Source organism: Bos javanicus, chromosome 12 (genome assembly GCF_032452875.1).
Source record: "Bos javanicus breed banteng chromosome 12, ARS-OSU_banteng_1.0, whole genome shotgun sequence".
Taxonomy (NCBI): Eukaryota; Metazoa; Chordata; class Mammalia; order Artiodactyla; family Bovidae; genus Bos; species Bos javanicus.
Window position 1 is genome coordinate 68,934,402 of NC_083879.1, and position 72,089 is coordinate 69,006,490.

Below are 72,089 nucleotides of genomic sequence, written 5' to 3' on the forward strand. Positions count from 1 at the left end.
AATAATGATATGGTGAGGTCTACACTTTTCACCCTTGTCTGTATAAATGGTAGAATTAAGGCCTACCAGTTTGGAGAAGGAAATGGCAACCCACTCCAGTGTTCTTGCCTGGAGAATCCCAAGGATGGGGGAGCCTGGTGGGCTGCCATCTATGGGATCGCACAGGATCAGACACGACTGAAGCGACTTAGCAGCAGCAGCAGCAGCTGTAGTGGGGAGGGCTTCCCTGGAGGCTCAGATGGTAAAGAATCTTCCTGCAATGCAGGAGACCCAAGTTTGATCCCTGGGTCAGGAAGATCCCTTGGGAAGGAAATGGCTACCCACTCCAGTATTCTTGCCTAGAGAATTCCGTGGACAGAGGAGCCTGGTGGGCTAAAGTCCATGGGGTCGCAAAAGATTTGGACACAACTATGCAACTAAACAACAACAACAAATGGTGGAGAAAAAGCACACCCAAGAAGAAAATGTAGCTGAAGAGTGTCCCCCTGTACTAGGCTGTATGGAGTGAAATTCTATCTGGCAGATGTACAACTCACAATCTGAAAGATAGGCTGCTATTCATTTCACGACAGGGATACATGACCCTATTATCTTATGTTTTATCCAGTACCTGTTCAAACACAGGCCAGGGGCCCTAAATGAAAAGTTTTACTTTGAGACTAGTTTATTCATTCAAGAAATATTTACAGAGTACTCAGGATGAGCATGGGTTTCCCTGGTGGCTCAGTAAAGAATTTGCCTGCAATTCAGGAGACCTGGGTTCGATCCCTGGGTTGGGAAGATCCCCCTGGAGGAGGGCATGGCTACCCACTCCAGAATACTTGCCTGGAGAAGTCCATGGACAGAGGAGCCTAGCAGGTCACAGTCAGTGGGGTCGCAAAGAGTAGGACATGACTGAATCGACTTAGCACAGATGCACACACACATTTCCTAAGTACTTAAAGTGCTTTGATACAATAGCATTGGAGCTGTATGGAGAGCTATACAAGCAGACCTCTAGAAGCTTCGGGTCTTCTAATAGAAGTGAACACCATGTCACTGTGACCTCATTGGCTCTACTTTCCTTCTTTGGGGCATCTCCAACAAGTTGACTGAGCTAATAGCCTCTCTAGAAGGAGCCTGCCTCCCTGGGCAATGACTGCAAGTGGCCTTCCTACTCACCTCCCTCTCCAATATCACTCTTCAGACTATAGGGACATCAGAGGTAACTCTTAACCTGGGGAAAAGGGTAGTAGCTCATTTTCCTGCTTGTAAAATAGAGAGCTAGGAAGTAGGAGCTCAATAGAAACTCAATAGAAAGTAGAAACATCAGTTTATTTAAAGACTTCTTTTCTTTGTTTCTAAACTGAAGTATAATTGATGTATAATATCATATAAGTTACAAGTGTACAATATAGTGACTCAGAACTATACTGGATGATTATACTCATTTATAGATATTATAAAATACTGGCTACATTCCTTGTGCTGTACAATATAGCTTGGTAGCTTATTTTATACCTGATAGTTTGTACCTCTTAATCCCCACCCCCAGACTACCCCTCCCTCCTTCCCTCTCCCACTGGTAACTAGTTTGTTCTTGATATGTGTGAGTCTGTTTCTTTTTGTTACTTTCACTATAAATGAATATGTATATTTCCACATGTAAGTGAAATCATACAGTATTTGTCTTTCTCTGCCTGATTTATTTCACTTAGCATAATACCCTCCAAGTTTAAGGACTTATTTTCCAAAGTGAAGTAGTTACTCATGTATTTTATGCATATACATAAAATCTTATGTATATATTGAGTGCCAAAAAGATGTGAGTTGATGTTCACAAATTAAAAAACAATAGCCACCAACAGACAAACAATCATCTGCAAAACATTTATTTTTATTTTCCTTTATAATAGCTTTCTACTTCTTCTTAATGTGAGATTGGAATTTTTCACTAGGATTATTATAATTAATAATGTTAAATCCTAAGCAAATCACAAATTTATGTCAATGAATTTTAGAATTAGAAGAGAATTTAACTCACAAACGAAAGGTGTTATTGGATTTCACTTCTGAATGTTAGCTTCAAAAAAGCATTTCTTTTAAAATCATAATTCATATACATACAAGTTTTCTTATACTGCAGAGAGAAGCATATAAACCAATCTATTCATTTTCTTCAAGGTTGAATTTTTCCCCCCATCATTGAGATGTATTGCCATAAAATGCTTAATGATATTTTCTAAGTTCATTTGCATAGTATTCACTGCAAGTAAATAGCAACTTTTTACTCTACAGGTTTATTCTACCTTTAGATTTGCTGAAAGGCAGTCATCATTGATTTATTGTAATGTTAGAAAATGCTAGAAAATTTTACTCTTGTAATATGAACTACAAAATTAGGAAATTATTTCTCTTAGGAAGGCATCATAAAACATAATATTTATGAGAAGTTGCACACACAGTACTTAAAAGGAGCTAAGTATAAGTGGTTAGTCTTTATTTCTACTGCAGACAGATCTTGCTTTTAAACAAATCTTTTGAGAATACGATATATGAAAATTCTGATATACTGGAAAGATAAGCTAGAGGTGGTTATGTGCTTTATAGAATTATTCATAATAGTTCATCCATAAAAAGTAATTTCCCCTGGTGCTTTTAATGTATAATTGATTTATACACAACTTTTCAGGAACGTACCAACCATGCACATTTATATCTTCATCTTAACATATTTCTCTTTTGGTTTACAAATTGGATGTAAAAATTAGTCCTCCAACAACTCTGAGGTCAGAGCATTAACTTTCCAGAGTGGGCCATGTTAATAACTCATTGATGAGTTTTCCATGAACTCTGTTAAAGGGAGGCATTGAGATCTATGCATGCGGCACTGGTTAGAGATCCAGGCAAGGTTTCACCCCGTTCAGGAGCCTGGGCTGTTTTAATTCTCACCTGCTGAGCCTACTCTCAGATGTACTTTATGAGACCCATTCAAATTCACTTAGTTCAGATTGAGCTTTGTCCTTTTCTCTTGCTTCTGAAGTCTTATTCCAGGGGATAACACAGGGTCTTGGTGAACCTTGCACCTTCTAGCGCTCCCATGTAGAGAAGGCTACAGAGACCTCTTAATCCCATTCACACACATCCATTCCAGCAGAGAGGAGCTGAAATGAGTGGACAGAAGGGCCACTCCTATGGCTTCACTCCTACTGCATGGGTACCAGATATAAACAGATGAAATTGCCTTAAAAATCTCAAAAGCCATTAACATCTCAGAGGTGGGAATCATCTTGGTGAGTCTAAACATCTTTGTAAAGATTGCCTCATTCTTATCTCTCATAATCTGATGATTACTTAGTAAATCATAACCATTTAATTCTAAATTATTACATTTTGTATGGATGGTTCGCTTTTAAATGCTAAGACTTAACCAATTGGCATTTGTAAGTAACCATTAGTACAGTGCAGCATTAATGAATTTAAATTCAACTCTTTAAAATAAGTCAAATGCTTGAAAAATTTTTCATCTGAGGTTACCCAGCAAAGGAACTGGTTCAGGGTTGTGGCTTAGCTGGTAAAGAATCTGCCTGCAATGCGGGAGACCTGGGTTTGATCCCTGGGTTGGGAAGATCCCCTGGAGAAGGGAAAGGCTACCCACTCTATTCTGGCCTGGAGGATTCCATGGACTATATAGTCCATGCTGCTGCTGCTAAGTCGCTGCAGTCATGTCCAACTCTGTGCGACCCCATAGACGGCAGCTCACCAGGCTCCCCCATCCTGGGATTCTCCAGGCAAGAACACTGGAGTGGGTTGCCATTTCCTTCTCCAATGCATGAAAGTAAAAGGTGAAATCGAAGTCACTCAGTCCTGTCCGACTCTCAGACCCCATGGACTGCAGTCTATCAGGCTCCTCCATCCATTGATTTTCCAGGCAAGAGTACTGGAGTGGGGTGCCATTGCCTTCTCCGTAGGGTCGCATAAAGTCAGACACAACTGAGGGACTTTCACTTTCAGCCAAATGATCAGGGCAATGGAATGCTAATCAAATTGTCTCCTGTTCAGGCTTAGAAGCTCACCAAACTTCTCCAGTCAGACTTTCCCAGAAAGAGTGATGCTGTACTCGTTAATAAGTTCAAAAGAGTATATTAATCAACTAGATTAATTTAAACTAATTTAATCCTCGTCTGTTCACTTACCACTATAGGATCAATGTTTATTCAGCTATTGATTCTTGTGAGAGCTCTGCTGTTAAGAACTGCAGACCCTTTATAAACTCTGTAACATCTAATTTATAAAAGAGAACCAAACTGATCATTCATTCATCCATTCTTATTCCCATATGGAAAATAAGGCCTATTTTCATCTTCAAGGCCATTTTAAAGACTGGAAAGAAAAAGAAAAAAGAAGCCTCGGGAAGATGATCAAGAATCCACCTAAAAGCATAGATGATTACGCCTAAAAGAGACCTTGGAGACTCAAGCAGCACCTGCCACCTTCCTGCCCTCCTTTACAAAGGAAGAAACATGAGTTAAGAAAGATGTAACCATGACCTGGTCCAGTTCTCAAATTACACTGACCTGCATATTTCAGTGAGTCCACTGTATTGATTTTGGGGGGGATCAGAACACGAGGAGGCTTAATCAATCAGTATGGGGATTATTATCAGATACCACCAGCTGTCATCAGCTGTACCTTTGTTTGATGGTAGAGATACCCTCAAGCACTTTAGCTTGTTTGTTAAACAAACAAGCAAACCAGAAACTAGAGTTTCTACACATCTTCCATACTTGGGATCATCACCATAGCAGGAGGGGCTGTGCCAAAGCTCTTCAACAAAAGGAAGAACAGTGAGGGTTCATTTGCAGGTTGTCAGTCAGAACTATGGCTTGGTCAGCCTCTTCTCTAGAGCAAGGTGTGAGCATCTAGGCTTCTTCAGTGTATCTTTTGTTGCTTAGCTGTGTCTCCACTAAGGGTGTATACCCTTTTCGAAGTCTTCTATATTGAAGGAAAAGAAGCAATGCAAAAAGGACAACCAAAACCACGAGCATCCCTGTAACCACTGAGAGCACTGTGGTCCAATCTCGAGTTTCTTCAACTGAAATTAAAGCAGAAGAGAAGAGTCTTACAATTGGGGTTTTCATCAGCTGAACACTCTTAGAAAAGGGAAGAATAAACCAATTTGTCTTTTACATGTGCTTTTGTTGATACGGCAAAACTACACTGACTGGAATAAAATTTTTCTCCTTCCTTATGAACTATTTATCATATCCATAACTTTTTTTGTGTGTGGAAGTGGAAAATGACATTCCATTGTTTGAATATAGCTTATTGTATTTTAAAAATTCCTTACGATAAATACTTATACAGAATAAACCCTCCAAGGAAGTATATAACTACTTTTGTGAGTTAGAAACTCATTTGTAAAAGTGCATGCTAAAATGGTATCTGGAGAACTGCAAAATATACAACAGCCAGGTCTAGAAATTCTGCTGTTGTCTCTACCTTTTTTTATGGAGTGATCAGTGAGTAAGATGGATGAGACTGGAGATTATAACAAGGGTCATTCAAGAGCAAGAGTAGAAGAAATTTGGACCCATTTAAATAGTTGTGAATAAAATCGGGATCATTACATGATAAATGCAATCCTCTATTTAAATATATTTTATAAGCACTTTTCCAAAAAATTAATGGATTTCACTTCTAATGTATTTATGCCTATTTGTCGTTTCCTTAAAAATTATCCTTGGGCAGTTGTTCTTAAAATCAGTTTTTCTGAAGTGGGTTCTTGTTCTGTACTCTACACTTCTCTAAATGTAAGACTGTCCTTCTAGTCCTTTCTCTCCAGTCTCACAGAGGACCCTGACTCATCCTGATGGGGTTTCCCCAAAAGGATTTTAATTTGTCTTTTCCTGCAACAATTGCCATCCTCATCTTCTTAAAATACAGGTTTTTATTCCGTCATTTCTTTGTTCAGGAGCCAAAAATGATTGTCTTTTGTTATTGTCCAAACTCTTCTGCCTAGCTTTTTAAAAAAATTACTTCTTTTTTTTTTTAATTGTGGGAAAACATATATGACACATATTTTATCACCTTAACCATTTTTAAGTTCTGTGACATTAAATACATTCACATTGTTGACATTCCTCACCACTATTCATCCATAGAACTTTTTTCCCTGCAAAACTGAAATAATAATTCTCTAGTCCTCCATCCCTTCCCACTCTCTAGCAACAAGCAACCACTCTTTCTGTGTCTATGAATCGGACTACTATAGGTGCCCCATACAGTGGAATCATATAGGTTTTATCCTTTTGTGATTGGTTTATTTAACTTAGCATGTCTTCAAGATTCACCCATGTTACAGCATGTGTCAGGACTTCCTTCCTTTTTAAGGCTGAATAATATTCCATTGTGTGTATGGACCATATTTTATCTGTTGTTATTTTGCTTATCTATCAGTGGGTACTTGGGTTGCTCCCATCTTTTAAAAAATTATTTATTTTTAATTGGAGGATAACTGCTTTACAATAGTGTGTTGATTTCTGCCACACATCAATATGAATAAGCCATAGCACACATATGTCCCCTCCCTCTTGTATCTCCCTCTTATTGCTTCCACCTTTTGCCTTTTGTGAATAATGCTGCTATGAATAGAGGTGTACAAATATCTGCTGGAGTACTTGCTTACAATTCTCTGGGGTCTATGCCCAGAAGCGGAATTGTTAGATTGCATGGTAAATCTGTGTTTAATTTTTTGAGGAGCTACCGTATTGTTTTTCACAGAGCCTATGCTAACATTCCCACCAGCAATGCACGAGGATTCCATTTTCTCCACATTCCCATCAACACTTGTTATTTTCTGCTTTCTTGGTAGCAGCCATCCTAATGGGTATAAAGTGGGATCTTATTGTGGTTTCTGCCCAACTTTTACAGTCCCTGATAACCAGGCATTCTCTCAGATCCAGCCTTAATTCACAGTTAATTACTCAAGCCTTTCACTGCAGCCAGGTTTTCTTCTCATGGTCCTCTATATGGACTACATGTGTCTGTCATAGTCCTGTTCCCTGCCTGTCTTCAATCTAAAATGCCCCTTTCGTTCCCCCAACCTACCTAAAACCACAATCTCTTTTTTAAAAACTTTTTTCTTTTTTTGACCACATGGCACAGCATGTGGGATCTTAGTTCCCCGTCCAGAGATTGAACCTGAGTCCCCTGCATTGGAAGACGTGGACTCAACCACTGGACTCCCAGGGAAGTCCCTCCATCTCTTTAATCCAGTTCAGGACCCAGCTCCTTTCCCAAATCCCTCTCTCCCTTCTTCAATCTTGGGTAATAGTTATGTCGCCTCAGAGAGGATGTAAATTTTTGTCAAACCAATAAAAGAATGTGATTTGTATCTTCTAATGAGTTAATGCATTCTGGGCATATTTAGACTCTCAGGTTATATCTGTTAATTGACTGATGTCAGAGGCCGTGGAAGCACGGTCAGAAGCACATGCCAAACTTTCTGATTATTATTATGTTCAATCCCAGAGAAATGAGAAAAGTTTCAAAGAGACATTCTCACCTCAGCAGCCCAAAGAAGAGAAACTTCAAATCAGTAAAGAGAACAAGGTGCAGTAGATGTAGAACTGGAAGGTAAAACATAGGACAGAGTCCAGGGTCTGAAAGGTTTTGAAAGTTGAGAGAGAAGGGGGCGGGGAGGGAGTAAGACACCAGGGGAGAGAGATGTGACCTCAGAAATGGTCGATTACTTTGCAGGCTGAGATTTAGAGAAGACAAAATAGACATTAATGGGAAAATGCCATCAGCACATAGGCTGTGTGTTTTTCAGCTTCTTGACAAATTAAGAGATTTTTTTTTTTTTTTTACTGTTTTACCTTTCCTTTATCAACCTGTCTGAAGGTTGAATGGCACATGGAGCTATATTGGGGCCTGGGCAAATTAAAAAAAAAAAAAAAGGATGCCCCTACATTTATCAAAATATCTTTCTGTATTTTGAACCAAGTGGAAAAGCTAATAAAAAATCTACAACTTAAAAACATGACTTCAGGACTTCCCTGGTGGTACAGTGATTAGGAATCCACCTGCTAATGCAGGGGACATGGGTTCGATACCTGGTCCGGGAAGATTCCACATGCCTGTGCAACTACGCCCATGCACCACGATTACTGAGCCCGTACTCTGGACGCAACATGCCGTATCTCCAGAGCGCTACAGCTACCGAAGCTCACGTACCGAGAGACTGTGCTCCACAAGAGAAGCCACTGCAGTGAGAAGCCTGAACACCGGTCATCACTCACTGCAACTAGAGAAAGCCTTCGCAAAGCAACAAAGACCCAGCACAGCCAAAAATTCATAAGTAAAATTATTTTTTTTAAAGAATAAAAACATGATTTAAAAAATTCATTTAAAAAAGTGTACCCATGAAGTCCCACACAGCCCAATCTACTGGCAGGTCATTGTCATCTTTACAAACCCACCAGGCAGGGGTGGTGTGGGTTAACTGGGAAAAAAATAAATAGCCTACTTACAAACTAACACACAGATATAAAACAAACAACAGCCTGGCTTTAATATTTTGATACTGTATTCAACACGGATTTTTTTTTTTTGGCATTAATTTGGGTTTTTGATAATATTGCATTATATAATTACTTAGCTCAATTACTGAATTTTTGGCTTCCCTTTGAACTTTGTGCCTGAGGCAAGTGCTGCATTTGCCTCACCTTAAACCCAGCCTTGCCTTTAAGTAAAGATCTCTAAGAGGTCCTGCTAGTCGCCATCCATCTGTGGCTACTGCATTTTGATTTTATTGGTTAGGCATTTCAAACTATGGCTGGTTTTCAACTGTCAGATCAGGTGCAGTTGTAGATACTTGCCCTGAAATAAGTTCTCTTAACAACTTTCAATTTTCTAAAACAAGAGTCATCCAACAGTCCCTTTTCTGATGTTTAATTGGTAGTTTAAAGGCTCATTTTGTAACTATACATACTCTAAAAAATTGCCAATAAACTTAACTAGATCTGAGCACTTCAATTTAAGGTCTTGATTTAGAAGAAAAAGAAAGGAAAAAAGAAAAGAAAGCCTCTTTAGAAGATTAATGAATCAGGCATTTAGAAGTCGCATTAGTTACCTGGCAGATCAATGGCATAACTGTAGCCAAGTTGGTCTGCGGTTAAAAAGAGTTCCTCATTAGTCACCGGAGGGAAGAAAGGAACCATGTTATACATCCGATTGTGACCAATGGGTGCCAGCTCCCGAGGCCAGGCATCCACAGGGGGATTGAATCTTTTCATCCACTCGTCAAAAATGGCATCAGTGAAGGAATGAAGGACCTGCAAGACAGTTGAACGCAGTGTTAACACCGATGGACGTGTGTTCAGTCACTAAGTCGTGTCCGACTCTTTTGTGACCCCATCGCCTGTAGCCTGCCAGGCTCCTCTGTCCATGGGATTTCCCAGGCAAGAATACTGGAGTGGGTTGCCATTTCCTTCTCCAGGGGATCTTCCTGACCCAGGAATAGAACCAGTGTCTCCTGCCATAGCAGATGTATTTTTCACCACTGAGTCACTGGGGAAGCCCTGCCAATATTGATGGGGCTGTTCTAATCGGGCCAATCTAATTGGAACTTTCTCTAAAATGAAATGAAGTTGGGTTTTTTTGACATCAGGAACTTCTTGGTGACATACCCACTGGCAAGATCCCCTGGAGAAGGGAATGGCAACCCACTCCAATATTCTTACCTGGAAAATTCCATGGACAGAGGAGCCTGGCAGACTATAGTCCATGGGGGCAGAGTTGGACATGACTCAGGACTAACACTTTGCTTTTCACTTTCAAGGCTGTATGGTATATCACTCCATAAACCCCTTTGTTAAGTGAACAAAGTAAGGTTCATGTTGCAGATGCAGCACTGGTTTAAGAATATTTGAGGCCTTCAACAAATTCATGTTAATTATTACATTCAGAAAAAAAGGCAAGTATGATCAGATATATAGTGCAGCCAATATTCAGATGCTTTGCTTTTAACAAGGAAGAAAGGAGACATTGTGTTTCCCAATAGTATAAAACAAATGGATAATTAAAAGAAAGAAAGAAAACATCCAAAACGGGTCTTCAAATTTCTCCCACCCTTCTAGGTGCTCACTGTATAAGCCTCTCATTTGAATTCTCAGTGTTAGGCCAGCAAAAAAAAGTCTAAAAACGTTGTGCATAGTGCTGTTTTATTTTCTCAAGAAAGCTGTCAAAGTCCTTTTCAAAGACAGCAATTATTACGTGTTTTAAAATATTAACAGCAAAATTTCACATTTATGGTCCTGATTTTGCAATAGGACACAAACATGAGCGTTCAGCCCAGGCCGTTAGAGGTCCTCTTTCACTCCTAGTGGTTCAGGGAGCCCAGGGACTCTGTCTGATTTTCCTTCCCTCTGCCTGCAGGGTCTGTCGGTCACTCCAGGGCTTGTCACATGGGGGAAAGGAGATACTTACTTCAGTAAACACAGGTTAAATGAATTCATTTATCCGTCCACCAGTATGGCACTGGTGAAGTTATACTACCACTTATTTGTTTATCAATTTTCCATAATGAGACTCTTAACCCCTAAAAGTCAGAGATAAGGTCTTTTCACCTTTGGAATTTTAGGCTTAGTCTATAACTTGGACAGAGTCGATGTTTAATAAGTTTCTGTTGGCTGATGACAGTGCCATGCAAAGTACTTTTATATTTTGTACAACTCATCCAAGGGCTTCCCTAGTGACTCAGATGGCAACAAATCCATCTGCAACGCAGGAGACCCGGGTTCAATCCCTGGGTCGGGAAGATCCCCTGGAGCAGGGCTTGGCAACCCACTCCAGTATTCTTGCCATAAAGAAGTCTGATCATTGAAGAACTGATGCTTTCTAACGGTGGTGCTGGAGAAGTCTTTTTAGAGTCTCTTGGACAACAAGAGATCAAACCAATCAATCTTAAGGAAACCAACCCTGAATATTCACTGAAACGACTGATGCTGAAGCTGAAGCTCCAATCCTTAGGCCACCTGGTGTGAAGAGCCGACTCACTGGAAAAGACCCTGAAGCTGGAAAAGATTGAGGGCAGGAGGAGAAGAGGGTGACAGAGGGTAAGATGGTTGGATGGCATCATCGACTCAATGCACACGAGTTTAAGCAAACTCCAGGAGAGAGTGAAGGAGAGGGAAGCCTGGCGTGCTAGAGTCCATGGGCTTGCACAGAGTCAGGCACAACTGAGCAATTAACAATTTCACTTTCTGGTTTGTACTACTGCTGCTTATTTAGTAGATAATAGTTTCAGATTTTACCCGAGGTTCCTTGTAGCTTTCTACCCGAATTGTCTCACGTGTCTACATTCACGATAGTGAAAAGAATCAAGTGATTTACTGAAAGGATTTTTTTCCTGAATGGATTTTTAAAGTTCATGGCTAGTATGAAATGAAAATATCTCCTGCCATATTAATAAACAAGACATGTCACAACCATCAGCAATTTCTGGCCTCCGAATGGGCATGAGGGCTCCTAAAACTGCTGCCACACACCACCCCTGTGGTGATTGCTGAGGAGCTGGGAGAATCCAGGAAGCAATAAGAACAAGGAAACAAGATTGACCCCAGATAGTTGAGGCGCATATGAAAGGAATGAATTCAGTGAGCCCAGAGGCTTATACCATCCCATGCACAGAATGCTACATTCCTTAATTTGATACCTGATCTTTGATGTTAAGACTGCCTGTTCCCTTTGTTGCAAACTTGTATGTAGCAGGACTTCTCCTCCCGCCTTCTTGGAGCAGTTTTCTCAGAGCCACTGAGATGCTGTCTCCTGGACTCGGAGTCCTAAACATTCCCACCAAATAAAATAACTCTACTTTTAGGTTGTGACTGTATTTTTTGGTCAATACAAGATACATGTTAAAAACCAAAACATCAAATTGTAAGACCTGGGCTTTCACAGAGAGAAAATATTTTCTGAGTTCTGAAATCTTGTCTTTGAGTCACAGAATTTAAGCCCCGAGGGAATAAAAGGCATCAAGCTTATTGAATGAGCAACAGCTTTGAAGGAACACATGATAATTCGAGAGATCATGTCTCTCACAAGTAGAGTTCAGAAGTTCCTCTTTGAGAAGGGGCATTAACTCTGGAAAAGGAGCTGAGCGTTAGCTGTTGGTGTAGGTCTCTGAAAACAACATCACGTGCGGTAAAATCCTGGGAGCTCCAGATAAGGTTAGAAGTTTCCCAGAGAGAGCTCCATGCTCCAGGTCTGGCCTCAGGAGCCTGCCTCAAGTGTGGAGCCTGAGCAATAGATGCGCAGTGTCTAAGAGTAGCAAGCACTATTGATTGCTTACCAAATAGCCTTTCTCCTCTTCTTTCTCGGTAACTTCTTTGGTGTTTGTGGTGAAGCAATGTGCCAAGTTATCCATAAGATTTAGCTGGAAATCACTGGCTAGGACTTCTAGAAAATCTTGTTAAAGATGGTTGTCTCAGCTTAAAAGGGGCCCCTTTTCCCTCTCCATCCCTCCTCACTTCCTGGAACATGGGTGTGATGGCTGAAGCTGCAGCAGCTACCTTAGCAGCCCGCAAGCAAAGCTAAGAAGCCATGCACCAAGGATGGTTAAGCAGAAAGACAGAGGGAGTTGATGATGACTATGGAGATACTATACCAAGGCTGAGCCACCTGCCACCGGAGTTCTTTTACACAAAGAGAAAAATAAACCTCTTTATTTGCTGCTTAGACTTCTGTAATTTTGGTTTTCTATTTTAAGCAGTTGAACCAAGTGCTAACTGATACACAGAAAAAGGCGTGTATCAGAATGTACTTTCTAAGAAAGGCCGCACAATATCTCTTAAACTTTTAGAAACCATCTGAGTTGAAGTCAGAGATCAAACTGTGATTTAAAAAAAAAAGAGAGAGAGAGATAAGAGAATCTCAGGGCAGAGAAAGATGTAGAGTCAATGCTGTAAGAGGCAAATAACTGGGTGAAAACACCAGAATTCACCAGGTGTGGAAGGGTAAACAATTAGGGAGGGGAGGAGACTCTAAATAAATTCATAATTTGGAGGGCAAGAACAGGGGAAGAGTAATAAGGAGAAGATTATAGGTCTCAGATGAGCCGTTAAACATTATCCAATAAAAGCTCTAATAGGAACTACATACAGATGAACCAATTTATAGAATGTAGTTTAAAAAAAAAAAAAAAGGCCAGCATATGCCAAGGAGATGCAAAATAGGCAAGAGACAAAATTCTGTGAGCAACAATGTATCCAGAGGCTAGAAAGAGAAGCAGGGCAACAGGGAGCCTAGGTATTTTTGATAAAGTTGTGAACATTATTCCTAAATGAAATAACCTGAATTGCTTTTGATAAACCAGTGGTATTTTTGTTGAAAAGTGTTATTCACTCAGTCATCTCCGACTCTTGTGACCCAAAGAGCTACAGACCGCCAGGGTCCTCTGTCTATGGAATTTCCCAGCCATTCCCTTTTCTAGGGGATCTTTCCAACCCAGGGATCGAACCCAGGTCTTCTACACTGCAGGTGGATTCTTTACCATCTGAGCCAACAGGGAAGCCCCATCTTTGTTGAACACAGGTTGAAAATAAGCTACTATCTCTGTAAACATAATTCGAGGGCATAAATAAAAGCAAAAGCAAAGTAAAAGTAAACTGCTGTTGCCTTCTATCTGCTATAGAGATTTATACTTATATTTTAGCATTAATAATTGAGTGCCTCAGAAATGAGGTTACAAATTTTGGTACACAAACTTAGGCTATCTTATTCCAACAAAGTAAACATAGGTATAGGAAGGAAAAAATAATGCTAAATTTCAACTTGCAAAGCAGTATTGAATAAAATGTGATTACATGGGCTTTCAAGGTAAAAATTTTTTAATGCAACCTTGCAGAAGAAAGCAATTGATCAACAAATACTGTGCTTAGAGGCATAAAGAAACTTAATAAAGTACAGGGAAAACATGCATATCTTTCTCAAGATCACTGGAGGATAAAGTTACTAACAACCTTCTCTTGTCATTGTTGTCATTTAGTCGCTAAGTTGTGTCCAACTCTTTTGTGACTCCATAGATTGTACCCTATCAGCCTTCTCTGTCTGTGGGATTCCCCAGGCAAGAATACTGGAGAGGGTTGCCATTTCTCCAGGAGATCTTGCCAACTCAGGGATCAAACTTGTGTTTCCTGTATTGGCAGGCAGATTATTTACCACTGAGCCACCTAGAAAGCCAAACTTCACTTAGGGGACTGAAAATTCAGATTGCTGCCACGTGGAATCTCTGACACAAGAAGAGTATTTGTGCCTACAGCAAGATTGCTATGGAATATTTATTTATTCTTGCCTTCTTCTATCAAGGATTTGAAGCATGGTATAGCCAAGAGGTTGGTTTTATATACCTAAAGAAGCCATACGTAAGAGGCTTGAAATAGTTACATAACACTCAATTTCTACTTAGCTGACTACTAAGCTCTCCCACCGGAGAAGGTAATGGCACCCCACTCCAGTACTCTCGCCTGGAAAATCCCATGGGCGGAGGAGCCTGGTAGGCTGCAGTCCATGGGGTCGCTAAGAGTCGGACACGACTGAGCAACTTCCCTTTCACTTTTCACTTTCATGCATTGGAGAAAGAAATGGCAACCCACTCCAGTGTTCTTGCCTGGAGAATCCCAGGGATGGGGGAGCCTGATGAGCTGCCATCTATGGGGTCGCACAGAGTCGGACACGACTGAAGTGACTTAGTTTAGCTTAAGCTCTCCCACAGGGAGATGAGTACTCCATAGGCAGCACATTTAGTGAGAGACAAGAAACCACCAGAGAAAATGGGCATTTGAATAACAATAGAGTCTCCTGGACAGTGCTAAGCCCAGATGGTATTTCTCATTTTGCTATAATTTTCTTTCCCTCTCCTTTTCTACCTGCTCTCTCATTGCATCCTGAGCAGACAGAATGGAAGGTATTTTTTCAGGCAGTTTGGAAGAGTTACCTAAGGAAAGCACCCTTTCTGCATAGCTTTGTATGATAGCATTGTATACAAAATACACATATGTATACATATAATTATATCATATACATTGTATACAAGATATAATAATATGCATATAAAAGAAATAGCAAGAGCATTAGGAATTCAGCTGCGATATCCCTGAGAAAGAAAGCTTGTAGTTTAAGCATTAAATTTTGAACAGATGCAAACAGAGGACTACAGGAGAGTTCTGCTGTTAATATGTCAGCTTTAAAAGATGTGACCAGTTTGGCATACATCATAGGCAAACAATACGGATTGAAAAGAGACCAGGGTGATGTTAGAAGAGATTCTAAATAGGAACTGAGATACTCCCAGGCCATTCGAGGCTAAGGAGCCTCCAAAGCTCTAAGAGAGGAACTCAAATCAATGCTAGAACCATCTTAGATATGTATATATATTATGGTTTGCCATTATATTACTTAATTCATCAGTGTGCTGAGTTGCTCAGTCATGTCCAACTATTTGCAACCCCATGGACTATAGCCCACCAGCCTCCTCCATCCATGGGATTCTCCAGGCAAGAATATTGGAGTGGGTTGCCATTTCCTTCTTCATAATTCATCAATAATGAAGTGTATACAGTTCATCTCTTAGGTTTAATTCTTCTGCATAGACTATGTGTTTATCCTTATAAAATTTAGACTTGAAAAGAACCCTTTCAGCTCCGTTTAACCATTTAGGATGTGCAAGTTAAAGATCAAAACATCCTTACAAACTATTATTTATAAAATAAGCTACAAGGATATACTGTAAAACACAGGGACTATAGCTAATGTTTTTAAATAACTCTAAGTGTAGCATAATCCTTAAAAATTGTGAATCAGGGCTTCCCTGATGGTACAGTGGTTACAACTCTAAGCTTCAAATGCAGGGGGCACAGGTTTGATCCCTGGTCAGGGAACTAAGATCCTACAAGCCACATGGTTCAGCCCCCCAAAAATAAATAAATAATAATTAAAATAAAGTAAAATGATATTAAAAAGAAACCCACTTCTGTATAATTTTTAAAATTTTAATTAGGAATCACTAAATTGTATACTTGTAACATACAATATTGTACATCAAGTATACTTCAATAAAGAAAATAAATAAGAGTATATCATGATAGAATGTGTGATATACACTTCGGTCAAGAGTATTTCTTGTACTTAATTAAATATTATTATAGCTTTTCAATTGTTAAGAAAAATAAAATCACCCCTTGCCCAGAACTGAGCCTATGGAAACCCTGACATCCTGGAAGATCCTGCCCCAAGGAGGTGGCCAGCCACCCTTGCTGGTACCTCAGCTCTTGCAAAATACACCAAGATGGTACGAATTAGCAGCTGTCTATTTCAGGTTTTTAAAAACACATAGAGTCAATAAAATAAATGTGACATTTTAAAAACATGAATCCTTATTCATGATAAAATCAATGCCCTATCTTTCCAAAAGTCAAGCAAAATCATTTAGACCTGCCTCTTCACCAATTAGTGTTAATTCCCTGGTGGCTCAGAGGGTAAAGCATCTGCCTGCAACGCAGGTAGACCTGGGTTCTATCCCTGGGTCGGGAAGATCCTCTGGAGAAGGAAATGGTGCCCCACTCCAGTACCTTTGCCCAGAAAATCCCATGGGTGGAGGAGCCCGGTAGGCTACAGTCCATGGGGTCGCAAAGAGTCGGACAGAACTGGGCGACTTCACTTTCACTTTCTTTCCCATCAACATGATCTAACAGGACAAAATGTCCTCAGTGGTCATGAAAGCAATTGTGAAGGGATCAGAGGAAGAACTGTCTAAACAGACAAAAGGCAAAATTGCAGCTGGAATACTCAACGTGGGGAAATTTTTGAGTAGAAAACTTTTCTTATAATCTCTGCTCAGCCACTTACATAGGGTGTTGTACTCCCCTTAGCCTCTCTGAACTTTATTGTCCCCATATTTACCACACACGGTTTTGTGAAGTTAAAAAATTATGTTTACATGGCGTCTAGTGACACAGTAATAAGTGCTCAATAATCTGATATTCTCCTCACAAGAGTTTACTGCACATCAACCGAGTACTAACCACTAACTAACCTACATACCTAACCACTGATGCAGAGGTTGGATGTGGTATTAGTTATAATGTGAGCTTCCCTTAAGCTAGTGAACCCTAGAAAACACAGTAAAATTTTAAGATTCTTTTTATGTGGACCATTTTTAAAATCTTCATTGAGTTTGTTACAATATTCTGTTTTATGTTCTGGATTTTTGGGCCTGAGGCATGTGAGATCTTAGCTCCCCAACAGGGATGGAACCCATCGCCCCTGCATTGGAAGGCTAAGTCTTAACCACTGGACTGCCAGGGAAGTCCCCTAAGAACACATTTTTATATGAACAGAGTATTAGGTTTCGAAGAAAAATAAAATATTTAAAGAGGATGTTTTATTTGTTGCTAACTTTGGGGGCTTCCCTCATAGGTCAGTTGGTAAAGAATCCGCCTGCAATGCAGGAGACCCCAGTTCGATTCCTGGGTCAGGAAGAGCCCCTGGAGAAGGGATGGGCTACCCACTCCAGTATTCTTGGGCTTCCCTTGTGGCTCAGCTGGTAAATAAACCACCTGCAATGTGGGAAATCTGGGTGTGATCCCTGGGTTGGGAAGATCCCTTGGAGAGGGGAAAGGCTACCCACTCCAGTATTCTGGCCTGGAGAATTCCATGGACTGTATAGTCCGTGGGTTCGCAAAGAGTTAGACACGGCTGAGCCACTTTCACTTTACTACATAGAGAACAAAGCATTTCACTATTTCTCTTGAAAGTGAAAGTGAAAGTCGCTCAGTTGTGTCCGGCTCTTTGCAATCCCATGGACTGCAGCCTGCCAGGCTCCTCTGTCCATGGAATTCTCCAGGCCAGAATACTGGAGTGGGTAGCTGTTCCCTTCTCCGAGCGATCTTCCAAACTCAGGGATAGAACCCAGGTCTCCCGTACTACAGGTGGATTCTTTACCACCTGAGCCACCAGGGAAGTCCTAATTCTCTTAAGAACTTTTCATTTTTTTTTCTCTTCCCAGAACTCATTATCCTACGTGAACAGACCACAGAAAAGAAAATGCAAAAGGTTCCTTAAATATGTGAAAAGATGCTGAACTTCATTTAGAAGAAAAGAAATGAAAATGAAACTCACTGAAATATTTTCACCTATCAATTGGCAAAATTGGAAAAGGTGATAATATACCAGGCTAATGAGAGAGAGTGGAGGAGCTGTCCCTCTGCTACGTAGCTGGGTAGAGGAAAAAAATCATTCAACCTTCCACAGGGCAATTTGGCAATATCTACCAAATTTCAAATGCATTTATTTCACTTTTCAGCCAGTAATTCTCTCGCTTATCCTATATGTTCATTTATTGCTGAATTGTTCATAAACCAAAAGATGAGAAACCACCTAAACATCCATCAGTAGGAGACCAATTTGGCAGTGAGTTCATGCTAGAGATGGAGAAGGAAATGGCAAGCCACTCCAGTATTCTTGCCTGGAGAATCCCATGGACGGAGGAGCCTGGTAGGCTACAGTCCACTGGGTCGCAGAGAGTCAGACACGACTGAGCGACTTCACTTTCACTTTCACTTCATGCTAGAGAATACCATACGTGTGTGCTCAGTCATGCCCATGTTATTTGTGAACCTATGGACTGTAGTTTGCCAGGCTCCACTGTCCATGGAATTTTCTTGGCAAGAACACTAGAATGGGTTGCCTTTTCCTCCTCCAGAGGATCTTCCCAACCTAAGAATGGAACCCGTGTCTCCTGCATTACAGGCAAATTCTTTATCACTGAGCCACTTGGAAAGCCCACAGAACAGCATGCAGCCTTTTAAAAGAAAAGTGTTTAAAATAAGTAAAACAAATAAAGAGTAAAAGTCACAGAAGTGTCTATAGTATACTTTCATTTGGATAATGAAATATATAAAGAAATATATAATGTGCTTGTATATTTATAAATTATATCTGGAAGAATAAAGAAAAATGAGAATGGATAGCTGGGAGCTGATATTGATAAAGGGATTTCATTTTATGCCTTTTTCATTTGAACCTGTTATGTGCATTATATGTTATAAAGTTTTTAAATTAAAAAATTTAGGAAACTACATAACATTCAGAAAATATGTGCATTATATTGGCTACGGTCAAACATATAAGAATATGAAAGGAAATAAGCAAGAATATTAAAATGGAATTATAGGCACTTTAAAATATTTTTGCCAATATATCTGCAATTATAAATAATTAAAAATCATTAAATGGTTAAAATTTTTTAAATTGACATAAAACAACATTATTTTCAATACTCAAGGTATTTGTCTAATTACAACTTTTCCTTTTAAAAAAGATAAATAAAGTAGATCCATTTTTAAGTGCTCTTGAGGGGAGAAAAGCAAGGCCCTATATACTTTTTTTAAAAAATTTCAACTAACTCATAATAATTCAGAAATATTTATACTTGCTATTGTGACCTATTAATTTTATTGAAGTTTAGGAAAATAGAGTCAGACAAGATTTTACAGGCTTAACTTGGTGTAGTCCATTAGATCTTCATTTTTAGAAGCTCATTTTTGGGAATTCCCTGGTGGTCCAGTGGGTAGGACTCTGAAATTCCACTGCAGGGGGCACGAGTTGGATCTCTGGCTGGGGAACTAAGATCCTGCAAGATGCATGGCACAGCCAAAATACAACAAAAAAAACTCATTTTCTCTTTTCTTGCTTTATATTCTTAAATTTCTCTCTTATCCAAATGATTGTCATTATTAAGAAATATAAATAAATAGTAAGGATTTACTGTATAGCGTAGGGAACTATTTTCAACATCTTGTAACAATCTAATAACCGATAATAAAAAGAATCTTAAAAAGAATATATATATATACATATACACACATTTGTATTAGTTTCAGGTGTAAAGTGATTCAGTTACATATATAATATACACAAAGTGAAAATGAAAGTCTCTCAGTCGTGTCTGATTCTTTGCGACCCCGTGGACTATACAGTCCATGGAATTTTCCAGGCAAGAATACTGAAATGGGCAGCCTTTCCCTTCTCCAGGGGATCTTCCCAGCCCAGAGATTGAACCCAGGTCTCCGCATTGCAGGCGGATTATTTACCAGCTGAGCCACAAGGAAGCCCATAATATATACAATAATATATGTAAATAAATCAACTATAGCTCAATAAAAAAAGAAATAAATATAAATGATAATAAGGCTGCTGGTATGTCTTATTCCATTTAGAATTTTAATGTAAAAGGTGAAGAACAGACACATGAGCTACTCAGTGATTATTAACTGTGCAACCTATTAATCTCCCCACCAAGAATTAAAACTTGCCGAATGTACCTTTACTAAGAGGTACATTAGTAATCCAAATACATCGTTAAGAATACTTTCTTTAGGAATTGGGCACAAAGTCACTAATCCTCTAACATAGTTTCTTTCATGGCAGTTAACTATTTAACTTTGCAGTCTATTGGTTTCCCTCCTTTTTTTCTTTTCTAGGTTACACCCAAATTTGATATTGAAAACAGAACTATTTAGCATTCCTGTGACCTAATCTTACTTTCCATGATAAATGTGTGCATTTCCTTCAATTACCTTAAAATTAGAATTTCAGAGATTGGTTCAGAGTATTTCCTGCATTTTAACATGACACCTTCTTATACTCATTTCGATCGAATACAAATGTGTGTTTCTCTTGCTTGAAGAGATTTCACAAAAAACAAATTCAATAAATGTCATATGCAATATGTTTGCATAAATTTGAAATTTCAGAAGCCATAACTCTGTAATCTTAAGTGCTTTCACCTGGGTCTCAATATTGTTGAAGCTGAATTGGCTTCAACATGAAACTCTTTGTCAATAGCCTAAAGTAATAGTGAGTTCTGGAACTTGTGCCAAAACATTACTCCTTCTGTGCCTTCAAAGAAAGGCTGTGGCTTTTTGTCTATTTATATGCACATAACTTATACCAAGGAAAACAAATTTTTAAATATTAAAGGTATTAAAAGTAATGAAGACAAGGATGATAAAACATCTTGTGTCTTTCAACTAATGTAAGTCACGGAATCCCACGTCCACAAAATCATAATGTGGGCTTCCAGCTAGAGCAGGAAGAGAAAGATGACTAAAGAGATATCTGTACTACACAGAAGACATTGATCCCTTCCAGCCGGGGTTGACAAACTAAAGCTTGCTGGGTAAACAGGGCTCACTATTCTTGTAAATAAAGTTTTATTAGAACACCACACTTGTAGGCAGATAGGAGATGGATGGTCTGAAAGAAAAGAACCAAATATAGCTTTTTGACATAAAAAAGACCATTTTAAGTCTAAACCATTTTGCCATCTAGGCCTGGCCACAGTGTTTGCCCTTGAACAAGCCTTATGAAGATTTTAAATGAACAAAAAAACAAATTGACTGTTACCAGACAAGAGAAGTAACAGTAGCAAAGGTAACACATCAGTTGTAAAGACTCTCCGTTCTGTTTTAATATTAAAGATTAGCCTCAAGCACTTTTCTGAGCTGTTCTGAAGAATCTAAACCCTCAACCACTAGATGAGTGGAGCCTAGGAGATGATGATGTTAACCTTTTCTCACTTGAAACTTAAGCTGGGACTAAAGCTAAGTCCAACTAAAGCTTGGACTCTGTCAACCTTTGCTCCAATTCTGTGCTGAATCCCGGGTGGTTCAGCTGGTAAAGAATCTGCCTGCAATGCGGGAGACCTGGGTTTGATCTCTAGGTTGGTTGGGAAGATCCCCTGGAGAAGGTAAAGGCTACCCACTCCAGTATTCTGGCCTGTATAGTCCATGGGGTCGCAAAGAGTCAGACTCGACTGAGCGACTTTCACTTCAGTTCACTTTATGCTGAATTCTCCTATGCACAAGTCCCTTCATGAATATTCATGTACCCTTAGCTTAAAACGTTCCCAATTTTGCTATTCCTCCAGGAGACTCTGCTTTGGGAAAGACCCCAAATGTTCTCCTTACTTGCTATAAGTAATAAATCCTTCCTTCTCCCAATTGATCTTTGGCTTGGCTGTGTTTTCTGGCTAAACACCCACCAAGAGATGATCCCAGTTTTGGGTAACACACTCACTTGTTCGTGTATTGTCTGTGGCTCCTTTCCTGCTACAGCGGCAAGGCTGCACACCTACAACAGAGGCCGTCTTGTCTGCAAAGCCTAAAACATTGCTATCTGGTCATTGACAGAAAAATGTCGTCAAGCCCTGCAGATTTAGTAGGGTTTCCTCAAAATACTGCTGCTGAGTCATGTCCCACCCTCTGAGACCCCACTGAGGCGGGACTGTGGCCCATCAGGCTCCTCTGTCCATGGGATTCTCCAGGCAAGAATATTGGAATTGGTTGCCATTTCCTCCCCTAGGGGATCTTTCCAATCCAGGGATCAAATCCATGTCTCCTGCATTACAGATGGATTCTTTACTGACTGAGCCACCAGAGAAGCCCACTTAGTGGGTTTCCTCAAAATAAGGAGATAAGATTTGGCAATCCTTGAAACTTAGGACCGAAAATCAAATTACTAGCCATCACCACTATTACTTTGGTAGGAGTGAAAGGTTTGGGTTTAATCTTCAATTTGTCAGAGGACTGCTATTCACATAATATTTTGGAGTACTGTGTAAAGAGTACTGTAATATTCTTCCTTAGTAATAATGGTTGTTATGTACAAATTAAAAATGTATGTTTTAATAAAAATTTAGAGATGTATAGTATTGATAAATAGCTAGATAGCAAAGAAGGTAGACATGGAAATACTTGGCATTGCTGATGGCTGAAATGATAGCCTGAAAGTGATGTGAGATATCAAATTAGAACCAATGAACAAGGCAGGCATTTTACAGAAGAGCACAGATGACAATGGAGGATTTACAGATAACCCCTCACCTTATTAGAAGTGGGGACCAAGAGTCCACATTTCGGATCCTCTGATGGCAAGAACAGCAGCTCATTTTCAGTCAGTCCTTTGCGAAGTGAAGGGGGCCAGGACCAAACACTAAACAGAATTTTGGACCTCAGGTAGGTGGGCATCATCCCAGGGTCATGGCATATGCACAGTCCTTCTAGTCCATCACTTACCTTCAACACTGCTCATTCTACCAATGAAAAATCCTTCCTCTTCATGCTCATGTTAAGTTATGATATAATTCATAATCTTATTAGGGTTTCCCAGGTGGCACTAGTGGTAAAGAACCAACCTGTCAATGCAGGAGATGTAAGAGATGAGGGTTTGATCTCTGGATTGGGAAAATCCCCTGGAGGAGGGCCTGGCAAACCACTCCAGCAATCTTGCCTGGAGAATCCCATGGACAGAGGAATCCAGCAGGCTATAGTCCACTGGGTTGCAAAGAGTTGGACACGACTAAAACGGCTTAGCACGCATTCACAAATAATCTTATTATGCTAATTTATGAATCCACCTCTGAACTGTAAACTCCCATACAGTTCAGTTCAGTTCAGTTCAGTCGCTCAGTCATGTCCGACTCTTTGCGACCCCATGAATCGCAGCACGCCAGGCCTCGGTGTCCATCACCAACTCCCGGAGTTCACCCAGACTCACGTCCATCGAGTCAGTGATGCCATCCAGCCATCTCATCCTCTGTCGCCCCCTTCTCCTCCTGCCCCCAATCCCTGCCAGCATCAGTGTCTTTTCCAATGAGTCAACTCTTTGCATGAGGTGGCCAAAGTACTGGAGTTTCAGCTTTAGCATCATTCCTTCCAAAGAAATCCCAGGGCTGATCTCCTTCAGAATGGACTGGTTCGATCTCCTTGCAGTCCAAGGGACTCTCAAGAGTCTTCTCCAACACCACAGTTCAAAAGCATCAATTCTTTGGCGCTCAGCCTTCTTCACAGTCCAACTCTCACATCCATACATGACCACTGGAAAAACCATAGCCTTGACTAGATGAAACTTTGTTGGCAAAATAATGTTTCTGCTTTTGAATATGCTATCTAGGTTGGTCATAACTTTCCTTCCAAGGAGTAAGCGTCTTTTAATTTCATGGCTGCAGTCACCATCTGCAGTGATTTTGGAGCCCCCAAAAATAAAGTCTGACACTGTTTCCACTGCTTCCCCATCTATTTCCCATGAAGTGATGGGACCAGATGCCATGATCTTAGTTTTCTGAATGTTGAGCTTTAAGCCAACTTTTTCACTCTCCTCTTTCACTTTCATCAAGAGGCTTTTGAGTTCCTCTTCACTTTCTGCCATAAGGGTGGTGTCATCTGCATATCTGAGGTTATTGATACTTCTCCCGGCAATCTTGATTCCAGCTTGTGTTTCTTCCAGTCCAGGATTTCTCATGATGTACTCTGCATATAAGTTAAATAAGCAGGGTGACAATATACAGCCCTGACGTACTCCTTTTCCTATTTGGAACCAGTCTGTTGTTCCATGTCCAGTTCTAACTGTTGCTTCCTGACCTGCATACAGATTTCTCAAAAGGCAGATCAGGTGGTCTGGTATTCCCATCTCTTTCAGAATTTTTCACAGTTTATTATGATTCACACAATCAAAGGCTTTGGCATACTCAATAAAGCAGAAATAGATGTTTTTCTGGAACTCTCTTGCTTTTTCTATGATCCAGCGGATGTTGGCAATTTGATCTCTGGTTCCTCTGCCTTTTCTAAAACCAGCTTGAACATCAGGAAGTTCACGGTTCACATATTGCTGAAGCCTGGCTTGGAGAATTTTTAGCATTATTTTAGTAGTGAGTGAGATGAGTGCAATCATGCAGTAGTTTGAGCATTCTTTGGCATTGCCTTTCTTTGGGATTGGAATGAAAACTGACCATTTCCAGTCCTGTGGCCACTGCTGAGTTTTCCAAATTTGCTGGCATATTGAGTGCAGCACTTTCACAGCATCATCTTTCAGGATTTGAAATAGCTCAACTGGAATTCCATCACCTCCACTAGCTTTGTTTGTAGTGATGCTTTCTAAGGCCCACTTGACTTCACATTCCAGGATGTCTGGCTCTAGGTCAGTGATCACACCATCGTGATTATCTGTCTCATGAAGATCTTTTTTGTACACTTCTTCTGTGTATTCTTGCCATCTCTTCTTACTATCTTCTGCTTCTGTTAGGTCCATACCATTTCTGTCCCTTATCGAGCCCATCTTTGCATGAAATATTCCCTTGGTATCTCTAATTTTCTTGAAGAGATCTCTAGTCTTTCCCATTCTGTTGTTTTCCTCTATTTCTTTGCATTGATCACTGAGGAAGGCTTTCTTATCTCTCCTTGCTATTCTTTGGAACTCTGCATTCAAATGGGTGTATCTTTCCTTTTCTCCTTTGCTTTTCACTTCTCTCCTTTTCACAGCTATTTGTAAGGCCTCCCCAGACAGCCATTTTGCTTTTTTGCATTTCTTTTCCATGGGGATGGTCTTGATCCCTGTCTCCTATACAATGTCACGAACCTCATTCCATAGTTCATCAGGTACTCTATCTATCACATCTAGGCCCTTAAATCTATTTCTCACTTCCACTGTATGATCATAAGGAATTTGATTTAGGTCATACCTGAATGGTCTAGTGGTTTTCCCTACTTTCTTCAATTTAAGTCTGAATTTGGCAATAAGGAGTTCATGATCTGAGCCACAGTCAGCTCCTGGTCTTGTTTTTGCTGACTGTATAGAGCTTCTCCATCTTTGGCTGCAAAGAATATAATCAATCTGATTTCGGTGTTGACCATCTGGTGACGTTCATGTGTAGCGTCTTCTCTTTTGTTGTTGGAAGAGGGTGTTTGCTATGACCAGTGCATTTTCTTGGCAAAACTCTATTAGTCTTTGCCCTACTTCATTCCGTATTCCAAGACCAAATTTGCCTGTTACTCCAGGTGTTTCTTAACTTCCTACTTTTGCATTCCAGTCCCCTATAATGAAAAGGACATCTTTTTTGGGTGTTAGTTCTAAAAGGTCTTGTAGGTCTTCATAGAACTGTTCAACTTCAGCTTCTTCAGCATTACTGGTTGGGGCATAGACTTGGATTACTGTGATATTGAATGGTTTGCCTTGGAAACGAACAGAGATCATTCTGTCGTTTTTGAGATTGCATCCAAGTGCTACATTTCCGACTCTTTTGTTGACCATGATGGCTACTCCATTTCTTCTGAGGGATTCCTGCCCGCAGTAGTAGATATAATGGACATCTGAGTTAAATTCACCCATTCCAGTCCATTTTAGTTTGCTGATTCCTAGAATGTCGACATTCACTCTTGCCATCTCTTGTTTGACCACTTCCAATTTGCCTTGATTTATGGACCTGACATTCCAGGTTCCTATGCAATATTGCTCTTTACAGCATCAGACCTTGCTTCTATCACCAGTCACATCCACAGCTGGGTATTCTTTTTTCTTTGGCTCCATCCCTTCATTCCTTCTGGAGTTATTTCTCCACTGATCTCCAGTAGCATATTGGGCACCTACTGACCTGGGGAGTTCCTCTTTCAGTATCCTATCATTTTGCCTTTTCATACTGTTCATGGGGTTCTCAAGGCAAGAATACTGAAGTGGTTTGCCATTCCCTTCTCCAGTGGACCACATTCTGTCAGATCTCTCCACCATGACCCGCCCATCATGGGTTGCCCCACAGGCATGGCTTAGTTTCATTGAGTTAGACAAGGCTGTGGTCCTAGTGTGATTAAATTGACTAGTTTTCTGTGAGTATGGTTTCAGTGTGTCTGTCCTCTGATGCCCTCTTGCAACACCTACCATCTTACTTGGGTTTCTCTTACCTTGGGCGTGGGGTATCTCTTCACGGCTGCTCCAGCAAAGGGCAGCCATTGCTCCTTACCTTGGACGAGGGGTATCTCCTCACTGCCACCCTTCCTGACCTTCACCGTGGGATAGCTCCTCTAGGCCCTCCTGCGCCCTCGCAGCCATGGCTCCTTGGACGTGGGGTTGGTCCTCCCGGCCACCACCCCTGGCCTCTGGCGTGGGGGCGTGAGGTAGTTCCTCCCGCCGCAGCCCCTGACCTCAGACGCAGGGTAGCTCCTCTCAGCTGTTCCTGCGCCATCGCAGTCTGGCACTCTCGGCCGCTGCCCCTGACCTCAGACGTGGGGTAACTCCTCTTGGCCGCAGCCCTTCGGGCATGGGGTCCTCCCGGCTTCTGCCCCTGACCTTGGACGTGGGGTAGCTCCTCTCGGCCGCCTGCGCTTAGTGCACCGGTCGCAGCCGCCCATACTCCCATCCAGAGTCATCCCAAAGCTAATCAACCATCTCTAAAGCACGGCTGAGGGGACTTCAAACACTTTCTAACCACCCTTCTGGTTAGACTTGGTTAGTTATGGTATAGACTAAAATTAATTGACATATGCATACATCCTATTGTTCACACAGAGAATAAAACACACACCAAACCTTAATCTTGTTGAAAAGCAAATAAATCCAATACATTATCTAGAACATTTTTCATCCAGTCTGAGTCTTTGAACATACCACAAAAACAGGATCATTGGCAGCAGAATGTGGCAAAGCGCTTGTCCCATTCAGGAAGGAATGAACCAGATTATGAAAATTCATCACTTGAGAGTCCAGGGTCCCATCTGCTTTGCCAAACCCTTCCAGGGCATTCCTGAGAGAAATCAGTATTTCAGCAACTAGAGTCATGAACTGACAAAGAAAGCTCTCTTTTTGTTTCCAGCCTAGGTAATAGTCTTTTAATTTCAGATTGTGTAGGGAAATGGGACCAATGCAGGAGACATTGAGAAATGGGTTTGATTTCGGGTCAGGAAGATCCCCCAGAGAAGGAAATTGCAACCCACTCCAATATTACTTGCCTGGAAAATTCCATGGACAGAGGAGCCTGGCGGGCTACAGTCCATGGGGTCACAAAGAGTTGGACACAATTGAGCAACACAAGGGGCTCAGAGTTGAACAGTTACTGTAAGGTTTAGTCATGAAAACCATGAATCTATCTGCATTCCTTTCTGGATCTTCAAAGATGCTTGTTAAAATCTTATTTATAGAGACTTTCCTGATGGTCCAGTGGCTAAGACTTCATGCTCCCAATGCAGGGGGGCCTGGGTTCGATTCCTGATCATGGAGCTAGATCCCACATGCCAAAACTAAGACCCAATGCAAGCAAATAAACAATAAACAAATTTTTAAAAAATCTTACTTACAGCCACACATAGTGGTTTAGTCCCTAAGTCGGGTCCAACTTTTGCGACCCCATAGTCTGTAACCTGCCAGGCTCCTCTGTCCATGGGATTCTCAAGGCAAGAATACTGGAGTGCGTTGCCATTTCTGTCTCCAGGGTATCTTCCCAACCCAGGAATCAAACCCTGGTCTCCTGCCTTGAAAGCAGATTCTTTACCAACTGAGCTATAAGGGAAGCCCATAGCCATTTCTCATAATTCTTACATAATTATTTATTTATTTTTACATAATTATTTCTCATAATTCTTACAGTCTTTTTAGAGGGAGAAAATTATTAGTTGGCCTTTAAATTTCAAGTATCCTAATGTTGCTGTGCTGAAATCTGAGTAGCATTTAGTCTGTGTGCATGTGCTCATTCATTCAATTGTGTCCAACTCTTTGTGACCCCATGGACTATAGTCTACAAGCTCCTCTGTCCATGGGGATTCCCCAGGCAAGAATACTGGAGTGGGTTGCCGTTTCCTTCTCCAGGGGATCTCCCCAACTCAGGGACCAAACCCAAATCTCTTGTCTATTAGACTGGCAGGCGGATTCTTTACTCCTCTAAGATCTCAGAACCAAACGTTAAGGTCTATGGCTGATATTTCATTAATGCAGAAAAAAATAAGAAAGAACACAAGAAAATATATTTTAAATACTCTATGTAATTGGTGAGGTACCATGGTTCTGAAGACTGTACTTATATGTGTATAGAAATTAGAAATGCAAAAAGGTGGTTTTGAATAGCTGAGTTAGAAGATATAAAAACTAAGCTCTTAATGATAGTGAGGGACAGGGAAGCCTGGCGTGCTGCAGTTCATGGGGTTGAAAAGAGTCAGACACAACTAAGCAACTAAATAACAATTAATGATAGGTAACACTATGCCTTGCTATCCTCTTACAAAGGGCTTCCCTATTACTGAGCTTTGATGTCTCCCAATATCTAGCTTTCTTTCCCATTTATTACAACTACAAGCATGGAAATCTAAAAAGGACAGTAAAATATAGACATCAGAGCACCAACCTGAAACTGAGGGTAGAGTTCTGGAAGAAAGGAGGACTGTCAAACTTCTTGAGAGACAGGCAATTTTGTATGTCTTTTAAAGTTGGCAATTTCTCACTGTTTCTTCCCATTTGATTTCTTTTCAACAAACCTTCATAGGTTCCATTACACAAGGTGACTCGGCGGTTGTAGTCATTCAAGCTAAAATGTGTAAGGAGGTTAGAAATACCTGTTAGTTCATGGATAGTATCATAACTTTGAGCCCAACAAACCAATCAAGGTCATAGTTGTGGTAAAACTTTACTATAGTCACCTTACAAGGGTCAAACATATGTGGTAAAAGAACTGCTTCCAAAAGCAATTATGGATGAAGGAGTTTTGAAAACATAGATGCATGAAATATAAATCAACACATAAATAACGAGGAAAATTACCATTCCATTGGAAAGACAGTAAGACGGCTTACTAGGCAAGACAGTGGCTCCTATTGTACATGCATTTGAATCTGGAGTAACTGAAGAGAGACCAGGGTAGACTGTTTTAACACTGAGCTAAGCCAGTTTGGTCTGATAAATTCAAGCACCAGCACACATGCGCTTCCCTGGTGGCTCAGCTGGTAAAGAATCTGCCTGCAATGTGGGAGACCTGGGTTCGGTCCCTGGGTTGGAAAGATACCCTGGCGAAGGGAAAGGCTACCCACTCCAGTATTCTGGCCTGGAGAATTCCATGGTCTGTAGAGTCCTTGGGGTTGCAAAGAGTCAGACACGACTGAGAGACTTTGACTAAGCCAGTTTGGCAGAATTGAAGCTAGGAAAGCATTCCAGGCAAACTGAAGACAAATGGAGGTGGTCAGAGTCAAAGCAGATGATACTATATGGAGGAGAGGAATCAGGAGAAATGCCGTGTTAGAAAATGTTCTAAGGTTGGGATGGTTACTTGGCAAACATGGAGGCTGAGAAGGTAGGTCCCAACTTTTCTGGCGCCAGGGACCGATTTCGGGGAAGACAATGTTTCCACAGACTGGGGTGGGGGGTGGGGGGTGGGGGATGGTTTCAGAATGATTCAAGCACATTATATTTTTGTGCACTTTATTTCTATTATTATTACATCAACTCCACCTCAGACCATCAGGCATTAGATCCCAGAGGCTGGGGACCCCTGCCCGTAATATTAAATCCCACGTGCCTGCTGTGGCCTGGAATTCCACCATCAGAGCAGTATTTCATTCGGTAGAGATTAATTTTTAAAGACGTTTCTGTGTGGATTTTAATGGATGAGGGGATCTTACTGAGTGTGTGAGAATAGAATCAGCACACACAGGAAGATGAAATAGGCTGGTGCCTAAAAACTAGGCAGAAACAGCCTCTAAAAGCTGCCTTTCCCAGAGCATTCCAGTGAGACGGCCTGTGAAATTAAGGGTGTCAGGGTCAGGTAAGTTTAAGCCCCTCTTGAAAAATAAGAATATGGTTACTTAAAGGCTCTGAGACATTCTAAAACTTCTAAAGACTTTTTCAGTTCAGAATTCTCTAAATTTATCTGATCAGAAAAATCTCTTTTCACATACCACCAACTAATAGCCCACGACACTATGAGAAATGGAGCCTTCTGGAATGACTCAGAGTCACATACACAGCACTTACTACATCCCCATGGGCACTGTCTGGAAGGCTGTAGGAAAAGCTCAGGTTGGAGAAGATGGGGTCCCTGTGAGCTGGACCCCCGAAAACACACGCATGCCCAGCCTGGGGTGTGGACACAATGCTCTGTGCCATGGAGCAGTCCAAAAACACAGGACAAGGGCGTGAGCACAGCAGGGTTCAACACACGAGGGTTGTGGAGGAAACAAACAAATACAGAGAGACAGAAGAGCTGCTTGGGGAATCTGTTCCTGAGATGTGTGCTCAGAGACACATTCAAGGAATCACTGAGGACAGAATTCTTCATGAGCTACAGGCTGCTTGTGTGTATTTGAGTATTGTATTTTTTTAATAACCAACATTTGTTGGTATAACTTATGGTAGAAAAAAGTTCCTACACCAGCTGCACATGATCCAGTTTTAGTACTTTAGAGATCTCTCTCCCCACCCCGTTTTCTGTTCTCCTCAATTCCCCAGAACCCTGTGGTCCAGCCATACCAGACAGCTTCTAGAGGCTTTTCTAGCTTCATACATAATGTTCCCCCCACCGAGGACACACCACCCTCCCTGACCTGTGGTTGAGAGGTTTGTGCCTGCTGGAAGTCTCAGGATAATTATCTCTACCTCCTAAAGACTTTCCCTGATGTTCTTCTTGGCTTTGCACACACACCTATTAAAATAACTTCTCACGTTTTACTGTAGTTTGTTTACCAGCCATCTACCTTTGTAAGTATAAAACGATATTCCAAAGGAAGGCTGTATTTTATCCATCCATGTATTCCCAGCACTATTAAAATGCTTAGAATGTGATCGGAGCTTAAGACATGGCTGAATACAGGAACTACTTCTCATTTTAAAACAGTGGATCTCAAAGTGATGGCCAAGCATACTCAGTGTTATAAGTGTGATTTCCATACCTCTATTTTTTTTTTTTACTAAAGGACTCAGGATTTTAAAAAATCCTACCTCCTGCAGGAAAATAACCTTCAGAAACATGCAAACAGAATTCAACACGCATTAGAAACCGAATTGTGAAGTGACTGTCCATCTCTCAGACATGAGGAGATATGGTCTCTTGGATTTCCACAGCAGGTACCCGTGTCATTACCTATCACAGACAATCTCCCAGCTGGAGAATCGGGAGTTCTGACTAATCAGAGTCGGATCGTCTTGCCTCGCTGCCCCGAGCAGCTGGTCCGTGCACACGTCACACTCGTTCCTGCCGGTGGCAAAGTTCCAGTAGGGCAAAGCGAAGGACTCATTGCCAGTAAGGCGCTAAAAGCAAAGGGCATGACCAGACATTCAATTCATGTCATCAGAAACAACAAGAAAATGAAGGAAGCAAAGACTTAGACGGGTCTTGCCCAAATACAAAGCAAAACTAAAAGAAACTTTTGACCAACCTGGAGATCCCTTTCCAGCCATAACAAGTGGTACCGGTGCCAGGTAACAAAGGCAGGTCCTTGGTGTGAGAAATCTATAGCCTTGTATGGGCGCCCTGGTCCTAAAACAATTGGGAAACATGTTAGAGGTCACAGAATATAATTTTTTAACGTGAACCTTACCTGGGATGTGCTGGAGAGCCAGTAAGTCCATGATGTTTTAGTCGGAGAACAACTGGATTTTTTTTAAATTAATTAATTTTTATTACAGCAATAGTTGATTTATAATGTTTCAGGGAAAGCAAAGTGATTCAGTTTGCTGAACACGTGTGTGTGTGTGTGTGTGTGTGCACATGCGCACACGCATGCACATGTTCAGTCATCGACTCTTTGGGACCCCATGGACTGCAGCCCTCCAGGCTCCTCTGTCCATGAGATTCTCCAGGCAAGCAGACTGGAGTGGGTTACCATTTCCTTCTCCAGAGGATCTTCCTGACTCAGGGAATGCACCTGCGTCTCTTACACTGGCAGATTCTTCACCACTGCACCACCTGGGAAGCACATATATATTTTTTCTTATTTCTCATTGTGGTTTATTATAAGATATTGAATATAGTTCCCTGGGCTATACAATAGGATCTTATTGTTTATCTATTAATATTTTATATATAGCAGTGTGTGTCTGTTAATTCCAAATTCCTATTTTATCTCCCCATCCACCTTTCCTCTTCAACCATAAGGGAAAATAGCTGTTTTTGTCATTTATTCCTCTGAAAACAACAACCACAACAAAACAATCTCAGAGGCAAATAGCACTTTCAGGATAAATTCTCCTTCATCTTTCAAAAGTCTGATGGTCAGCAGAGATTTGGAGAAACTCAGGTCATCTTAAGAGCTCCTGTTATAAATTTAATTTAGAAGCAGTGCTTCAGGAAGATAAAATAAGAGTATCCCAAAGAACAGATCATTAAGATCTAAATGAAATATATTTTTAAAGACTTTTTCTAACCTATTCCTTACAAATGCCTGCATTTATAGGGAGGGATTAATGAATAACAAAGCAACTTCAACTACACTTAATCTGAATTCAGCATTTGGAACCAAAAGGAACTTTCACGGGTTTTGCCTCAGCCATCAATCAGTTACAACTATTAGCTGACAAGCATGGTTGCCGAGACCAGAAGAGAGGAAAAATACATTCAAACCAATTTGGCTGGCCTCTGGAACTGCCAATTTTAGTGAAAAGCTCTGGGCGATTTAATGACCTCCTTACTGCCTTTCCAATCCTTCTTCTCCGTCTCATAACAGCTTTTGATGGTTATGTAGAAACTTGAGCTAACTTTAGTTCTTTTTCAAAGTCCCCATAATAACTTCAGAGAGATGAACAGACATGAATATAAATTTAATTCCTAGATGCGACCAGAAACTATAGTTTTCTTTTCCTCTTGAGAGACTACCCTCTCATAAAGCAGAAATTCTTCAGAGTGATGACAAGAAAACTATAAAGGTTTATAGCCAGAAGAGCCTCCGTATTTATCGATACAGAAAGACAGATGCTTACCTGTGAGGCAAGTTTTAAAAAGACCCACACTGAGGGGGGAAACTGCTGTCGCTGCTGTTGGCTAGGCAGCCCTTTGTAAATGTTTTAATGCAGAACAAAGTTTAAAGTTCTCAAAACAAAATGAGGAGGGGAAATGAGCAATAAACACAAGGGCTGTGCTGTGCTCAGTCGCATCTGACTCTGTGACACTATGGACTGTAAGCCGCCAGGCTCCTCTGTCCATGGGATTCTCCAGGCAAGAATACTGGAGTGGGTTGCCATCCTCTCCCCAGAGGATCTTCCCAATCCAGGGATGGAACCCAAGTCCCCTACATTGCAGGCGGATTCTTTACTGCTGAGCCACCAGGGAAGCCCAAACACAAGGACAGATTCCAAATAAGAATCTTACTATTCAAAGAAAGCTGTCTTCACTCACCCTAACCCCAACGAGGAGCCTCAAAAGTGAGGATAATTGCAAATGGAGCATGATTTCAGAACGCCTGAGTCTCCTGAGGCTCCTGCACTGGCAGGCAGATTCTTTACCACCGAACCACCTAGGACGCCCCTAGGATACCTTAAGGTAAAGCGGGGAAAGCTCACCTAATAATGTATCTCTGACGGAATAATAATGGAGCCACACAAAGAAATCATAAATGCTGCAGTTGGCGATCTGTGGTTGGGTCCCATTGGGCCCCAGGAGGCCCAGCCAGTGTTGCGTGGTGATCACATAGTCCGGGTGCGGAGTGTACTTTGCGAGGTCTAAGGCGTCCAAGAATTGCTCCCTCTCTTGAGGGGTCAAGGAATGGACATCTCGCCGGACAACCAATGGTTTCTTCTGATCGCATTTGGGTCCGGTCCAGCCAAACCTGCAGTTTCCACAGTTATAGCCGGCGAAGTTTCCTAGTGCATTTGAGAAATTAAGGGAAAGATGGAAGAAGAAGTCAGCTTACATAGCTTGGAAGGAATTTCTGGAGTAGAACGGAAGAGAAGGTCAGTTGCCTTTCCTTGCACTCTGCTTGAAATGTTTGTCTCTCCAAGGGGACTGAACACCAGAGAGTTTCTAGAAATATTCCCAGCAAAGAAACAGGACATGAAACAAATTCCGTGGTGTTACGAGCTGAATTGAATCCCCACCAAATTCATATGCTGAAGTCCTAACTCCTAGCATTTTGGTGGCTATTTTTGGAGATAGGGTCTTTTTAAAAATAAGTTAGAATGAAGGCACTGTGGTGGGGCAGGGAGGGGGTTGTGGTTGATCCAACATGACTGGTGTCCTCATAAGAAAAGGAAATTTGGACTCAGAGAGGGGTGTCAGGACACAACAAGCCAAGACAGACCTCAAGACACACACCCTGCTAACACCTTGATCTGGGATGTCAGGCCTCCAGAACTGTGAGAGAATGAGTTTCTGTGTGAGCCACCCAGTCTGTGGTCCTTTGTTATGGAAGCCCTGGGAGACTAAGACAAGTGCTGCCATCCGTTCCACTCATGGATCATGTCAGGTATCCCTTCCTGGGGCGGAGCTGCAGCCCCAAATGTCATCACTGCTGGGTCCCTCTGCCCTGAAGCACATGCAGAAGGTTATTGATCTACAGAAGGAAGAGAATATACACCAACCTAACGGGGGAATGAAAATAAATAAACTGATTTCCAGGAATTTAGGTGAAATCCAACATTTAAAAAGCTGGTTTATGTTACAAAGGAGACAGAGTTAAGACAAAATCAATGGAGGCTGGCAGGTCATAAAGGTGAATTAGTGGCCCTAGTGTCAGAAAGTGCAAATCACTGCAGGGTTGCCCGTCTCTGCACAAACTGCTCTTCCATTTTATCATCTCAGGGACCAAGTACTAGTCATACCAAGCTCCGGGCCTTTTTCTGTTTAGCCTTTTTCAATTTCTAAAATTGAAATTATTTTAGGTTGACTTTTCCCTGTTTAGCCTTGATTATTTTATTGTATTTGGGCTTCCGTGGTGGCTCAGACAGGAAAGAATCTGCCTGCAATGCCGGAGACCACAGTTCAATCCCTGGGTCGGGAAGATCCCCTGGAGAAGGGAATGGCTACCCACTCCAGTATTCTTGCCTGGAGAATCCCCATGGACAGAGGAGCCTGGTGGGCTACAGTCCATGAGGCCACAAAGAGTCAGACATGACTAAGTGACTACACTTTGACTTTCACTTTCATTGCATTTGGTATGACCAGCACCTCATTCCTTAGGTAGTGATAAGTTAGAGAATAAACACTTAAATACTGTTTGTGTGTTGAAACAAAAGAGGGCAATAACTTATCTCCTAGGGGTTGTAGGAAACATTTAATATATCAGCTCCCTGTCTTCTCCTCCTCTTCCTCCCAGATCTTTTTACTTGCTCTTCCTTCTGTTTTGAACACTTTTCCCTCACAGTCTTCCTACCTTCCTCTTCACCTGGTTTGCCTAGTCCTCCTTTAAGCTGCACCATAGGCTCTCTACAAGGTCATTCCTGATCCCACACATTAGGGTCAGATGACCCCCAAGCTGTGTTCCCAGGACACCTCCTATTTCTTTTTTCATTGAATTAATGGTGGCAATTGTAGACATCTACTGGCTCAGCTACAGGCACCTAGAAGGCAATTATCCTGCTGCCTAGGCCTGTGCTGGGCCTTGGATGAATGAATCTTCATTTAATAAATGAAAGGAGCAAAAAGCCAAATCATCACAAAGGATGCTTTAAATATCTTACAATTTTATTTGCCATTTATACGTCAATAAAGTTGAAATTTAACATTTTTAAGTTAAAAAAGGGATATAAAAAGCATGTAACAGAAGGATTCAATAATTCTCAATTTTCTTCTTCCTTTCTCTCCCTGTCCTTGTGAATCAGAAGGAAAAGCAGGCCCTGCAAGTAATTTTGATAATCAGCAAGTACCAAAATAGATGTAAGTAAAACATACTATGACCCTAAACAGAGGGTTAGAGCCTTCCCTGGTGGCCCAGAACCCTCCTTGCTATGCAGGGGACACAGGTCCAATCCCTATTTGGGGAACTAGGATCCCACATGCTGAGGAGCAACTAAGCCCGTGTAGCGTAACTAGAGAGTCCGTGCTGCCACAAAGAAAGATCCCACATGACACAGCGAAGAGTCACAACGAAGACCCAACACAGCCAAATAAATAAATAAAAATATAAAAAAGAGGGTTATTTGGATCCCTAAAGGAAAAGAAAATTTTCCAGCAGCATGAAAACAAAATGAGCATGTGTCCTGCATAAAGAAAATACAGTCTGCTGTTTTTCGATGATTAAAAGAAATGTCCTTAAAAATACCATAAGTAGGAAGAATTTGAGAGGGGGCAGTCCTATGCTGTTTGTAATATACAAAATATTTTACCTACCCTTGTGTGTGTGTGCGTGCTAAGTCGCTTCCGTTATGTTCGACTCTTTGCGACTCTATGGACTGTAGCCCACCAGGCTCCTCTGTCCATGGGATTCTTCAGGCAAGAATATTGGAGTGGGTTGCCATGCCCTCCTCCAGGGGATCTTCCCAACCCAGGTATAGAACCCACAGTTCTTATGTCTCCTGCATTGGCAGGCAGGTCCTTTAACACTGGCGCCCCTTACCTACCCTTGCTGCTGCTGCTAAGTTGCTTCAGTTATGTCTGACTCTGTGCAACCCCATAGACAGCAGCTCACTAGGCTCCCCCATCCCTGGGATTCTCCAGGCAAGAACACTGGAGTGGGTTGCCATTTCCTTCTCCAATGCATGAAAGTGAAAAGTTAAAGTGAAGTTGCTCAGTCGAGTCCGACTCCTAGCGACCCCATGGACTGCAGCCTACCAGCCTCCTCCATCCATGGGATTTGCCAGGCAAGAGTACTGGAGTGGGTTGCCATTGCCTTCTACTTAGCTTTACTTGCATTTTCCTGTTTCAACACCAAATGAAAAAATAAGTTTAAAATAATAGTTAAAAGGGAAAATTCTATTAGTCCCAAGACTGAAAATCAAGTTTTTGAACAGTTTACATTAAACATTAAAATTATGTTGATCACTCAGGTGAAGCTGTTAAATATAAATTATTTAATCAATACTTATTCAATGGCTACTACAGTATCAGATGTTATGCAAGGTACTTCAGTCTTCATGGAGCTTGGAGTCTATCTATTTTTCCCTTGGGGTGCCTACTATAATTGAATCATATCTATTTTTAAAACATCTTGATTGAAATACATCCCTCCACTTTCGCAGTTTCTAATGGAACAGAGTGCACTTCCCAGGTGGTGCCAGGGGTAAAAACTTGCCTGCCAATGCAAGAGACATAAGAGATGCAGGTTTCATCCCTGGGTTGGGAAGATCCCCTGGAGGAGGGCATGGCAACCCACTCCAGTATTCTTGCCTGGAGAATCCCCATGGACAGAGGAGCCTGGAAGACTATCATCCATGGGGTCGCAAAGAGTTGGACACGACTGAAGTGACTCAGCAGCAGCATAGGAGCAGAGTATTTTTTGAGAAGTGATTGAACAAAATGCATGTGAAGAATACTAAATACTCAAACTTCCAGTTGTTTCCCCAAGGCCAGATGATCAGAGGTGAACATGTAGTTACAACTCCACAACAGGAGAGCAATTGTTTCCTTCTGCTGCTGCTGCTGCTGCTAAGTCGCTTCAGTCGTGTCCGACTCTGTGCGACCCAATAGACGGCAGCCCTCCAGGCTCCTCCATCCATGGGATTTTCCAGGCAAGAGTACTGGAGTGGGGTGCCATTGCCTTCTCCTGCTTCCTTCTAAATGCTAAGAAACAGCATGCACAAATTTTGAAATAATAAATTCAATACACTTTTAGATTTGGAATGAAATTTGTCTTTGAATTTTGGTGTCTCATTATTCAAACTGAGTAATTCATAACCTAGGCCATGAGTTTTAAGATCTCTACATTTTCTCTACTAATATTCTTTTTGGTTGCTAGAAACAAAATTACCAATAACCATCTCCCTCGTTCATTGACTCAAAAAAAGTTTTTAGCACTTATTACCTAAAGAAATGTCAAAATTAAACATGCCCTTCTCTGCACACCCACATATTTATGTACATCCATATAACTGCCACACTTAATTACTATGGACTTGACCTCTCAAAACCTGTCCTATTGGAATAAAGGGTTCTTACAGAAAGCAGTCATGGTAACATAGAGCAGTACTGGTACATAGTACGTTCTATATGAAGCGTTACCATTACTGGTTTTACAAGTTACCACTGATCAAATCTCATAGTCTTTAAGTATTTGTTTTCATACCTGTCTTACTCAACTAGCACATTTGGACATATCAAAAATCTCGTTGGGGTTTTCCCCTTAGTATCTGAAGGACCTAACATAATTGGTGCTAAATAAACATTGGTTAGGTGGTTGATGAAGGAGTCATGAATGACTGAATAAAAGGCATTAAGTGCTAGAGGATATAAATATAAATCAGGCTCGGTGCCTTCATCTAGTGGTATGAGGAACATGAGTGCGATGAAATATCAACACCAGCCTAACTATGGGAAAAGTGAAAACAAGAATTAACTGAGCACCATGGATGACAGAAAATGAAATGACTCATTCTGACTCAGAAGATCAGAGATGGTTCACAACTGTGTTGAACAAAGCCATCTCCTCTCACAAAGCCAAAGTTGCCCACGAAAAGCAGTGCAGAAATGCTAATAAGAAAGCGTTGGTGTGGATTTGAGCTCACCTATTACCTAGAAATGTATTTGACTTTTTAAAAATCCCTTTCCCAGCATGTCTCAGAGAAAACACGCCCCACAGCTCTGCAGTCAGCTCTCTTTCATATTTGTGCTTCTAAACCTGGTCTAAAGAATTCGTTAAAATATCGAAGACAACTGAAAAATGCAGTAACATAAAACCTTACCACACAAAATGTTTATTTCTTTAACTTAAATTTCCTAGCAGTCCCTTACATTAATTTAATGAGTTGAGTTTCTCCATTAATCCACCAATAGCAACAGTTTTTTTTTTTTTTTTTTTTTAAAGGAGACCCTTTAGGAAGGATTGCATTATCTCACTGGGGAATGGAGAGAGAAAAAGTAAAAGGTCCCTAGATATCAGTCTATCTGTTATTTAGTATGTCCTTGAGCAAAAATGAAATTTAAAAAGACAAAGTCTTATACCTACTTAGGACCAGGATAAAAATGGAAAGAGAATGAGAGCAACGAAACAGTGCACGTTCCCACATGAACCACATCAGCTCAACCTCCAAAGGCTATTAGACTAAATAAGTTTAAAGACCACCGATTAGTGAATTTACAAGGAGCTCTAAATAGCCTATTCCTTTTAATTAGAGATTCTATTATATTAATAACAATACTTTACACTCACATGAGGCCTTTCATCTACAGAGCTCAAAAGGATTTTACAAGTGTGGTTTCATCATTATCCCCATTTTAGAGATTGGAAGATGGAGGCACTTAGGTGTACGACAAGAAGTTCTCAGACAATTGTTCATAAACCATGTGGTGCACGCTTTTCAAAAGTCCAAAGACACAGCTGCAACTGGTCTTTTCTCAGGAATGCCAATTGGCAGGTGAGATTTGGAAGGTGAATCGCTGATGCCAAGATCTCCTGAAATTAAGCTCTTCTTGAAAATTAAGTTCAATAATTTTTCAGTTTGAAATTATCCCCACAGAGAATACAAAAGTTCTCTCTAGAGAATTTGAGTACATAATTTAGGGGTTTTTTTCCCATCAGAGCTTGCATTTATTTATTTTTATTGAGCTAAAATCCTTTACCAACTTCAAGATCGTGGAGACTATGGGTGGTTTATTTTTATTTTTATTTTATTGTGCTAAGAATACTTTACATGAGATCTACCCTCTTAACACACGTTTAATTGTTTAAAACATTACTGTTGACTCTAGGTACAGTGTTGTACAGAACTCTAGATCTTATTCGTCTTGATTAACTGAAACTTTATGGCCTCTGATTACTAAATCTTTATTTCCCCTCCCTCCCAGCTCCTGGTAACTACCATTCTGTTCTTTGATTATATGAATTTGATTATTTCAGATTCCTCACGTACATAGAATTATCCAGTATTTGTCTTTCTGTGGCTGACTTATCTTCTTAGCACAATGTCCTCAAGGTTCATTCATGTTGTTGCATACTGCCGAATTTCCTTCTTTTCTAGGGCTGAATAGCATTAAATTGCAAATACATACCATCTGACTAGGATGCAAAGAAATTGGAACCCTTGCACACTACTGATGGAAACGTAAAATGATGCAGCTGCTGTGGAAAATAGTATGAAGGTTCTTCAAAAGATTAAAAACAAAACTACTATACAATCCAGCAATCCAATTTCTAAGTATTTATCCAAAAGAACATAAATCAGGATCTCACAAAGATATTGAGATTCCCATGTTCATTTCAGCATTATTCCCAATGACCAAGATGAAGAAACAATCTCAATGTCCATTAAAGATGAATGGTGTGTTTATCTTTCCACGGAATTAACAAAATTCCAAGGTCATCAACAGTCTTGTTGCTAATCTACATTTCATTAATAAATTTGAGATGACACTAGAAGAATCTACTTGCCAAAGAATTTTGAGGTTATGGCGGTGGGGGGGTGGTACTTTGGGCACTGAAGATCAAGTTTAACTTCTGAAGACTGCCTCCTAAATCATGAAGAAATTAGCCTGAGAAAGCAAGCAATTCACTCTTTAGGGAGAATAAACTGAAAAACATGTGTCTTGCTTTGGGGCATATGACACATCACAGTGATTATTGGATATACGAAATACCTGTCCAGCCCAATCACTAAGGACTTAGTCTCTTGTCCTGAGGCTCAAAGAAAAAGACAATCTAGCCAACCTAAGTGGAGTCAATCGAAAGCTGGGATGAAAAGAGCTATGGTCCTGAATGAGTCTGCTGCTGCTGCCGCTGCTAAGTCACTTCAGTCGAGTCTGACTCTGTGCAACCCCATAGACGGCAGACGTCTAGACAGATCAAATCCTGGAGGAGGGAGACAAGGGGTTCTAAGAGACAGTCCTGGTCTTGACAATGGCTGGAGATGGAGACCATACACCCTGCTTCCTTTGATTGGTCTACAGATACGCGATGTCCTTCTGGACTTACAGGTCAGGCCCTGTTTCTGGCCCACTGCCTTCTTAGGTACGTTTACCTAAGAAGCTCAGGTGGCGCAGTGGTAAAGAATCCGCCTGTCAATGCAGGAGACACAGGAGACACGGGTTCAATCCCTGGGTCAAGAAGATCCCCTGAAGTAGGAAATGGCAACCCACTCCAGTATTCTTGCCTGGAAAATTCCATGGACAGAGGAGCCTGGTGGCTCCTACAGTCCATGGGGTAGCAAAGAGTTGGACACAAATGAGCAATTGAACACACATATCCTCCTGAGAACATTTTGAAAGTAGGTCACTGTGACCCTAAGTTACTGCCAGTTCTAGAGGGAATATTTGTAAGTACTCCCTCAGGACAGGGAGACTGCAATTATCTCTTCTATTCTGCCATCCCTGATTCCTACCATCTCACTTAAATTAAAAAAACTTCCTTGTCAGATCAGAAAGATAGAATAGATAGTGACGTGGGTGCATGTGCTCAGTTGCTCAGTTCTGACCAACCCTTTGGGTTGTAGCCTACCAGGCTCCTCTGTCTATGGTTTTCCCAGGCAAGAATACTGGAGTGGGTTGCCATTTCCTTCCCCAGGGGATCTTCCTGACCCAGGAATTAAACCTGGGCCTCCTGCATTGGCAGGTGGATTCTTCACCACTGTACCACCTGGGAAGCCCAGGTATGGGTAGCAATAAGGAGAGTTAACAGTTATACCTGAGTTCCTAATGTCTTCTGCTGCCTGGATTCCATGAAATGGAGATTCCCAAAGTTTCTAATTTGTGGCACTCTATCATTGACTGACCTGGAAATAAGCTTTCTAGAAGAATTTTTGAGTCACCAACAAAGAAGTCACTGTGTAGTGTGGTTTCCAATCCCACAAGTAATATGAAACCTGCCTCATCTCATTAGATTGAAAAACCATGAGAATCTATGAGATAATGTCTACAGAAGCAAGTGGTCAATTAGATTAGAAAAAAATGAGTAGTATACATTCAACATGCTATTACAAACATTGTCACAATTAATACCCCAAGACAAAACTAACAAATCCTTTGAATTACAGAATTAACAATATGACTACAAAATAATGATTATAAAGCCAGAATTTTTCCTTTTCCATTATGTTTTATTATACAATATTGAATATAGTTCCCTGTGCTATACAAAGGGCCTTGCTTATCCATTCTATATAAAATAGCTTCAGAATTTTCAGTTAGAAATCTGATCGCATTCTTACATCAACATCACAGCCTTTTGTTTACCTTTTTATGTCCTTACATAGCTCAATTATCTATATTCTCCTATGTTCTAGCATCATAAAATATCAATAAAAACATAATTAGAAAAGAAAACCTCTTAGGCAGCTGGACACTGTGGAACAGTTTCCAAGGGCTTTGCTAAAGTTACTGCTTATGTTTTTGTGTGTGTGTTTCACATGCCCTGCCAGCCTTTGAGTGTTTATCACTGCTGTGCATGTTTGCTGAACACTGGAGGGGAGCCTCACTAAAAAGGATTTGAGAAGGCTCAGAAGAGCGGGAGAAGTAAGAAGTGCACAGAGATTTCAAAAAAACAGGTAATAAGAGAGACCAAGGTCTGAAAGAGGGATACTGCATAAATTCTGAAATGCTCACATCACACCCAGACAGGAGTGAAAAAAGCCATTGTTATCTAAAAACCACCCTCCCTTCTTCAGCTCTGTCCGTCCATCCGTCCATCTCCCCAAGGATGGCAAAGTTACAAGCCAGTCATAACCTTCACGAGCAAGATATATCCTGCTTAAGACCTGTTCAGATCGTCAGAAATGCTGAGACTCGAACTTCAAAACACCTACCCCGCGACGTCTGTCTTACCGATGCCAAGAATCACCCACCCTCCCTCTTCAACAAGTGCAAACCCATCTCAGAAGGAGAGGGCACTGAATCCATCTTGAAAGGACTTGCTCTGAGTTTCAAAGCTGACTCTGGGACTCTTCAGCTTCCCTCGCCAAAAGACAAGCCCATGGTGTGCTGGCACGCGTTCATAGAACCAGAGTGGCCCACAGAATATTTATTTAGTTCTCATAACTAGATCTACTAAAAGGTGTGCAGAATATACCCAGACATCAGCCTTACTCAATGCCAATGGACCAACTTGGTTTGCCTTTCAAAGCCTAGGCCGAGCATCTCTGCCTTGGAATGGGTTCCTCCCTCAGCCCCACCCAGCTGGGCGCATGCGCACATCCGCCTGCCTGCTCACCTGTGCACCTGCAGGTCCGGTCGAAGAACTTCCGGGGCCATCGCTCTCGGTCGTCCTGGTTGCGCAGGACGTAGGGACCGCTCCAGGGCCTGGTGTCGGTCTGCACCTCCGCGCACTGGCCCCGGCCCTCCCGGGAGCCGCAGACGTTGGCGGGGTCGGCGCCCAGCGGCGGGCAGCATTCCTTGGCCTGCAGGCTGTCCACCGTCATGCAGACCCTGGGGAACTGCGCCCGGGCCCCCGACGGGAGCGCACAGCCCAGACAGCCGAGCAGAAGCCCCCACCCAAGGGGGCTCATGGCTTTAGAACCGGGAGAACTCTCTCTCTCGCCTTCCACTCCTTGCTTCTCTCCAGCTTTCTCCTGGTCTTCCTTCCACTCGTGGGCTCTTGAGCATTCACCCGCTTTTTGATTTGGGGGAAATTTACGTTTTAGGGGGTATATTTTGGATCTGCCTTCTATTCCTCTCCTCTTGAAAAAAAGACCCACAAAAATTACAAAACCCACATGTGTGCTCGTGTGTACATGCACACACACAGACGACTTTATGTGATGCAAACCGCTAAAACAAATTTCATTGCATCAGAAGCTCCTCTAACAGCCAGATTAATGAGAGGAGCGCTTTTCACCGCCTTCCCCGGTTAAAACAGGCTTTGTCTAATTGAGTTAATTGACGGAGCGCTCCAGTCATACTACTTATTATACTGGTATTTCTGAACCCCCTCCTTCCCTCCTTAGTCCATGACTTTAATTGCCTTGAACTCAGTTCAAAAGCCAAATGCCGTTCTGCCTTTATTCTGTCTGGCTTGCCAAATCACGGGGCCTGGTGGGGTTTGTGTAAGGGCTGGGAGAAGCCGTCATTAGCGGGATTAGTATTAGACAAATCCCCATCGTTAGCACATGACCCAGAGTGCACAATGAAGTAGATAAAATTTCTGGCTTTGTTTCAAGAGGGCAAAACCATCTTCATTATCTGGGCTCATGTGTTCTGGCCAAGCTTGTGACCTCAGACTTCCTAGGGAGTCAATAGATGCAGTGAGCTTGTCATCAAAAGCCCTTCAGAGATCAACCCCACTGCTAACAGCCATTCACTCCTGACTGCTCCCTGACGTGCTTCCAAAGACCACTACAGGCTGTCACACAACTTCACAAATAAAGAAACACTTATTGAGGGCTGATGTACAAGGAATTGCTTTGTTTCACAATTCACAATGAGGGATCCTCTTCTCTCCAAATAATAAGTCCTATTCTATTCAGGGCTTCCAAGGTGGTGCTGGTGGTAAAGAACCGCTCAGTAATGCAAGAGACTTGAGAAGTGGGCTCGATCCCTGGATTGGGAAGATCCCCTGGAGAAGGAATTGGCAACCCACTTCAGTATTCTTGCCTAGAGAACCCCGTGGACAGAAGAGACTAGTGGGCTACAGTCCATGGGGTCACAAAGGGTTGGACTTAGCACCCATTCTATTCAGCACATCTCTGCAGCAGGTTTTTCTTCTTAAATACATAAAGTACCAGGTCACACATGCTTCTTGGAAGGAAAGCTATGACAAACCTAGACAGCATACTAAAAAGCAGAGACATTACTTTGCCAACAAAAGTCCATATAGTCCAAGCTTTGGTTTTTCCAGCAGTAGTGTTCAGAGGATGTGAGATAGACTATATATAAGGAAGGCTGGATGCCAAAGAATTGATGCTTTCCAATTGAGATGCTAGAGAAGACTTCTGAGCATCCCTTGGACTGAAAATAGATATAAAACCAGTCAATCCTAAAGGAAATCAACCCTGAATATTCACTGGAAGTTCAGTTCAGTCTCTCAGTCATGTATGACTCTTTGCAACCCCTAGGACTGCAGCACACCAGGCTTTCTTATCCATTACCAACTCCCAGAGCCTGCTCAAACTCATGTCCATTGAGTCGGTGATGCCATCTAATCATCTTGTCCTCTGTTATCCCCTTCTCCTCCTGCCCTCAATCTTTCCCAGCATCAGGGTCTTTGCCCATGAGTCAGTTCTTCATATCAAGTGGCCAAAGTATAGGAGCTTCAGCTTCAGCATCACTCCTTCCAATGAATATTCAATGTTGATTTTCTTTAGTATTGACTGGTTTGATATCCTTGCAGTCCAAGGGACTCTCAAAAGTCTTCTCCAGCACCACAGTTCAAAATCATTAGTTCTTTGGTGCTCAGCTTTCTTTATGGTCCAATTCTCACATCCCTACATGACTACTGGAAAAGCCATAGCTGTGACTAGATGGACCTTTGTCAGCAAAGTAATGTCTCTGCTTTTTAATACTCTGTCTAGGTTTGTCACAGCTTTTCTTCCAAGGAGCAAGTGTCTTTTAATTTCATGGCTGCAGTCACCATCTGCAGTGATTTTGGAGTCACCAAAAATAAAGTCTGTCACTGTTTCCACTGTTTCCCCATCTATTCGCCATGAAGTGATGGGACCAGATGCCATGATCTTCGTTTTCTGAATGTTGAGTTTTAAGCCAGCTTTTTCTCTCACCTCTTTCACTTTCATCAGGAGGCTCTTTAGTTGTTCTTCACTTTCTACCATAAGGGTGGTATCATCTGCCTGTCTGAGGTTATTGATATTTCTCCCGGCAATTTTTATTTCAGCTTGTGCTTCATCCAGCCAGGCATTTTGCATGATGTACTCTGCATATAAGTTAAGTAAGCAGGGTGACAACATACAGCCTTGAAGTACTCGTTTCCCAATTTGGAACTTTGATGTATTCCTTTCCCAGTTCATTGGAAGGTCTGATGCTAAAGCTGAAACTCCGATACTTTGGCCACCTGATGCAAAGAGCCAACACATTGGAAAAGACCCTGATGTTGGGAAAGATTGAAGGCAAAAGGAGAAGGGAACAGTAGAGGATTAGATGGTTAGAGAGCACCACCAATTCAATGGACATGAATTTGAGCAAACTCCAAGAAACAGTGGAGGACAGAGGAGCCTGGCATGCTACAGTTCACGAGGTCACAAAGAGTTGGACACGACTTAGTGACTGAACAACAACAACAAACCATGCCACCAGGAATTCAAAGTTGTAATTATCTAATTGTCAAGAGGCAGTGGACAATTTGGAGTGAGGGCCCACACAGGACATCTTTTGATTTATGTTAAAGTTAAGCATTGTCCAACTTCAGTCTAGAGGGCAATGCCTCCCCAGTCCTTCTGGGAAACATCCAGATGAGCAACAGTGGTTCACCTGTCAGAGCATCCATATTTTCTCATGGTGGAAACAGAATTCTCTTGGTGTCATAAGGTCAGTGCAGATAGCTGATGCATAACTGCTTCAGGCAGTGTCTAAGAATGCTTTCTATTTCAGCATAAAGATATAGAATGGTATGCTCCAAAGCAAATTCCTAAGTTAAAAATTTCTTTATACCGCTGTTCCAGCCCCATGTACTTCTGTGTCACCCTCATGACATTAAATTACTGTGACTAATTAAATGGCAGCACTTAAATCTGACTCTACACCGTTGCCAGCCTACAGCCCAAGCCTTTTGAAGTGGAATCTCTGTGGATGTGACCCAGATTTCAGCCTTTTTTCTAAGCTCTCTAAGCCATTCTAATGGGCAGTCCGAGGTGAGAATCACTTGGTCAGGGTAAAGCATGGATCCAGAGGAAATGTTGGCATCAAGTCAACCGAAATAATCCACATGTATTCATTTCCTTAGGCTTCCCAGGTACAGCTAGTGGTAAAGAACCCACCTGGCCAAGGCAGAGACACAAGAGACGAGGGTTCAGTCCCTGGGTTAGGAAGATCCCCTGGAGGAGGGCATGGCAACCCACTGCAGTACTCTTGCTTGAAGAATCCCATGGACAGGGGAGTCCAGTGGGCTACAGTCCATAAGGTCTCAACGAGTGTGACGTGGCTAAAGAGACTTAACACTTTCCTCAGGCTGCCTTAACAAATTTCTGCTAACTGGGCAGTTTGTATTCTCTCACTATTCTGAAGGCCAGAAGTCCAAGCTCAGTGTGTCATCGGTAGGGCTGGGCCCCATCTTAAGGTTCTAGGGGAGAACCTTCTCGGCTCTTCTAGCTTCCAGTGGCTACAGCCATTTCTCAGCTTCCTCTCTTTGAGCCCACATCATTCCAATCTCTGCCACAGTGTGTGGCTGCCTCCTCTCTGTGCTTTAACATTGCTACCCCAGGAGGAAGCCCTAAGCAGGTCAGAATAGAGTTAAATCCCCATCTTGATATAGGAGTCTGGCTAAAGTAATAATTTGGGGTCCCTCCTCCCCTTACACTAACGGAATTATCTTTTAGTATCAAGCCATCAGCCTCCATTAAGGCATGTCATGGAGAAATATCATGTGAAACTTGTTAGACATTTTTATGTCATCTAATATACATCACAATGTCATTTTTATGAGGAATCAGGGGAGAGATTTCTCTCAGAGTTCAGTACCCATTAAAGCTGTGCTCCCCCGTAGCATCTAGATCTTATGAATCTTAGGATAGCGTTTCTTTCTTGGCCTTGGCCATTTATGACATTTGGAGCCAAATTCACAGCCCCATGTCCGGCAACTGATTCACACACTGTTTTGCTTGATATTTGCCTTACATATGTTCCTAGATGGGCTTCCCAGGTGGCGCTAGCGGTAAAGAATTTGCCTGCCAACATAGTAGAAACAGGTTCAGTCGCTGGCTCAGGAAGATTCCCTGGAGGAGGAAATAGCAACCCACTCCAGGATTCTTGCCTGGAGAATCCATGGACAGGGGAGCCTGGCTGCTTACTGTCCATAGGGTCACAAAGAATCATACATGACTGAGCATCTAAGCACATGTTCCTATATATGGGAATTCTTAGTTTATCCTTTTGCGAATTTATGTATTTATGTATCTCAAATTCTTTGAAAAAGGAGGCAGAGAGATATATACATGCTCACATATATTTCTGCGTAAGTACAGCAGTAATAAACTCCTAGCCAAATTGTTTGTAAGCAAGCTGGGGCCTAGAGAAGAATTCAAAAAGAATTTCTGAGAAGCTGGTGTATGTAATCAGAAATCTAAAGACATAAGCCTAGAGGATCTCAGATCATGAGTATAGCTATAATTAAACACTGGCTTGTTTATGAAAGGGAAAGTCTTTGCTAAAAACCCAAAAGCAGAATCCAGGAGAAAATACCATTTGTTGTCAGTGTGTGTGTGTGGATGTGGGTGTGTGTGTGCACGTGCGTGCTCCATCATGTCTGACTCTTTGAGACCCCCTGTACTATATCCAACCAGGCTTCTCTGTTCATGGAATTTTCCAGGCAAGAATACTGGAGTGTGTTGCCATTTCCTCCTCCAATGGATCTTCTCAACCCAGGGGATCGAGCCTGTGTCTCTTGCGTCTCCTCCTTTAGCATGTGGGTTCTTTACCACTGAGCCACCAGGGAAGCCCACCGTTGTCAATGGAAGCCATAAGATCAAAGATTATTATTCTAAGGAATGTTCTGAAAGCCAGTAAAGAGAGGCACCTGTGTATTACAGAGCAGAATAATCTGGAGTAGAAAAGTGCCTTATCAGAAAACAATATATCTTACCCTGTCCTTTTACCTTTGAGGAAAGATTCTGAATGAAAAGAGATGTTCTGTATAGTTTGATTTTGCATCTCAGCATCTTGTACCATCTTGCTTTCAAGAAGGATTCAGTATGCAATTCTTTGGAGAATCTGTGAGGGGACCATGCTGGGTGGATGTGGAAAACTTTAGAGGCAGGATGCCAGCCGTGCCTACCCTACATTCAAAGGAGGAAGCGATGGCTCAGAGCCTGGAAGCAATCCAGTGGGGTGGTAAACATTTTAAAGCCCTTGCTAAAAGTAATACAAAGAAATCAATCATCTGCATCTTGCTTCTGGTTTTCAGCAAATTCCTGCTCTTTTCTCTACACCTCTGAATGTGAAAACCCTCCTGGTTTCTAGCCCTGCTGGACTCCTCTGTCCAATGCTTTTTGATCTATTCTCTGCAGTCACATCATAGGGAAAAGAGATTATTCTTTTTCCTTGTGTCCAAATTATTTCCTAAATGCTGGGCATGTGTCCTGATAAGGGTTTTGCTTTCTCCATCTAAGAGCTTTTCTGTTCTTGTTGCTGTGAATTGTTCTTCAGAGGAATCAAGGGTTAGGAACGGGTTGTGTGGTTTCTCATATTTCAATTGGATGCATTTTTTTCCATCTTGCATGCATTTTTTGATAGTCTATTCTTAAGGCTTGTTTATACATCAAACAGCCATTTTAAGTTCAGATTTTTCATCACTGAGCTTTATATCCAACTCCATTCCTTGTTATGCACACCTGAGCCTTCTAATTCTTATTTTTATCATTTTGGCTTTTATCCTTCATCTTGATCATGAGTATTCAATTTGAAATTTTTATACATACCCCTCTAATTTAATGACTGACCTGGATAAACAATATAGTTACTCCTACGTCAAAATACAGATCTGTGGAAGAGGGGAATTCACTCCCCTCTCCGTCTACTTCTGATCAAGCCTAGCAAATATCACCTATACGTTTACAAAGAGATTACATGGCCTGAAAATGTAATTTTTAGACTATTTTAGTCCACCGGAGTTTATAAATTGTGCAATTAAGAAAGTTTGGGGGCTTCCCTGGTGGCTCAGTGGTAAAGAGTCCACCTGCCAATGCAGGAGACACAGGTTTGATCCCTGATCCAGGAAGATCCCACGTGGGACAGAGTGACAGCCCGTGTGCCACAATTTCTGAGCCTGCGCTCCAGAGCCTGCAAGCCACAACTACTGAAGCCCGTGTACCTAGAGCCTGTGCTCCGCAACAAGAGAAGCCACCGCAATGAGAAGCCCGTGAACTGCAATTCGAGAGTAGCCTCTGCTTGCCACAACTAGAGAAAAGCCCTCCCAGCAACAAAGACCCGGCACAGCCAAAAATAAAAAATAAATAAATATTTTAAAAAATTAATAAGTACAAAAGAAAATTTCGAACCTAGAAAGATCGCCAAAATACAATGTCAGGAGAAAAACAAGATACATAACTGAATTCACTATGCTAACACAGATCCACCAGAGTTTATAAATGTGCAATTTATAAACTTAAGGAAGTTTGGGGTCTAGCTGCTGCTGCTGCTAAGTCGCTTCAATCGTGTCCGACTCTGTGCGACACCATAGACGGAAGCCCACCAGGCTCCTCCATCGCTGGGATTCTCCAGGCAAGAACACTGGAGTGGGTTGCCATTTCCTTCTCCAATGCGTGAAAGTGAAAAGTGAAAGTGAAGCCGCTCAGTCCTGTCCGACTCTTAGCGACCCCATGGACTGCAGCCTACCAGGCTCCTCTGTCCATGGGATTTTCCAGGCAAGAGTACTGGAGTGGGGTGCCATTGCCTTCTCCATTGGGGTCTAGAAAGATCACCAAAATATAATGTCAAGAAAAAAACATAAGATACATTACAGTGAATTCCCTGTGCTAACATAGTGAAGGAGTGTGTGCACACATGTGCACACCTGCCTGTCTGGATGGGTAAACATATAGAATATTTACAGGAAACTGGTGGAGTGGCTGCTCTGGGAAGGGGGCCTAAAGATCTAGGGAACCAGAGAAAAAAGAAGATCTATTTTATTCTATATTTTTGCACATCTTGAACAATGAGCCAAGAACATATTTATTTTTATTCATAAACTTAAAAATTTAAGTTAAAAATTCAGAATGATGGGTACTTATGAGACTGACATTATATACAGGAACTTCCTATAAGTACTAAAAAGAATATGATTTTGGCACAACTCAAATTTGTTTTCTTGATCTTGGTCCTGCTACTTACTAGTTCAATAGCCTTGAACAATGTGGTATCTTTTTCATACACGAATACACACTTCTAATCCAACAATCTAATTAGAAGTACTTTTCAAAATAGTTTTCTTTCTGGAAACCAAATCAGTACTTCTAACTTCAGTATATGGAAAATATTTTTAACCTTTATGTAACATTACTACCCAGAAATGGAGGTTAACTGTTCTTATCTGGATTCTGCTGAATTAATTAAATGATGATGTGGTATTTTCAGGTACGCTATTCTCTCTTAGCCTTAGAACTTAGGAATCTCCATCCTTAATTATAACAGAATTGTGGACAAAAAGTTAAATAAGCCCCAGAGACTATGGGTAAACCAGATTTGAGGCAACTCATTAATTTCAAGAGCTGACAACGATGAATTCTATCATTAAAAATAAGAAACATAAAAAAAAAGTAAATCTTCTTCAAAAAAAATACTTGACCTGAATCTGATGCTTTACACCAAGCTCATTATTTTATCACCACTGTCAAAAAGCATCTAACCATGATACCTGACACTGTCTTTGGAAATGATTCCTTCTCGTTTAATCTCATCTAAATTAATTCAGTTACTTTTAATAGGCCAAGTGTGTGTGCACACACACACACAGCCCCAAAGAATAACTCTAAGCTTCCAATTCATTTTATAAGCTATAAAAAAGAAATATGTTCTTACAAATCATGGCGGACAGCTACCTACTAAATGTAAACTTTGCTGGTGTGAATTCTTCGTTTCTAAAAAGTGTTCTGGCATAAGATGAACAGACTGAAAACTATGCAAAACAAGATCATTTCTTGGAGATTTTGGTTTACTTCAATTATAAGAGGTGCTTCTGATAGCATAATATTTTTATACTAACAAATATAAACTGAAATTTATGAACACCAACTGTCTATTTATGCCACAGAAATGAATTTCATCTTGAGTAGGATGAGTTGAAGCCGAAGTCAGAACTCAGCAGAAGATGCAGAAATGATAGAGGAGTGAACGATTTTCTCGGTGGAAATGTGTTTGTCCTCACCGAAGACGTGAAGAAATACAAAGCTGTAAGTGAACATGCAAAGTTATAGTGACATGGGGCCTGGGAACTAGGCAGGGTGAAGCGTTAGGGAGTAAAACACACTTTAAAAATATATATCTACATTAAAAAAAAATACACCACCCTCTATGCCTTCAATTTCCACTGTGGAAATTTGAGCTCATAGAATTTGTCTGAGTTGCTCCACATCACACAAATGGTATATTAGCTTGCTATTGTTATCATAAGAAACTGTTAAAAGATAAACTAAAGCATAATACGTTTTTTCCTTTTTTGGCCACGCCATGTGTGAGATCTTATTCTCCAACCAGGGATCGAAACTGCACCTCCTGCATTGAAAGCGCTGAGTCTTAACCACTGGACAGGCAGGGAAGTCCCAGCATATTACACTTTTAAGAGTTTATTTAAGCAAAAATCAGTTTGAATTGAGTAGCCCCAAACCAGAAGTGATTAGGAGTACTCCACGAACAGGAGCTGGGAGCAAGGTTTTTATAGAGAGGCTGTGGAAGCAAAGCAAGGAAATTATTTGATTGGTTAGAGCTTAAGTGGTTTTGTTTGCGGGGGAAAGCCTAGTTGGCTGTTTTGCTGTTCCTTAACCTCCAGGCTTTTACAGGAATTCACCCTGGCATGGGTTCTGATTCACTTATACAGACGACCAAAGCATTAGACCACTTTAGACCAATGGCCTCCTTGTTTGGTTACTTTCACCTGAAGTGCCACAAATTGAGAGGTCAAAATGTATTGTCTCACAATTCTTGAAGTGACGATCAGGGTGTCAGCACGGCCATGCTCCCTCTGAAAGCAAGAAGGAAGGACATTTTGCAGACTCTCTCCCAGTTTCAGCATGTTCCTTGACTTGTGGCAACCTAACTCCAGTCCTAACCTAACTCTAATTACTTACTTCCATGTCTGTGTGTCTCTGTGTCCAAATGTCCCTTTCTATAAGGTCACAGGTATATTGGACCAGGGGTCCACCCTATTCCAGCATGACCTCTTCTTTCCAGTGAAGTGTTAGTCATTCAGTCATGTCCGACTCTGGGACCCCATGGACTGTAACCCACCAGTCTCCTCTGTCCATGGTATTCTCCAGCAAGAATACTGGAGTGGGTAGCCCTTTCCTTCTCCAGGAAATCTTCCTGACCCAGGGATTTAACCTAGATCTCCTGCATTGCAGGAGGACTCTTACCATCTGAACTACCACAGAAGTCCATGAGCTTATCTTACATTTGATTAAATTTGCAACAATCTTATTTCCAAATAGGCTTACGTTCAGAAGTACTAGGATTAGCACTTCAACACATATGTTTTGTTGGGAAACACAGAAGGAAGACACTTCAACTCAAAACAGGTGGTAAATGGTGAAACTGGACATCAAATCTCATAAATTCAATCTCTTTTCACAAGCAGGTCACCCTCAACACATCCTCAAACTTTTGGTTTTAGGAGGACCATCGGTGTGGGTCATGTGGTTGGGGGAGAGACACTGAGGAGGTGTTGAGGAGACATGCCATAGGATTTAGCTGCTTTCTACAGACATGAACAATTCTGTCTCCTCTCATGGGGATTTCCAAATTGGGTCAAGGCAGCCTACTTCTGCAAAGCTTTGCATTTTCAGGCAGTACCAGGAGCTCCTATTATTCTACAATTAGTCCTACACATGGCCTCTTTGAGCCACATTATCTCATAAATTATTCATCTGTTGAGAAATTCAAAAATTATTTGGATCCGTCATTTGAGAAAACCATGCCTGCCCACGGGCTTCCCAGGTAGCGCTAGTGGTCAAAAAAATCTGCCTGCCAGTGTAGGCAATGCAAGAGACTTGGGTTTGATCCCTAGGTCAGGAAGATCCCCTGGAGGAGAAAATGGCAACCCATGCCAGTATTCTTGCCTGGAAAATTCCATGGCAGAGGAGCCCTATGGGCTACAGTTTGTGGGGTCCCAAAGAGTCAGACAAGACTGAGTCAGTCAGACACAATGCTTACCCAGAGTAAAAAATAACTTGCCCAAGACCACAGAGCTAGTTAGCAACAGAGTTTCAGTCTTGTGACTTATGGTTAAAGTGCTTTTTTCTGACACTAGGCAACCAGGGTGAGTAAAATATGAGATATCTTTTTCCTGATATGGATACTTTTTTCCCTCTCATCTTTGTCTCAAGTGTCTTATATTTAAAAGTCACTCTTTACAAAAAAAAAAAAAAAACCTGCTTGTTTGTTCATTTATTTATTGTTTATTTATTTGGCTGCCCTGGGTCTTACTTGAGGCAAGTGGGATCTAGTTCCCTGACCAGGGACCAAACCTAGGACCCTGCACTGAAAGCATGAAGTCTTAGCCCCTGGACTATCAGGGAATTCTCATCTTTCTGCCAACTCAACAGTTAGGGATGGACAGATAAAAAGTGCCTGATAATATTTATTAAATAAGTCTATGAATGAGAACAGGGAAGCACTGTGCCTTTAAGGATAAATCAGCTGAATACCCAGGTGGTCTCTTGACTTAACGACCTCTCCATCTCTAAGGAAAGATCCAAGAAGCTCCTTTTCTTCCTTCTGAGTTGGGAGGTGGGTTGGGCTCCTCCTGGGAAAACTCTCCATCTCTTCCCCTCTCAGATTTTTCCCTTGATTTTAAGTCTGTAGATCAAATATGGCTGTTTTTCTTGTTGTAGAAGAAATAGAAGCTTCTCTGTATATGGCTCCATGGCTGGAGGTTACATTCACTTCCAGATGCCCCTGTCGAGGCCTCTGTGAGACTGTGCACTGCTCAGCAGTCTCCTTTGGGAATAATCCTTCCATCAGTCTTCCTCCCACCACTACAAATATCCTTAATGATCATAGGCTAAGTTTTTTGTTCACAGAGTTCCCAAAACCTGATGACTAGAAGCTGGTCCTTCACATTTGTATACTAACTTCAGTCAAGAAAATAATCTGAATTTAAGGTGATTGCCAAGTAACCCTTAAAAGAATGAATATTTTTAAGATATAAAGAAAAATCTACCTTAAGGGAGGTCTTTATTACAATGTGAGAGAAAAAGTCAATGTTGCAGAATTCCACCAAGAAAGGTAGGGGTACCTGCTATATGGGCTTCGTTAGTGGCTCAGTGGTAAAGAATCTGCCCACCAATGCAGAAGATGGGTCCAGAAGAGCCCCTGGAGAAGAAAATGGCAACCCACTCCAGTATTCTTGCCTAGGAAATCACATGGACAGAGGAGCCTGGCAGGCTGCCATTCCATGAGGTCACAAAAAAGTCAGACACAACTTAGCAACTAAACAACAACAAACCTGCTACATACAAAGTTGTGAGGCTTCTTCATTTTCCTAGGTATTAATATCTCTAGAATGTACAATATTGTACTATAGTTTTGCAGGATGTTACCACTGGGGGAAATTGTGTAAAGGGCACACGGAACCTCTCTGCTATTTCTTGCTACTGCATATGAATCTAAAAAAAAATAATAATCAAATCAAATCAAATCATTGCAAAGAGGGAGGGGATATATGTATACCTGTGGCTGATTCATGTTGCTGCATGGCAGAAATCAATACAACATTGTAAAGCAATTATCCTCCAATAAAATACAAATTTAAAAATTTCAAATGAATAAAATCATTGCAAAGTAAGAAGTTAACTGTCAAAAATCTCTAGAATAATGGAATCAGAAAACACATTGGTAGAAGCGTAGTTGCTACTGCATTGAAGTACTTAATGACCCTTCCAGTTCACTGATGGAGTCGCCAATACAATCATGCTGAATGACATTTGTCATTAGAATGGATTCCATACTCTTGGGTACCAAGAGCAGTACGCTTCTCCTTTACTATCAAAACCGGCTTCCTGGTTGAATTCTTAACTACTACCACCACCCAGACCTGCCCCTCACCTTGAATGACTTCTTCAAATCAGTAAACTAACCTGAATAACTGATGGGCTGAAGACGAATCTTTCCAAGGGAGGGGGACTGGTATTGTGTTCATCTTTGTATCCAGCATCGAACATAGAGCCTAACATGTAAGAACTGAATAGTAAGTGTTGCTGAAGGACTAAGTGAATGATTGAATAATGAATGATGAACAGTGACTATTGCCTTAGTGTTCTAGTTAGTTGCAGGTAGGAAGAACTGAATAGAGCCTAACAGGTAAGAACTGAATAGTAAGTGTTGCTGAAGGACTAAGTGAATGATTGAATAATGAATGATGAACAGTGACTATTGCCTTAGTGTTCTAGTTAGTTGCAGGTAGGAAGTTATTCCAAATAACTTGGCAATTTCTTGCAAATCAAAAGCTCCAGATGGGGGTTTAATATAAATTTTTTCACACTATTTCTGATAACAATATACACATTCACTCCAGAAAATTTGACAAACACAGAAAAGTACAGAGAAGAAAATTTAAATGACTCATAATTTCACCACCAGAAATGATTCTGATTGTTCTTTTGCTGTTTATCATTCCAGATGAATGTAATTATTCATTCCTTCAACAGTCTTTTCTTAAACTGGAATTATAGAATACACATTTTTATAATCGACTTCTATCCTACATTTCATTATATGCTGAAAGCACCTTTCCGTAATTTGCCACTGTCAAAACAGAGAGCTGAAAGGAAAGCTGAAAAAGGAAAGCTGAAAGCTTCACTCCATCAAAACCATATCAGTCATACTAAAAACACAGCAGTCATAGAGAGCAATGGTTAGTGAAGGGGCGGCGGAAGGGCACTGTGCTTGGAATGTTCATGCATCTGATTGGAAAAACAATTCATGTGTGGACCAGAGAGAGTGGAGACTCTTTTGCACTTCCAAAAAGCATAACATGCGAAGTGTCCAAGAAATAAATTCATCATGAAGGCCAAAATTTAAAGAAAAAAATGTATTACACATTATCATCAGAATTTAAATCTTATTGGGCTGAAAATTGCATGTCAGGATGCAAGATGCAAAAGTTTGAAGCGAAAATAGGAATATCACATGAGATATTTTATGTCATGAAATATCTCATAACACTAATATCGTAAGATTTCTGTTAAACGTTCATTGTTAGCTATTGTAATTAAAAATAATTATATTAATCACACCACAGTTGTAAAGGGGAGAGAATATGAAAGTACCTCAGAGGAGAGGGAAACATGGTTTAACTGTATAAACCTTTCCAGAGTAATAAGAAGTTTTATTTGATTTAATCATGTTTGATTCCACATTTCAATTATGAGAAATTTCTTTTAAATCTGGTTATACATAATTTGGGCTTCTCAGGTGGCGCCAGTGGTAAAGAACCTGCCTGCCAAAGTAGGGGATGTAAGGTAAGAGAGGTGGATTCAGTCCATGGGTCGGGAAGATCCCCTGGAGGATGGCATGGCAGCTCACTCAAGTGTTCTTGACTGGAGAATCCTATGGACAGAGGAGCCTGGTGGGCTGCAATCCATGGGATTGCAAAGAGTTGGACATGACTGAATCAACTTAGCATGCATACATAATTTACTATGGCACCTCCTCAAAATTCATGCAATGATTACTCTGCAAGTCGAAGAGAATCTATTGTAGAAAAGAAGTCAGACAACCAGCTCTTCTCAGATAGGAAAAGCATACTGCACGCTTCGGAGCACTGCCAACTGACGCGTCTCCATGCCTCTATCATCCCCTATTCACTCCATCGTCAGCATTCACTCTATCTTCAATGACATGTTGCTGTTTCCCAACTCTATCTTTTGATCTTCTTCTGAACTCCCTTAAGTGCAATCCAGATGAATCAACTTGGAGCTTAAGAGGTGTGTTCTATACAAGTTGTCTTTGGAACGGATTCTGGCACGTCCTCAACATTCCCACCCACCTCAGAGATCTTACAATGGCAGGTACAGACCTTGTCGATCTTCTTCAAGTATGGACTGGTCAAAAGGTACAGGACTGGGATGTGCTAAGGCATAGAAGTGAAGGAGAGAAGATATTTATGTGTGTTATGTTTTGGACTTGGTATGCTGAGCATCCCTTTTACCTGCCAAAGCACTAAGATTAAATACTGTGTGAAATCCAAACAGAACCAAAGACCTACTGCTCCCTATGATTGCTAAGAGATTTCTAAAGGTCATCAATTCAGTGGAATGACCGACTGTACACCAGCCGAACCATCTCAGGATGGTTTCCCAACAATCCCAGATCACCATGATACCGAGAGTCCTGGGACAGCCAGCCAGACTTCAAAACCCCCATGCCAAATGCTGGCATGCTGTTTTGCCAAAACTCAGGTGAACCCTTTAGATTATAGTCAGGGTTGGATTCCCAAATTTTACAAATAAAAATTCCCAAGCTGCCTGGGAAGAATTCCAACTTGCATAGGTGTTAGAAGATCTGATTAAGAAAGAAGAAAAAAAACAAAGTTAGGCCAGCCCCCCAGAAAATCATCCTGCATGAGAAAGATCTCAAGAAAGGAACCAACTGGGCTTTCACATCGCCTGCATTTTTCTTTCGGTCACATGTTTCCTTCTGAATACCCTTCTAACAAAATGCTTCCTAAGTAATTTTCTCCTTTGTATACCCCTCTTCTCCCTTGGTGATGTGTGAAGAGAAATGGCAGATCCAAACATAACTAAAGATGAAGTTCATTACAGCCTGTCACAGGACATCAAAACAACCTCAATGCATAAGCCAGGGAAAGGCAAGGAATACCTATCTCCTTTCTTAAAGACCAACAGAACTTCATCCTATATCTTGGTCACACTTTATTTTTAGCTCTTCACTCATTCCGTCAGCTAACACATACATAGAGTCTGGTACGTGCCAGGTACCATGCTGGGTCTGATGAGAGAGAAAAGCACGTGATGGTTCAAAGGGAGACAGCAAGATCCTAAAGTCGAAGGACCTGGGGAGGGCTATGGGAGCCCAAGGGAAGAGGGAACAACCCTCCATGTTTTGCTATTTCCCCCAACCCCCATCCATCTCTACCTCCGATTAGTGGCATTACGTTTTGCTTGAAACAGCCAGTCAGAAATGAACACTGAATCAGGAAAATTCAGGGGGAAATGCTTATTTACCCCCATGGCAAGTAGACATCTTGGGCTAACTTTAGAATTAAACCACCATGTACAAGGTTCTTCCCAGGCACACTTTGTTTTAGTGCATTTCACAGGTATTGTGTTCTACAAAGGGAAGGTTTGTGGCAACCCTGCTTGTCAGATGATGGGTGACATTTTTTAGCGATAAAGTGTTTTTATTAAAACTGTTAGCTATATTCATTAGCTGTATAGTATATCCCTGTAGCTTATTTACTGTACACATAGTAGTTTGGTCCTCTTAAGCCCCTATTCCTGTCTTGCCCCTCGCCTCTTCCCTCTTCCCATTGGTAACCACTAGCTTGTCCTTATCTAAAAATTGTGCTAATCTAAAAATTAAAACAAATGAATATAACAATCAGAAGCAGATTGTTACATTCATTTGTTTTAATTTTTAGATTTCATATATAAGTGAAAACATACAGTGCTTTGTCATGAATATTGGGTGTGTGTATCATTTCAAATTAGTGTTGTTGTTTTCTTCAGATAGATATATATATACACACACACACACACATATATATATATATATATATCTCCAGGAATTACTGGATCATATGGTAGCTCTATGGGCTTCCCTGGTGGCTCAGATGGTAAAGAATCTATCTGCAATTCAGGAGATCCAGGTTTGATCCCTAGGTCTGGAAGATCCCCTAGAGAAGGGAATGGCTACTTATTCCAGTTCTTGCCTGGAAAATTCCAAGGACAGAGGAGCCTGGTAAGCTACAATCCATGGGGTCACAAAGACTCAGATATGACTGAGAGACTAGCACTTTAATTTTTCATAGTAACTCTATTTTCTGTTTTCTGAAGAAGCTTCGTAACTGTTTTCCACAGTGGCTTTATCAATTTACATTCCCACCGATAGTGTACAAAGCTTCCCTTTTCTCCAAATCCTCAACATTTCTTATTTGTGGTCTTTTGACAATAGCCATTCTGACAGGTGTGAGGTGATACCTCGTTGCGGTTTTGATTTGCATTTTTCTGATGATTATCAATGTTCAGCATATTTTCAGGTGCCTGCTGGCCATCCGTATATCCTCTTTGGCAAAATATCTTTTCATGTCTTCTGCCCATTAAAAAAAAAATTTTTTTGTTTTCTTTTTCAATTTTTGTTGTTTTCTTGATACTGAGTTGTTTGAACTGTTTATAGATTTTGGATATTAACCCCTTACAGGTCATGTCATTTGCAAACATTTTCTCCCATTCTTTTCATTTTGTCAGTGGTTTCTTGTGCTGTGCAAAGACAATAAAATATTTTAATTAAGGTGTTACATGGTTTTTAGAGACATAATGCTATGTAGAAAAAATTTTCCCTGTACTGGGAAACCAAAAAATTCGTGTGACTGGCTTTACTGCAGTATTCACTGTATTGCCATGGTCTGGAACCAAACTTGCAGCAGTATCTCTGAGCTATGCCTGTAGTTTGCCTTTCCACGCCCAGTCGGTGGAATGCATTGAGCTCTACCCTTAGGAAGTACAATGTGTTCTTCGGCAAAAGACTATGGACTTAGCTTTTGATGCACATTGCGTGGCATATTTCTAAGAAGATCAGATAATACACCAGTAGTTTTGTGGATAATCTCCCAGTCTTGTGATGCATCTAGCCCTCAATAAGCAATGTATATCTCTTTCCCGGGATACATGTATCTCCCCCATACATTAGGCATTCAGTTATTACAGACACACTGTTTTCTCAGAGCAGGCTGAGGTGGCATTTTTAGTCTCTGATTTTATGATACTGAGATTATCCATAGTGAAAGAGGGGGTTCCCTAAGTAGCTCAGCTGGTAAAGAACTCACCTGAAATGTGAGAGACCTGGATTTGACCCTGGGTCAGGAAGATCTCCTGGAGGAGTCATGGCAACCCACTCCAGTATTCTTGCCCGGAGAATCCCCCATGGGGTTGCAAAGACTTGGACACAACTGAGCGACTAAGTATATACTCACAAGCAATCTTTGGGCTATCCCAGGAAAATATTTAACCCCTAGGGCTGAGGACAAGCTTCTATGTCTTCACTTCCTTCAATTTTGTGAGTCGGCTTCCCTGAAGAAACTTGAGGCAAATGCTGCTTCCTTCAGACAGTGAAACACAAAGAAACACAAAGAAAGAAATCAGAGCCGAACAGAAAAGCTTTGAGGGCTGTACCTTTATTCTTCACAATAAAATTTAGCATAAAGAACACTAAAAGCGTAAAGACATTTGTTCTAATTCCAGAAGCAAATAAGACGATTGAGAAAGGATTTTTTTCCCTCTGAAGTACAAAACATCGGCTGTTGATGGCAATATAAGAGAGAGAATACTGTTCTCTTCAGGATGTTCCAAAGCAAAATTGGCTGCATGAATTAGAGTGCCTAACAGAACATCTCCGATTCTTCTTGGATAAATAAGCAAAATGTATCATCAGTGGATAAACACCATTCCAATTTTACACTGTAAACAAAAAATGAAGTTAGAAATCATTTGATTCTGGGATCTAACTCCCAGCTCCAAGACATGCAGAATATTAAACTAATCTCCCCTTACGACTCTGACCCTGTGTTTCAGACACTCACTCTTTCCGTAGGGGATGATTAGACCCTTCTGTGCCCCAGTCCAAAACACAGCCAGTCTTCACTTTTTAAATATATTTTTGTTTTAAAAGCCATTCAGATAAACAAGAAGAACAAAACAGAAGAGCACAATCCACCACTCAGAAATAACCCCAGTAACATGCGGTGGCTATCTTTCCCAACTTTTCTACCACGGCCATCCTCACACAAGGTATTTTTAGCTTCTTTCTTTCTAAGTAATTGTTCCAGAAAGATTTTAAAGTAGTTGAGCACATACGTCTCTCTGAACCTCTATTTTCACCATCTATAGAAGGGAGATGCTGTTCATAAGACCTAGCTGATCGGGTTGTTGGAAAAATTAAATAAGTTAGCACACTTACTTGACCTTCCTACCTTCCATCTGCCCTTCCTTGCTTCTTTACTTCCTTATTGATTTATTCATTGAAAAACTTGTTTGCTAAGCACCAGCTAAGTGCCAGGCACTGCACTGGGCCCTGGCGGCAGAGCATCACAGTAATGAGCAAGAGAAGAGTCATAGCGCCTGCGCTCACCGCACATGCACACATTGAGACAGAGAAAAGGCAAGACTGGGGGATACAAACCAACCAAACTGGAGGGTAAAGAAGAAGGAAGAGTGTGTCAACCATAGGGAAGAGAAAAGCGAAAGTGTCAGTCGCTCTGTCACTTAGTCCTGTCTGACTCTGAGACCCCATGGACTGTAGCCCACCACATGGGATTTTCCAGGCAAGAATACTGGGTGGGGTGGCCATTCCCTTCTCCAGGGGATCTCCCCAACCCAGGGATTGAACCTGGGTCTCCTGCATTGCAGGTGGATTCTTTACCATCTAAGCCACCAGGGAAGCCCAAGCATTCCTAACAGCATTATAAAAGCCCTGAGACAAACTGTCAGAAGGCAGTTGATGCACTTAGCTCCAGAAGGAAACAGTTTGTGATGACGAAGCTGCAGCCACCAGAAGCTGAAGGAGATGAGGAGGGACTCGCCCCTGGAGCCTCTAGAAGGACTGCAGTCTGCCTACGCTTTCATTTCAGACTGTTAGCCTCCACAACTATAAGAAAATAGATTTCTGTTGCTACAAGCCACCCAGTTTGTGGTCATTTGTTACGGCAGCCCTAAGAAACAAATACAGGTACATATCCATGTTTTCTCTTTTTTTAAATTGTTTACACAATTGTAGATTGGTGACCCTGGTTTTCATAACCACTAGAGTGATGAACTACACATTTGTCTCTTATCTGTAAAATGAGTGCTGTTGATTATGCATAAGTGACATAAATATTTTCTTTCCATCTTGTTTGTGTGGTCTTTATTGATGTGCTCATTTATCAGAGTGAAAGCGAAAAATAAAACATTAAGCTATCCTAATCCAAGCCCAATTTACAAGCTGCAGAATCAAAAGATGCTACTGTAAAATGGTGTGATCTTTGCTACTTTCATAGAATATGACACTTGTGTTTGGCTAATGTAATTGTCAGCCAAAATCATCTGTTCTAGTTTCACACTCTATTGTCAATGCCTCAGACTGTTTGGAAAGCACTATTCTATTTCTGTTCACTTCTCAGAGTGAGCTTAGAAGCTTTACTGCAGGTAGGCATCCACTAGGAAAATAGTGGATTCCAGGGTTGGGGCAGAAAAAAAACAAAAGCAGAGCCTGAAACATTTTGTAGTGGCAGAAAGTGAGAAAGTGCTCAAAAAATGATGTGGTATGCCAAAAGGACATAAGAAACAGATAAAAGAAGCCCCTAGGGGTCAAAATCAGAACAAGTTAAGTAACACAATACATTATAATAGTAATGCATTATAACCCACAGGACTTCCCTAGTGGCTCAGACGGTAAAGCATCTGCCTAGAATTTGGGAGACCCAGGTTCAATCCCTGGGTCGGGAAGATCCTCTGGAGAAGGAAATGGCACCCCACTCCAGTACTCTTGCCTGGAAAATCCCATGGACGGAGAAGCCTGGTAGGCTACAGTCCATGGGGTCACAAAGAGTCGGACACGACTGAGCGACTTCACTATCACTATAACCCACAGAGTAAATAAATATTCATGAGTCTAAATAAATAAATAGCATGAGAGAGACCATAGAGTTTGATTCATAAATGTACAAAGAATGTTGTAAATCGAAAGTAACTATTAGACAAATTCCATAGCATCTGAATGCAGAGTTCCAAAGAATAACAAAGAGATAAGAAAGCCTTCCTCAGTGATCAATGCAAAGAAATAGAGGAAAACAACAGAATGGGAAGGACTAGAGATCTCTTCAAGAAAATTAGAGATACCAAGGGAACATTTCATGCAAAGATGGGCTCGATAAAGGACAGGAATGGTAGGGACCTAACAGAAGCAGAAGATATTAAGAATAGGTGGCAAGAATACATAGAACTGTACAAAAAAGGTCTTCATGACCCAGATAATCACGATGGGGTGATCATTCACCTAGAGCCAGACATCCTGGAATGTGAAGTCAAGTGAGACTTAGGAAGCATCACTACGAACAAAGCTAGGGGAGGTGATGAAATTCCAGTTGAGCTATTTCAAATCCTGAAAGATGATGCTGTGAAAATGCTGCACTCAATATGCCAGCAAATTTGGAAAACTCAGCAGTGGCCACAGGACTGGAAAAGGTCAGTTTTCATTCCAATCCCAAAGAAAGGCAATGCCAAAGAATGCTCACACTATCTCACAATTGCACTCATCTCACACACTAGTAAAGTGAGGCTTAAAATCCTCCAAGTCAGGCTTCAGCAATATGTGAACCGTGAACTTCCAGATGTTCAAGCTGGTTTTAGAAAACGCAGAGGAACCAGAGAACAAATTGCCAACATCCGCTGGATCATCGAAAAAGCAAGAGTTCCAGAAAAACATCTGTTTCTGCTTTATTGACTATGCCAAAGCCTTTGATTGTGCAGATCACAATAGTGGAAAATTCTGAAAGAGATGGGCATACCAGACCACCTGACAAGCCTCTGGAGACCTATATGCAGATCAGGAAGCAACAGTTAGAACTGGACATGGAACAACAGACTGGTTCCAAATAGGAAAAGGAGTACGTCAAGGCTGTATATTGTCACCCTGCTTATTTAACTTATATGAGGAGTACATCATGAGAAACGCTGGGCTGGAGGAAGCACAAGCTGGAATCAAGATTGCTGGGGGAAATATCAATAACCTCAGATATGCAGATGACACCACCCTTATGGCAGAAAGTGAAGAAGAACTAAAGAGCCTCTTGATGAAAGTGAAAGAGGAGAGTGAAAAAGTTGGCTTAAAGCTCAACATTCATCAAACTAAGATCATGGCATCCTGTCCCATCACTTCATGGCAAATAGATGGGGAAACAGTGGAAACAGTGGCAGACTTTATATTTCTGGGCTCCAAAATCACTGCAGATAGTGATTACAGCCATGAAATTAAAAGACGCTTACTCCTTGGAAGGAAAGTTATGACCAACCTAGATAGCATATTCAAAAGCAGAGACATTACTTTGCCAACAAAGTCCTGTCTAGTCAAGGCTATAGTTTTTCCACTGGTCATGTATGGATGTGAGAGTTGGACTGTGAGGAAAGCTGAGCGCCGAAGAATTGATGCTTTTGAACTGTAATGTTAGAGAAGACTCTTGAGAGTCCCTTGGACTGCAAGGAGATCCAAACAGTCCATCCTAAAGGAGATCAGTCCTGGGTGTTCATTGGAAGGACTGATGTTGAAGCTGAAACTCCAATACTTTGGCCACCTGATACGAAGAGCTGACTCATGGGAAAAGACCCTGATGCTGGGAAAGATTGATGGCAGGAGGAGAAGGGGATGACAGAGGATGAGATGGTTGGATGGCATCACTGACTCAATGGACATGGGTTTGGACGGACTCCGGGAGTTGGTGATGGACAGGGAGGCCTGGCGTGCTGCAGTTCATGGGGTCACAAAGAGTCGGACACGACTGAGCGACTGAACTGAACTGAACTGATAGCAGTTGTTGCGTGATGAAAGGTAGTATATTTGCATAAACTCAAAGTAGCTTCCTAGAAGGTATTTATTTATTGTAAAGGAGAAAACAAACCTGAAATACACATAAGCTACTGAATTAATTAAGTGATCAAATTTATTAAATAGCTTCACCAGTGATAAGAATAAAACATACCAATGTCTTGTACCTCCTGATATCATGCACTGAGAAGGGTATAGGATTACTCAGATGGTACTCTTGCCAAAAATTCTTGCCTAACTTTAATCTCTTTATGAAAAAGAAAATAAGACAGATACACATTGAGAGTTTTTACTATTACCTTACTGTATGGTGCTCTCTGGGTCTTGGATTCTTTATCTGGAAAATAAGCATTTTTCAAAAATGTCAAAGTCATGAAGGACAAAGACAGACTGAGGATTGTCACAGATGAGACTAAAGAGACAAGACAACTAAATGTCCTGTGGGATCAGTCAGTAGAGGGAATACTGGTAAATTTCACATAAGGTCTCTAGATTTGTTAATATTGTATCAATGTAAATTCCCTAGTTTTGATCATTCTCCTATGGCTATATAAGATAGTCACATAAGGGTAAGCCATTCCAGAAGTCTTTCTACTCTTTTTTGCAACTTTTATACAAATCTAAAGTTATTTCAAAGGACTTCCTCACTGGTCCAGTAGTTGATAATCCACCTGCCAATACAGGGGACATATGTTCGATCCCTGGCCCAGCAAGATCCCGCACATCAGAGAATAATTGGGCCCATGTGCTGCAACTTACCGAAGCCCAAGGGCCTAGAGCCTGTGCTCCACAACAAGAGACATCAATGAAATGAGAAGCCCAAGAACCACAATGAAGAGTAGCCACCACTCACCGCAACTAAAGAAAGCCCCGGTACAGCAATGAAGACCCAGTGAAAGCCAAAAATTTTTAAAGTTATTTCAAAATTAAAAGTTTAAAAATAAAAAACCTTACTTGGCATTCTAAGATTGGACCTCATGGTCTTTCAACCTCCCACCAACAATTTAACATGTGCAGGACTTTTGATCTAAGCTATAAAAGAGTCTCTTCTCAGTTATTCTGTCTCCTCCCATACCAAGGACAGCATGCTTTTGAACAGCAGGTGGAGTTTGCATATTTCTGCTATATTGACTATTTTTATTCAAACCCTTAGAACGTATTAGCTCAGCTTTAATTTGCCTCTTCTAATTTTACAGTCAAGAGTCTACAGGTTTTAGTCTCTGTCTTTGTCATCATTCATGATTGAAGGAACTAACAAAAGAAAAAGTGTGCACATCAAGGTTCCTATATTCTACTTTTCAGTCATTTTACATGTTTTTCATGTAACTTACATAGTCAAATCTCAGTCAGTGTCCAGAATGTACACAGCATGCTACATTTCATAATGACATGAGGAAAAAATAATGACTACTAGTTGTCATGTTGGAGAAGGAGATGGCACCCCACTGCAGTACTCTTGCCTGGAAAATCCCGTGGATGGAGGAGCCTGGTAGGTGGCAGTCCATGGGGTCGCTAAGAGTCAGATACAGCTGAGCGACTTCACTTTCACTTTTCACTTTTCACTTTCATGCATTGGAGAAGGAAATGGCAACCCACTCCAGTGTTCTTGCCTGGAGAACCCCAGGGACGGGGGAGCCTGGTGGGCTGCCGTCTATGGGGTCGCACAGAGTCGGACACGACTGAAGTGACTCAGCAGCAGCAGCAGTTGTTATGTATCATGCTGGTGGTAGAAGCTGTCTCTGCTGTTGTTTAGTTGCTAAGTCATGTCCGACTCTTCATGAGCCCATGGACCATAGCCCACCAGGCTCCTCTCTCCATGGAATTCTCCAGGCAAGAATACTGGAGTGGGTGGCCATTTCCTTCTCCAGGGATCTTCCTGACCCAGGGATCAAACCCAGGTCTCCTGTGGCTCCTGAGAAGCTAATATTATCCTAATTACTGGTAACAACTAACATTTTGTTCTTAAGACATATCAGGCACTGAGCAGACTACTTAATGGATTATTTCCTTTAATCCTTCAATAGCCCAATGAGTTGACACAGATGAGGCAGCAATCATACATTTGCTCATAATATCTGGCCAACTAACCCTAACCCATTTGTACAAGGGAAGAATCGCTTAGATAGCAACCACCTCATGCAGGTTGCTATCGGAATCACGTGAGCGGGTAAATGCACAGGAAGTTCTTAAGCAGTGCCAAGTTTCTAAATAAGTGCTTAAAAATATCTTCTACTGTGATCATTACACCGTATGCTCCACTGAGTCAGGAACCACATGGCCTGGCACATTGCAGGCACTCAATACAAATCTGTTGAAAAAGTAAATTAAAGTTGTTCTTGACAAGGACATCAGTGATACAATTTGAGCTGGTGCTAATCCACTGAACAAGATTACTCATGACAGCTTCCTCCTTGAAGTCCTCCACTTTGCTTTCTAAAATAACCCTCTTCGCTGATTCCCTCCTCTTTTCTGGCCTCTCTACAGTCTCTTTTCCCATTCACCTTTCCACTACTCCCTTACTCTCCATACCATCCTCCAGGGTTATGTCTTTGATCCTCTTCATATTGGAATTAATAGGTAGCTTTTAAAAATGTACTAATGCCTGGGTCCCACTTCAAATATCCTGATATAACTGGATTGGGTGCATCTGGGCATCAGGATATTTAAAAGTCTGTCAAGTGATTATATTATGTAGCCAAAATGGAGTCATGCTCTCCACCTGCCCTGTCCAATACAGTGGCCATAGGTCACACAGGACTACTAAGCACTTAAAACATGATGAGTCCAAAATGGGATGTACTATAGGCATAAAGTGGATTCCCTGATGGCTCAGCGGGTTAAGAATCCACCTGCAATGCAGGAGATCCAGGAGACACAAGAGATGTGGGTTGGATCCTTGAGTCTGGAAGATCCCCTGGAGAAGGAAATGGCAACCCACTCTGGTATTCTTGCCTGAAAAATCCCGTGACAGAGGAGCTTGGCAGGCTATAGTCCAAAGGGTCACAAAGAATTGGACACGACTGAGCAACTAAGCACTTACACACAGGTAGAAAGAAAAGCAAGTGAAGAAACTCATTAATAATTTTTCTATTGAGTGTACATTGAAATGATGATATTTTGGATAATGAGTTAAATAAAACATTATTAAAATTAATGTGGCCCATTTATTTTTACTTTTCATCACAGCTACTAGAAAAATCTTAATTACTTATGTGACCCACACTATATTCTTACTATATAGAGCTGCTCTGGGCACTAGATAGATGATTCTTATTTTTCTGATTTTATTTATTTATTTTTACTTTTTAATTAAAAAAAATTTTTTTTGATTCTAATTTTTACTGCCTTACACTGATGATGCTCAAATATGTTTCTCCATATGTATCTGTTTCTTTTTCAAACTTGAGCTTCCCATGTCCCGCGCAAACACATCTTCTTCACAAAAGCGGTTTTTGCTCTTCACGGGGCTGCCTGTGTAGCATCAACCTTTATTGGCAAAGCAGACCAGCAGCCTGTAGCTCCTCCCTTACTCCTCCCACCCTCACATCCTCCCCAAACCTTATGGACCAACCCCTATCCCTTCTACTTCTTCAGTGTCTCTCGAAACTCCCACTGTGTTCCATTTCCATGCATCGCCGTCTTTGCCATCTTTTAATAGGCTCCTAACAGTCTCCCCAGGTCCTCCCTAATCTATAGTTTTTGTTGTTGTTTAGTCGCTAACTCGTGTCCAACTCTTTGCAGCCCCATGGACTGTAGCCCACCAGGCTCCTCTGTTCATGAGATTTCTGAGGCAAGAATACTAGAGGGAGTTGCCATTTCCTCTTGCAGGGGATCTTTCTGGCCCAGGGATAGAACTGGAGTCTCGCATCTCCGGTATTGGCAAGTGGATTCTTTACCGTTGAGCCACCAGGGAAGTCCTGAATATAAGGAACTAGAGGCTTATGAAGTCTCAAGAATGGCTAGCAGTGATGCTAGGAAGCTCTAGAGCTGCTACCCAGAAGAGAAGCTACTTCGATTCTCAAGAACTTCAGGAATGCCTGGGCTCAGCCTGCAGGGGGTGCCTGAGAAGTGGCCTGCAGCTACATAGACAGCATGGTAACCCGTGCTCGCCTGGAAAACTGGCTGGGGAAGGAAAGCTGAGTCAAGGTGTGCTGTGTGACCTTCTGGTGGGATGTTTGGCCTATGCATCCAGACCACAAGACAGAGCTCTGAGCTAAAGGACAGATGTGAGAGTCATGGGCCTGAAACAATGACTTTTCTGAGAGACACTGTAGAGAGGGAAATGAGAAAGAGGAGGGTCCCATCCACGGTGGCTTGGAAATAAGGCAGTGATTTGCAGCAAGCCAGGGCTTCCCTGGTAGCTCAGATGGTAAAGAATCTGCCTGCAATGCAGGAGACCCAGATTCGATCCCTGGGTTGGGAAGATCCCCTGGAGAAGGCAATGGCAACCCACTCCAGTATTCTTGCCTGGAGAATTCCATAGACAGGCCATGGGATCGCAAAAAGTCAGACACGACAGAGCAACTAATACACACACAGCGACCTGAGCTCCTGGATGCTGGCCACCCACTGTAACCATGCAAACACCCTCATCTCTCAAACCAGGACTTGGAGACCAGATTCGATTGGTTCCAGCAGCTCCCAAGCCTCCTATTAACCAGGCCTGCGATTCATGGGGTCGCAAAGAGTCAGACACGACTGAGCGACTGATCTGATCTGATGTATGGAAAGGGATGTGCTGATTTAGTGTCCTTGGCAGGTACTGTGAGCCCAGATTAGCCCAAAGGAGAAAGAGATGGTGGTCGTGTGTGGGTGGGTGGAGAGGGAAACTGACAGAACTGGGCTTGAGGTACAACTGAGTCGACTGTTTTCCACATTAAATTTGAACCCTCCCATAACTGCTCCCAGAAGAGAAATATGCCTGATGAAAAGCACATGATTCAAGTGAAGGGAACTAAGCAATGCTTCTTTGTGTCCAAGATTCCATGGCTGGTGTCATTTGCAATGGGGAGAACAAAAAATCTTTTCAAAAGAATACTTCTATAAAAGCAATCCGTGTTGATACCAACCAATTTATGAGATCATTCAAAGAAAAACAAAATAAACCAATATCAAAAGTGTGTGCTAAAAAACAAAGTTTATACAAAGATTAACTGTGGCAAATAAATGTCAAGGCATACTAATTATGTAGCTTCTAATGTTTCTGCCCAAAATGTGATCATTTGCAAAATCACAAGAGAATAAGTGTGAAATAGGGGATTGAAGAGAATGATGTATGTTGGAAATAGCTTCCAGACAATTTCTCTTGTGCTCTTTGAGTTTTATTCCACACTCCAATATCTCCTCTTGTTCTATACTTTTCTGACTTACAATTGCATTTCCTAATTCTCTGTGGACCTGGAAACTGACCACTGCTTTTCCAGCCATCGTCCAAAGTGACTTCAAGGTCTGTGTGAACATCCATCTGGTATCCAGGCTCCAATCTCCTCAACCTCATCTCCAATAAATCCCTCCTTTTCTCTAGCTTAGCCACCACCCTCATGGTCCTGTTCTTGCCTTTCCCATCACCTGAACCTGTATTGCTTCCAAAAATGACAACTCTTTAATTCTG

At 41.4% G+C, this 72,089-nt stretch overlaps 1 protein-coding gene across 1 annotated transcript; it reads right to left on the bottom strand.

Moving 5' to 3' along the window:
- Positions 1 to 1,855: 1,855 nt before the first annotated feature.
- On the bottom strand, positions 1,856 to 44,868 carry DCT (dopachrome tautomerase). Its single transcript, XM_061435214.1, has 8 exons — positions 44,064 to 44,868; positions 34,339 to 34,638; positions 32,220 to 32,320; positions 31,925 to 32,091; positions 29,201 to 29,380; positions 27,475 to 27,610; positions 9,116 to 9,317; positions 1,856 to 5,074 (listed from the first exon to the last, which is right to left on the bottom strand). The coding sequence occupies exons 1-8, from the start codon at positions 44,356 to 44,358 to the stop codon at positions 4,902 to 4,904; spliced, it is 1,554 nt and encodes a 517-aa protein (XP_061291198.1). The 5' UTR covers positions 44,359 to 44,868; the 3' UTR covers positions 1,856 to 4,901.
- Between the last annotated feature and the right edge of the window lie 27,221 nt (positions 44,869 to 72,089).

Coding starts and splice junctions, on each gene's coding strand:
- DCT (XM_061435214.1), bottom strand. CDS start 44,358: ATGAGCCCCCTTGGGTGGGGGCTTCTGCTCGGCTGTCTGGGCTGTGCG. Junction 29,381..31,924: donor TGGGAGATTGTCTGTGATAG/GTAATGACACGG, acceptor TACACATTTTAG/CTTGAATGACTACAACCGCC. Junction 5,075..9,115: donor TTATGCCATTGATCTGCCAG/GTAACTAATGCG, acceptor CTTTAATTTCAG/TTGAAGAAACTCGAGATTGG.